This window comes from Malus sylvestris, chromosome 14 (assembly GCF_916048215.2).
Source record: "Malus sylvestris chromosome 14, drMalSylv7.2, whole genome shotgun sequence".
NCBI lineage: Eukaryota > Viridiplantae > Streptophyta > Magnoliopsida > Rosales > Rosaceae > Malus > Malus sylvestris.
Window position 1 is genome coordinate 18,861,860 of NC_062273.1, and position 70,848 is coordinate 18,932,707.

The following is a 70,848-nucleotide window of genomic DNA, read 5'->3' on the forward strand; positions in this document are numbered from 1 at the left end:
ATATTTTTTTTTATAGTTTTCCTATTGTTGTCGGTTATAACCGACAGCATTAAAGAAGGATTTTTTAATATTGTCGGTTATAACCGACTATAATAGGTATTCATAGGCAAATTTTTTTTATTTACTATTAGTGTCGGTTATAACCGACACTAATAGTTTGAAATTTATTTGAATATAACGGCTAACTGAGTCAGCTAGCCGTTGCAGCTAGCCGTTGAGTTTTTTTTTTTTTAATTTAAACATTTCTTTTCTTCTATAAATATGGTGAAGTTCTTTCAATTCTTCACTTCATTTGCAATATTTCATTCTTCAATATTTTTCAATATTTCCTTCTTCAATATTTTTCAATACTTCCTTCAATATATTTCTCAATATTTCCTTCAATATATTTTCCAATATTTCCTTCATCTATAATATTTGTTTCAATTTTTCAATAATTTCCTTCAATATTTTTTCAATAATTTCCTTTAATTTTCAATAATTTCGTTCATTTTTTTCCTATAACTTATATTTCACAAAAAAAATTTCATATTTTTTTTAAATTCCATTTTTTTCCTATAACTTCTATTTCACAAAATTTGTTTCATATTTTTTTTAAATTCCATTTTTTTCTATAACTTCTATTTCACAAAATTTGTTTCATATTTTTTTTAAATTCTATTTTTTTTTTCCTATAACTTCCTAAGCCATTATACAACATTAAATTAAATTAAGTAACATGAAACAACATTAAACAATATGAAACAACATTAAATAACATTAACCAACATAAAAATTATACAACATGAAACTTAAACAACATTTTTAAAAACATTCAAAAACATAAAACGTAAATGCCTACTCCATGCTTCTTTGGGCCCAAAGATGTGCAACAAGATCTTGTTGTAGGTACTTGTTTATGGCACGAGAACGTATCATTCTGTTGATGCACAAAATCAGCGAGGACTTTGGTACAACAAAAAATGTTAAGTTTGTGACCTTCGCTAGATTGCTCCGATCACTAGTGTGGATAAGTAAGTAAATGGATAGGGACAGGGAAGCAAACACAAGATATACGTGGTTCACCCAGATTGGCTACGTCCACAGAGTAGAGGAGTTCTCATTAATTGTGAAGGGTTTACACAAGTACATAGGTTCAAGTTCTCCTTTAGTGAGTACTAGTGAATGATTTAGTACAAATGACATTAGGAAATATTGTGAGAGAATGATCTCTATTTATAGAAGAGAGTTTCTTGTTTCATTCTGACATTGACACGTGTCGTGTTGTGATTGGCTTCTGATGTTGACATGTGTCGCGCTATGATTGGCTTCTGATGTCGACACGTGTCGCGCTATGATTGGCCTCCTGGTTGGAGGGAAACTCTTTTGGGTCCTTGACGGTATAACGTTGACCGATGCTCAGTAGTTTCAGGATTGGTCAAGTATGGTACAAATAGTGCTCTCCTAAGTTCTCGAGTGAGAGAAGCTCCTCGGTTAGGGACTTGCAAGATCCAAGCCATTGAGTAATCACGAAACTTCTAAGTACCGAAGTGTGGTATCATTTTCACTTACCTTATATGTCTCATACGTAGATGTGGCATCTTCTCTGGAAGTACTTTTCCTCCATCTAGGGGTGGTATCTTTAACCAATGAAGATGCACAAGGTAATGTATCAATTTCACTTGAAGCTTACTTGTAGTTTCGGGCTTGGTTAAGTGCGATACAAAACCCTATAGTATGAGTCCCCCAAGTCACCAAGCTAGGAGATTTGCCGAAAGAGGTAACAGACAAGGTAAGCAATCAGACTTCCAAGCAAGCAACCTGGATCGGAGGTTCGACTTCGGCTTTCAGTTGATTGTTCTCCTTCTCCTTGTGTCATAAATAGCAACAGGGATAAGGAGAAGCAAATGGAGAAGAGATGATATGAGATACTTTTGTTTTTGAATAAGTAACTTTCCACAGGCTTATTCTTGAACTAGGCTGGAGGGTTTTCTGGTTTCCTCCAGAGTATAAGGCCGACTCAAGAATTTGAGGGTCAAAACAAGTTCATCAAATCAAGAGTGCGTTCGACCTTGATGATATGGGATACTTTTGCTATTGACGAAGTAATAGATGAATAGGCATATGTTCTGTTGCGCTTGTCTCCACATGCTTCCTTGTATCCTTCTCACTTGCCCTATATGTTCCTCAGGCATATATGGTATCTTTTCTGGAAGCATAAGATGTTGAAGATGAGTACTCTAGAGCAATGCCAGGTAAGTAATCAGGCAAGGGGTTCCAGGCAGTCAGTTCCTGACTGGAAGCTTGATTCCAAGTGCTGACTGATTGTTCTCTTTCACATTGTCTTGCAGGTAAGAACAATGGCAAAGGAAAAGATAGGGAAAAAGCATGATATGGGATACTCTTACTTTTGACTCTGATGATATGAGATACTCTTGCTCTAGTGTGGTTGGTTTGCATAGGTATTATTGGGGGGAAAAAACTGAGTATTTCGAGAGGCTTCGTTGGGAGTGCCCTTTCAGATATGAGGAATGGTTGAGCATTTTTGCAGGTCTGCCTGTTCATGAAGGATGGAGGTCGACATATATAGGAGTCTCCTTAACAACAAGTAGTAATGTTATTCCTTTACCCTTCTTGGTCGTAGCAATGTAGTGGGAGCTGCAAGTTTCACGTGTTTTAACTTTGTCAGAGCACATTAAAAAAGTGGTATGTGGTATCTGGAAAACTGATGTTGCGTGTGAAGATTGCAGACAAACTTTATCTAAGGAAATCTGGCTCTCGAATTTTGGAGAGCGATGCCTCTTCGGTTTTCGAACAAGCAATCCTGTCGGGGATCTGGCTCTCGAGATTCGAAGAGTTGTGCCTCTTCGATTTTTGAGAAAGCAATCATGTTGGGAGTCTGGCTCTTGAGATTCAGAGAGCGGTGCCTCTTCGATTTTTGAGAAAGTAATCCTGTTGGGAGTCTGGCTCTTGAGATTCGGAGGTCGTTGCCTCTTCAATTTTTGAGCAAGTAATAATGTTATTCCTTTACCCTTCTTGGTCATAGCAATATAGTGGGAGCTGCAAGCTTCACATGTTTTAACTTTGTCAGAGCGCTTTGAAAAAATGGTATGTGGTATCTGGAAAGCTGATGTTGCGTATGAAGATTGCAGACAAGCTTTATCCAAGGAAATTTGGCTCTCGAAGTTCGGAGAGCGGTGCCTCTTCGATTTTCGAACAAGCAATCTTGTCGGGGATCTGGCTCTCGAGATTCAGATAACGGTGACTCTTCAATTTTTAAGAAAGCAATCATGTTGGGAGTCTGACTCTTGAGATTCGGATAGCAGTGTCTCTTCGATTTTTGAGAAAGTAATCCTGTTGGGAGTCTGGCTCTTGAGATTCGAAGAATGGTTCCTCTTTGATTTTTGAGCAAGCAATCTTGTTGGGAGTGTTTTCTAGAATGTGAGTAAAGATTGGGCATTTTTGTCAGTTTGCATTGCCACGGAGCACGGAGGTTAACACACATTGGGACTTTCTAGTTATCAAGTAGTGGTGTTGTTCCTTTACCCTTGTGGGTAATATTAGGGTAGCTGGACCTTCAAAATTTATGTGTCTAAACTTTGTCAGAGATCTTTGGCAAAGTTATTTGTGGTACCCGAGGAGCTGATGTTGCGTGTGGAAAGTGGTGCCTCTTCGAAATCCAGATAGTGGTGCCTCTTCGATTTTTGAACCAACGGCCATGTTGCCCTTTCTTTTATAAGGGCACCAATTGTGTGCAAGGAGTACATTTAGAGAGTTATTGCTTGTAGGAATTTTCCCCTTACTTCAGAGATTTATTGCACCTCATTTCTCCTTCATCATTTATGAGAATGTCTGGCCCATCTGATCGTCGTTTTGACTTGAACTTTGGTGAAGAGGCAGATATGCCTTCTCAAGACAACATATGGCGCCCATCCTTCTTATCCCCTACTAGTCATCTTACCGTTGGGTGAAGATGAAGAATGATATGACAACTGCGGTGGTGGCTAGGAACCTTCTCACTCCTAAAGATAACAGACTACTTTCCAAACGGTTTGATGAGTTGGCTGTTGAGGATTCTCTGTCTCTTAGTGTTCAGTGTGCAGGTTCTGTGTCTAATATGGCCCAACGCCTATTTGCTCGAACCCACCAAGTTGAATCATTGGCGGCTGAAGTGATAAGTCTCAAACAGGAGATCAGAGGGCTCAAGCATAAGAATAAACAGTTGCATAGGCTCGCATATGATTATGCTACAAACATGAAGAGGAAGCTTGACCAGTTGCAAGAATCTGATGGTCAGATTTTGCTTGATCATCAAAGGTTTGTGGGTTTGTTCCAAAGGCATTTATTGTCTTCATCTTCTGGGGTTATACCGCGTAATGAAGCTCCAAATGATCAACCTTCGGTGCCTCCTCCTTCTGGGGTTCTGCCCAGTACTGAGGCTCCGAATGATCACCCTCCGGTGCCTACTCTTTCTGGGGCTCTGCCGACTGCTGAGACTTCTCATAAGCAAACTTTGTGAAGGCTCCCTCTTGTTTGTTTATTTTGATTCATGTATATGTACATATTTGTAACTTATCGGAGATATCAATAAATAAGCTTTGCTTCATTACAACGTATTGTGTTAAATACACCAAGGCCTTCTTCACTAAGTTCTTTGAATTGTTTTCTTTTGTTAAAGCTTGTATGTTGAAGCTTTATGAGTGAAGCATGTAGGTTGAGGTAGTGCTCCCTTAATTTCCCGAGTGAGGAAAACTTCTCGTTTGGAGACTTGAAAAATCCAAGTCACTGAATGGTGGTGAAACTTCCGAGTATCAAGGTGTAGTAGCATATGGTAGGAGTCCCCCAAGTCTCCGGTCGATGGAGTTGACGAATGAGGCATTTCCTTTCTAAATGGTAGCCCAAAACTCCTTCTTCATATATATTTGTTATGAAAGTTGTTAGGCCCAAAGAAGATGAGGCCAAGGCAATTTTTTATTTTTTTTTCGATTTTTTTTTTTTTTGAATTTTCGAATTTTCGAAAAAAAAAACAAATTAAATATATATATATATATATATATATATATATATTTTTAAGCTTTGTAGGTGAAGCTTTGGTGTTGAAGTTTTGTAGGTGAAGCTTTGAGGTTGAAGCTTTGTTGGGCACCATGAATTGATTTTGCTTCACATTATCTTGATCAAGATAGTGTGAAGCTTTTGTAGGTGAAGCTTTTGTGTTGAAATTTTGCAGGTGAAGCTTTTGTGTTGAAGTTTTGCAGGTGAAGCTTTTGTGGGTCAAGCTTTTATAGGTAAAGCTTTTATGGGTCAAGCTTTGTTGGGCACCATGAATTGATTTTGCTTCACACTATCTTGATCAAGATAGTGTGAAGCTTTTGTGTTGAAGTTTTGTAGGTAAAGCTTTTGTGGGTGAAGTTTTGTTGGTCAAGCTTTTGCAGGTCAAGCTTTTGTGGGTCAAGCTTTTGGAGGTCAAGCTTTTGTGGGTCAAGCTTTTGTGGGTCAAGCTTTTGTAGGTGAAGCTTTTGTGGGTCAAGCTTTTGTGGGTCAAGCTTTTGTAGGTGAAGCTTTTGTGGGTCAAGCTTTTGTGGGTCAAGCTTTTGTAGGTGAAGCTTTTGTGGGTGAAGCTTTTGTGGGTGAAACTTTTGTAAGTCAAGCTTTTGTGGGTCAAGATTTTGTCGGTGAAGCTTTAGAGTTGAAGCTTTCGTTGGGTACCATGAATTGATTTTGCTTCACACTATCTTTATCAAGATAGTGTGAAGCTTTTGAGAATTTGTAGTTGTCCTCCATTGATGAAGCTTTTGTTGGTGAAGCTTTTGTGTTGAAGCTTTGTACGTAAAGCTTTGGAGTTGAAGCTTTTTTTGGGTACCATGAATTGATTTTGTTTCACACTATCTTGATCAAGATAGTGTGAAACTTTTGAGAATTTGTAGTTGTCCTCCGTTGATGAAGCTTTTGTTGGTGAAGCTTTTGTGTTGAAGCTTTGTAGGTGAAGCTTTGGAGTTGAAGCTTTTTTTGGGTACCATGAATTGATTTTGTTTCACACTATCTTGATCAAGATAATATGAAACTTTTGAGAATTTATAGTTGTCCTCTATTGATGAAGCTTTGTTGAATTTCCCTTTTTTTTTTTTTTTTGGGAAACTAGAAATTTGAAAATGTGAGAGAGACAACATATACAAATTTTGCTTCCACACTGTTTTGCAAGAGATTGTGATGCAAGCCACACCTTGTAGTAGTCGAAGGTTTGGATGAACCATATAAATTGGATTTGCTTCGAAGGTCTAAGAATTGTAGTTGCCCTCCATTGATGAAGCTTTTGTTGGCACCATAAATTGGTTTTGCTTCAAACTATCTTGATCAAGAGTGTGTGAAGCTTTTGAGAATTGTGGTTGCCCTCCATTGATGAAGCTCTTGTTGGCACCATAAATTGGTTTTGCTTCACACTGTCTTGATCAAAAGTGTGTGAAGCTTTTGAGAATTGTGGTTGCCCTCCATTGATGAAACTCTTGTTGGCACCATAAATTAGTTTTGCTTCACACTGTCTTGATCAAAAGTGTGTGAAGCTTTTGAGAATTGTGGTTGCCCTCTTATTGTTGTCGAACTGTCGCATGTTGTCAGTGACTATCGCATTTGGAATGCGAAATCTGCAAAGGATGTTCTTCCATACGAAGTCTTCTATTTTTGCCTCAGTAATGGTTGCCAAGGGTTCTACTTCTGCCCACTTTGTGAAATAGTCAACTGTAACGATTGCATAGTGAACCTTGCCCTTCCTTGCAGGTATTGGGCCGATCAAATCAAGTCACCATTGGGCGAAAGGCCAAGGGCTGATCATAGGAGTGAGCGGCTCGGGAGGGGGTGAGGAATAATTGCGTAGCGTTGACACTTATCACATGAGCGGGATATTCTGATGGCATCTTGGTGGAATGTTGGCCAGTAATATCCTTGGCGGAAAGTCTTGTGTGCTAGGGATCGAGATCCAGCATGATCTCCGCAGACTCATTCATGTATTTCCCGAATGACAGTTTCCACCTCTGCGGGCGTAAGGCATCTTAGGTATGGTAGGTTAAAACCCCGATTGTAGAGTTGGTCATTAATGATCAAGTAACAGGTAGCATTGTATCGAATCTGCTTAGCTTGGACTTTGTCATTTGGAAGGGTGCCATGAGAAAAGAATCTAAAAATCGGGGTAATCCAACTATCTCCTTGTTGTAAGTTACACACTTCCGCAGCCATAGTGCTTGGTGCTGCCAACAATTTGACCTGAATTTTTCTCCCAATCTTGTCTTCCACCGCTGTGGTGAGGCGAGCCAAAGCATCTGCATGACTGTTTGCCGCTAGACGAATTTGGGTGATCTGGTAGTGCAAATGCTTGAGCAACAATTGTGTTTGTGCCAGATATGCTGCCATGGAGCTATCATTAGTGTCAAAGTTGTTGGTGACCTGGTTAACCACCAATTGGGAGTCACTGAAGATATCAATTCATTTAACCCCAATGTGTTTGGCCAAACGTAAACCTGCTAGGATGGCTTCTTATTCGGCCTCATTGTTCGACGCCTTGAATTTGAAACGAAGAGCATACTCCATCGCCACTTTTTCAGGGGTCGTAAGGACTAGTCCTGCTCCACAACCCTGTTGGTTAGACGAGCCATCAACATATAGACTCCATGCTGGGGATGTTGGTTCTATTTTCTGAGCTTCCGAGGGTAATGAAACCACTTCTTTAGGCGTAGAAACAATGTCAACAAGATATATAAAGTCGACGATAAAGTCTGCCACTGCTTGGCCCTTCCCAGCTGGCTTTGATTGGTAGGAGATGTCAAACACACCCAATGCTATCACCCATTTGATCATTCGCCCGGAAGTGTCAGGACTTTAGAGTATTGGCCGAAGAGGATGATTGGTAAGCACGATGATGGAGTGTGCTTGGAAGTAAGAGCGAAGTTTTCGAGCAGACATGACCAATGTTAGAGCCAATTTTTTAATGTTGGAGTATCGTGTCTCCGCATCTTGTAAGGCCTTGCTAGCGTAGTAGACAAGTCGTTCGACATTACCATCCTTTCGAATGAGAACGGAACTTACTGCTGAAGTCGATACCGACAGATAGATAATGAGAGTGTCACCAACCTCAGGTTTGGAGAGCAAATTAGCTTTACTCATATAGTCTTTGAGGTTCTTGAAAGCCTCAGCACATTCATCAGTCCATGTAATGTACTTCTTACTTCCCTTAAGTGCTTTGAAGAAAGGAGCACATCTGTCTATGGCCTTAGAGATGAACCTAGTTAAGGCTGCCACCTTGCCAGTAAGGCTCTGGATGTCTTTTGAAGTTACCGGTTCCTTCATGTCGAGGATTGCTTTGATCTTCTCGGGATTAGCCTCAATGCCTCGTTGGTTTATCATAAAGCCTAAGAATTTGCCAGAGCCTATGCCGAAGGCACATTTGTTGAGGTTCAACTTCATTCGATACCTCTTCAGAATGGTGAAAGTTTCAGATAGGTTGGTGATGTGTTTGTCAGCATGTTTGCTCTTGACTAGCATATCATCAACGTAAACTTCCATGCTCTTCCCAATCTGTTCGGCGAACATTGAATTGACCAGTCTCTGATAAGTCGCTTCTGCATTCTTTAGGCCGAAGGGCATGACTTTATAGCAATATAGTCCCCTGTCAGTAGTGAAGGTTGTGTGTTCTTGGTCTGGAGGGTTCATGAGGATTTGGTTGTATCTTGAGTAAGCATCCATAAAGCTCAGGAGTTCACACCCTGCCGTAGAGTCTATAAGTCTGTCTATGAGAGGAAGAGGAAAGTTATCCTTCGGGCATCCTTTGTTTAGGTAGTTGTAATCGACACACATTCTCCACAAGACTTTTTGGAGCAGAAGACTTTTCTTGGTTGGATTTTTCTTAACAAGGACAACATTTGCTACCCACGTTGGATAATTTACTTCGCGAACGAAGCCTATGCCTTTGAGTTTTTCAATTTCTGCCTTCATTGCCTCGTACCGTTCAGCGTCATAAGATCTTCGCTTCTGTCTCACTGGCTTGGTCTTGGGGTCAATACTTAAGCGATGACAGATTAAATCGGGAGAGATGCCTGGCATGTCCTCGTATGACCAGGCGAAGACCTCAGTGTTCTCTTGCAAAAAAAAGATCAACGCCAACCGAATGGGTGGTAACAAGGTGGTACTAATCTTCACCATGCGATCCGGATAATCTTTTGAGATAGAGACCTTCTCCAACTCTTCAGCGGGTTGTGCTTGCTGGGTGAAAGAGTCATCTCGAGGATCGTCGGGTTGACTGTTTCCATCGTGAAGATATAAGTTGGCTTCGTCTGGGCTGGTCTTTATGACTTGGTCATGTATAGAAAGGGTTTCCTTGGGCACAGGCAGGTGTTGTTGCTTGACTGAAGTGTTGTAACATGATCGTGCACTAAGTTGATCTCCTCTGATGTAACCATTGCCATAGAGGGTTAGAAATTTCATCAACAACATATGTGTGGATATCATGGCCTTGAGATCATTGATGCCTGTGTGTCCGAAGATAACATTGTATGTCGTTGGGCAATCAACCACCAGGAAGTTAATGGTAATGGTAGCTGTGTAAGGGCCTGTACCAATAGTGAAAGGTAAGTGTATGCTCCCCAAAGGTTGCACGATATCACCGGAGAAGCTTATCAAAGGGGAAATCGAGCGATCGAGCAAGTGTTCAGCTACATTAAGTGCCCTGAAAGCTTCAGCAAACATGATATTGACCAAAGCCCCCGTGTCTACCAGGATTCGTCGTACTTCAAAGTTGGCTATGTGAGCTTCCACGATCAGTGGGTCGTTGTGAGGGTAGATGATACCTCTTTCTTCCTCCGGGTAGAAACATATTGGATCCCAGTTAGGCTTTTGATACTTACCTCCCCTGATGTCTTCCACATGAAATACTTGGTGGCCAGACCTTAAAGCTCGTTCACTATTTTTCATGGCCCTGTTGGAAGATTTAGTTATGGGTGTGCCACCACTTATGGAATATATCACATTTACCTGGCGTTGGTTACGGTTACCCCTTAGAGGGTGAAGGAGGAATTGATCAATTTTTCCTTCACGTGCCAAAGCTTCAATATGATCACGAAGGGTGATACACTTCTCGCCGTCATGGCTGTTATGCTCGTGGTAGCAGCAAAACGTGCCCGTGTTCTTCGTGCGCTTGTAATCTGGGTGTCTCGGCTTTGGCTTCAGTATCAAGTGTGCTATGCTGGGGTAAATGGCCACGCATGTGGCGTTTAAGGGTGTGTATGCCTCATACCTCGGGGTAGGGGCTGTCCTGACACGTGTTTGACCCACTGTGTTGACTGCCTGGGGTCGGGGATTATCATGGCATACCCTTGGTTATCGCGGTAGTGTCCCTTACTCCTTTTACTAAAATGAGACTGGTGATGATGGAAATCTTTTCTTTTGCCCTGAGATTGATATGTCTATTGACTTGGCAAAGTATTAAGTAAGGCAGGGAGATGCACCGTTGCCGTTTAGAAGGTCGAGGTCTTCTCATTTGGTTGGATCTGGCTTCCACTCCCTAGTTGCTGATAAGGGTTAGTTGTGGGGGGTTTCCCTTGATATGTCATTGCCTCGGCAGATGCATGGTTGTAAGCCTGTGCCATCACATCAGAGTAAGTCTTCCAAGTGTTGGCATTGATTATGTACTTGAAGAAACAATCACGTAGGCCTGTCGTGAAGGCCTTTAGGGCGGTCTTGTCATCTGCCTCAGCGCAGCGAGAATACTCATGGCTGAAACGACCAGCATACTCTTGTAGTGGCTCATCCGGCTTCTGGCGAATAGTGTACAAGTCATCTGCAGAATGTAAGCAATCAATCTGGAAGATGTGTTGAGAGATAAACAGTTTCCTCAGTTCCTCAAATGAGTCTACTGTCTCAGGCGGAATACGGCAATACCAGTTTAAAGCTCCGCCAGAGAGGGTGGAGGGGAAGAGAAGACATCGTTCTTTGTTGGTGTGCATCTGATATGCCATGGTGGACTCAAAGAGGTTAAGGTGTTCAATTGTGTCCTCCCTTCCAATATAGAGTTGTAAACCAAGCTTTTGTTTTGTCTTCGCTTGAATTGGGGTGTCAAGGATCCTCCTTGTGAGAGGGCCAGGCCTAGGTTGGTTCCAGTCAGGTATCTCGGCTTGACGTTCGGCCTTCAACTTGTTTACTTCCTCAAGGAGCTGTAGGACAAAGGGGTCTTGAGTGGAGTCATGTACCACTGGGATTTTCTTTCGTAAGTCTCCATTGCCTCTTGGAAGTAGGAAAGTTTGAGCAAGGGCGTGTGATTTTTCCTTGGACTCGCCGTACTGACTTCTAGGGCAAGTCTGTCGGAATACCTCAGAGTTCCCTGTACCTTCATGTTCCTATAGGACATGTCGTTCCTTCCCTAGATTGGCAGCTGGCCTGGGTCGTGGGAGAGGACCGAGTCTTTCAGAAACCCTTGGGTCATTGATCTTCGAGCACATGTGGAGGGGATTCTCTCGACGTTGCTTTAGGAAGTCTCGGCAGTCACGATAAACGGCTTTCGATCCTTCCAACCCTTCTGCAAGGAGGTGTCTTCCTCCACTTCTACTGCTTCGGGTCGAATCAACTAGGTTGAGAGAAGTCTCATGTTGATCAATGTTTTGATGATTAGCTCGCGCCTCATCAGGGATACCCATGTCGAAGGAAGGTGACCCTCCGTGTTGGGGGGCACCCAAATGATGGTTGATGTCCACAGGGGCAACAAGCTCGCATGTTTAAGTACACATAGTTTCGTGGAGCTTCTCATAATGCTCCTAGAAGACTTCATTCTTCATTGCTATCTTGTTGTTCTGAGCTTCTAACTCATCGACTTTAGCTTAAAGAGCAACCCTTTTTCTTTCCTTCTTTCGTTGCTTCGCACTAGGTGCAAGAGGGGTGTCATTCTGTGTGCTGTGGCTTCCTTCGTTCCCCATGTTGAAGAGGGATGCCTAGTCAAAAGAGAGTGTACGAATGGTGGAAACCAGCTTGACAAAGCTGAAGAGAATGGGAATAAGTGTGGTTTCCCACAGACGGCGCCAAATGTTGATGCACAAAATCAGCGAGGACTTTGGTACAACAGAAAGTGTTAAGTTTGTGACCTTCGCTAGATTGCTCCGGTCACTAGTGTGGATAAGTAAGTAAATGGATAGGGACAGGGAAGCAAACACAAGATGTACGTGGTTCACCCAGATTGGCTACGTCCACGGAGTAGAGGAGTTCTCATTAATTGTGAAAGGTTTACACAAGTACATAGGTTCAAGCTCTCCTTTAGTGAGTACTAGTGAATGATTTAGTACAAATGACATTAGGAAATATTGTGAGAGAATGATCTCTATTTATAGAAGAGAGTTTCTAGTTTCATTCTGACATTGACACGTGTCGTGTTGTGATTGGTTTCTGATGTCGACACGTGTCGTGCTGTGATTGGCCTCCTGGTTGGAGGGAAACACTTTTGGGTCCTTGACAGTATAACGTTAACCGGTGCTCAATAGTTTCGGGATTGGTCAAGTATGGTACAAACACATTCTATAGTGCCTCATGTACTCGTCTATAGAGATACTACCAGTTCTTGGATTGAAAGGCAAATTAGGCTCATCATATATTTTTGCACGAGCCCTTCTTGACCTATTTGGATCTTCTTGGTCGTCATCGGACTCTCCATCAATATACCCATCTCGCTCATCCTCCACTATCATATTGTGTAATATGATGCAAGACATCATGATGGAGTCCAAATTTTCTCAACTCCACCCTCTTACCGGTTCGCTGATGATTTTCCACCGTGCTTGTAGAATACCAAAAACTCTCTCAACATCTTTCCGATATGCCTCTTAATGTAAGATAAACAACTTTTCCGCGTCATTCCTAGGGTTTGGAATTGCTTGGACAAGTGTCACCCACTTTGGGTAGATGTCATCTGCTAAGTAATACCCCATATTGTATTGACGGCCATTGATGTAGTAGCCAAGTTGAGGTGTTTTACCTTCCGTCAAGTTATTGAAGAGGGGTGAACGCCCAAGAACTGTAATGTCATTTTGGGATCCAGGGACTCCAAAGAAAACATGCTAGATCCATGTGTCATATGAGGCAACCGCCTCTAACACAATAGTTGGCTTTCTCGACCTTCCGCTAAAGCCTCATTGCCATCCGATGGGACAGTTCTTCCAATCCCAATGCATGCAGTCTAATGACCCTATCATGCCCGGAAACCCACGGTCTTCAACTTTGCGAATGAACCGATTCAGATCTTCTTGATTTGGCTTGCGGAGGTACTCGTCTTTGTAAAGCTGAACAATTGTGTCACAAAATTCTTGAAGAGTATCAAGGTATGTAGACTTAAACATATCATGAGTTTCATCAATCGAATCAGCTGGAGAGCCATAAGCCATCATTCGGAGTGCAACAATAACCTTCTAATGAGGTGAGAAACTAGGGCGGCCTGCTCTGTCCCGCTTCTGTCGAAAGTACGGAATAACCTGCTGGACATCACAAAGTAAACGCTCGAAGACATGATGCCTCAACCGGAAGCGACGTCTGAAATCCTCTTTTGTGTACACCGAGTTGGGGTCGAAGTAGTTGTTCATCAGATTAGCATACGTCATCGCTCTATTTCGTGGTTTGTAAGAACGACCAGCAATAGAGCCACCCCATTGAGGTTGTTCCTCAATTGGCTGACACACCATGGCCGCAGCCATGGCTGCTGCTATGTTTTGTTTGTTGCGCCTTACTTGAACTTCTTCATCAAACTCCTCATCTTCTCGTCTCATTTGCGCCCATTTTGCTTCTCTTTTGGAATTGGATGAGGACCCCCAATTGGAATCTGAAGAGGATCCAAAGTTGGAATTCATTGCAAACTTGAATTGAAAGAGATTGAATTGAAAGAGATTGAATTTAAATAGATTGAATTCAAAGTTGTGTGAATTATATCCCAATATCCACTCTATTTATAGCAAAAAAAAATTCAAATCCAACGGGTAGCTGACGTCACTTAGTCGTTGGATTTGAATTTAAGTTGTAGTTTTTAAATAATAAATTATGTTTGGCCCTATGGCCTTTGGTCCTCGATTGAAGACGGTTTTTTGTGAAAGGGCTAAAACGAGCCTTCTGGCCCTCGATTAGAGATAGGGGCAAATATGGCCATGTACTGTTCATTAAAATATTAATATCTTGGAGAATTATGGAGGGCCAGAGAGCTAAAACGAGCCCCCTGGCCAGCTATCGGTTGGAGATGGCCTAATTGAAATAGTTGATGGTTTTACATCTCAAGCAGGAACATCAATTCCAAGTGCTTCACATGCATTGGTTGCTGCTACTTTAGTGATGTTGCATTATCAAAACAGCAAGTTATTTGTTTTAGGATTATAATAAGGGAATCTTATAATCAGAACCATCCTTTTGAATTTTTAGTTTTTTGTTTATACATTAGTTGCTACAATTGAATTTAGACAATTATATTAGTTAGACTTTGGAGTTTGTGAACTTATAACTATTTGGATTATGTTTGCTACCATTGTTGTTGGCTTATTAAGTTTTGATTTGATTTCCATTTTAATTTGTTAAGTTATGATTATGTTGGCTTATCATCAATTGAAAAATTGCAACAGCAACTTCTTTTTCTCTTTTCTAGTTTGTTGTTTACAGGTCTGTGTATGGTCTTGAGCTGTTGTTTTTGTAGCTTATTTGCAAACCATCGATTGTACCATTTACTAACCGAACCAGCCAATAATTTTGGTTGAACCAATTTTTGGCAACTGCAAGAAGATGGCTAGCTAGTGGTAACTGATTTTCTGTAATTATGTATATGTGGCTGGCAGGTGACATAAGGAATTTGGCATGGTTTGCCAACCAAACCCAGCCCTAGAGATGTCCATTAAAAAAATCAAGATTAGTTGTGAGGTTCAGACCACATCGAACTTCAACGATCCGAACCAGACTTACAAAATAAACAGCTTGAATCGTTGAAGTTCAATGTAGTTCGCACCCCACAACTAATTTCCATTTAGAAAAGATGAGATTCCATTCACTTAAAGGCCTCCTATTATGTATACACGAATAATATAATAGGGTAAATTACACAAAACTACCTCAACTATTGGTCTCACGACACTTTCATACCTCATCTTTTTAAAATGACAATGTCATACCTCATCTTATGAATTTGTGCCAATGTCATACCTCTGTCAGTTTTTCTATTAATTTCTCTGTTAAGTGCTGACGTGGCTACATGCGAGGCCCACTCACTAATCCAATTGGATTAAAAAATTATTAAATATATTTTTAATAATTAAAATTTAAAAAAAAATCTTTTTTTATATATTAAATCTCTCTCTTTCTCTCCCATCTCTCTCTTGCCTCTTTCTCTTCTCTGCATCCCCAAAACTCATTCCCACCCAACCCCCCCCCCGACCCTATTCGACCCGTCCCCTCCAACCTTCCTCCACCACCTTCCCTAAAAACCCAGATACCCGTGTCCCCCTCCCCAAAAACCCAGATCCCCTTCTCCAATTGACCTGTGTTCCCCCTCCCCAAAAACCCAGATCTCCTTCTCCCAACTGGAAACTCCCCCCCCACTCCTCTACCTTTCCTCCACCACGTCCCACCCAACCCTTTCTCCTCCGATCCTACACCCAAATCTTCAAGTCGGTCTGCACCCATGGATTTCTTCAAGTTAGTCTTCTCCGATGACCCCCTTCCCTCCGACGATCTGCACCCAGACGTCGAAAATGACGATGTTGACCTGAACCCGGGAGGTGGCTTCACGCACCTTCAAGGATCTTCCTAGTTCTCTTAAGGTCGGTGCGTCGGTGGATCAGGATAAGAGATTAACTAACAGTGGGGTGGTGAAGATGGAGGAAGAGAGGCGGCAGTGAGGTGGTGAAGGATGGTTTTTGTGTTAGGGGGGATAGGGGGAACACAGGTCGATAGGAGAAGAGGAGCTGGGTTTTGGGGGAGAGGGGACACGGGTATCTGGGTTTTTAGGAAGGGTGGTGGAGAAAGGTTGGGGGGACGGGTGGGAAAGGGGTCGGGGGGGGGGATAGGGTGGGAAGGGGTTTTAGGGATGTTGAGAATAGAGAAAGGCGAGATAAGGGGGATAGAGAGATGGGAGCGAGAGAGATTTAATATAAAAAGAAAATTTTTAATTTTTTTTAATTTTTAATTATTAAAAATATATTTAATAATTTTTTAATCCAGTTGGATTAGTGAGTGGGCCTCGCATGTAACCATAACAAAGAAATTAACAAAAAAATTGACAGATGTATGACATTGACACAAATTCGTAAGATGAGGTATGACATTGTCATTTTAAAAAAATGAGGTATGAAGGTGTTGTGAGACCAATAGTTGAGGTAGTTTTGTGTAATTTACCCAATATAATATTTTACATATTTTGGATGAATTTTCAAACTCACGTTGGTGGTTAATTATTACTAACTCATTGTGGGGCTTAACCTGCTCCTTCCTCTAGATAATTTTGTTGTTCAAAAAAACAAAAAACTAAAAAATTATTTTTTTAATTTTGAATTTTTTCAATTAAAACATATGTAAGATGTAAAAACAGAAATAAAATTTAATTTTTAAATTAAAATAAATGTCAACCGCTAGACACGTAGAGGAAGTTAGTTAACCTTGAACTCAATAAGTCCAATTAAATTTAATGAAATCTTTTTTACCTTAATCTCGCATCCTCTCCAAGATTCCAGTCTTTAATCCCAGATTTTAACCTAAAAAAAGCAGACACCGATCACCGCCCACCGCCGCCGCCGCCTCCTCCTGCTCCGTAATTTTACACCCAAGTCCTGTCTCCATCACTCCGCTGGTCGACATGTGAGTCTTCTTTTTTTTTTGGTACAGAGGATGGCAAAGCCAGACAAACAAACCAAAAACAAAAAAAAAACTAGGCAAGAACAGCCCTAGGAAGGGCCCTGCCAATAGAATCAGAAGCTAGAAAATTAGTAGCAGTGGTAGGAGGAGAATCAAAAACATGAAGGCCAAGGGATAACCCATGACCCAAGTCAGCCATGTGATCAGCTGAAGCATTCTTTTCTCTATAGATATGAGTGACTTCGCATCTCCAATTTCTTTCGATGGCTTCTTTGCAGTCAAGAATGAGATTGTAAAGCGGGTGCGAAACCAACATAGGTTTTTGGATTGAAATAACAGCATCCCAAGAATCGCATTCAAGTATCACATCCCTGCAACCCTCGTCCCAAGCTATAGTAAGGCCCATGAGAACACCCCAAAGCTCAGCTTCCATGATGGTTCCTCTGCCTAAATTAGCAGCAAATCCCTTAATCCAATCCCCTTCGGAATTGCGAATCAAACCTCCAGCACTTATGTGGCTAAATGGGTCTTTACAACTCCCATCTGTATTGATTTTATATCTACCAATTGGCGGACGGATCCAATGGATCGAGATGATTTGTCTAGGAGGCTTACTAGAAGAACACTTGTTGGCATCATACCAATCCCTTGCAAATTGAAAAATAACCTTAAGGGGCGAGACAGGCGGTTGTTGTTCATTATTGAAGACAAAGTTGTTCCTCCTTTTCCAGCAATACCACATAGTTGAAGCAAAGATGAGGTTCCACGGTAAACCATGAATGGTAGAACAGTGTGTCCTAAGATTTATGGCCATCCAACTCTGGAAATCAAGAGCAAAGGAATGGGCAACTTCAAGAGGGATTCCAACATTATTCCAAAAGGAAGGAGAGTGCCTACAATACCTGAAAATATGATCCATAGACTCCTCAACAGTAGGGCAGATTGGACAACACGGATCATTGGTAAAACCTCTTTTGGCTCTCTGCACATTGGTGAGCATTTTCCCATGACCAATAGTCCAGAGAAAAGTCACTAATTTGGGGGGGAACTTGAGTTTCCAAATGAAATTCCAATTCCAGTGAATGATATCATCATCGCTAAATAGAGAGAGATAGGCAGTTTTCATAGAGAAAGTTCCAGAATTGGTGAGGCTCCAAATTACCTTATCTTCCCTATGATTCGCAATTCCAACATGTAAACTGAAGATATGTTCCACAACATCAGGAGGAAGGCAGGAGTATAACAAATCTACATTCCAACCAGAATCAGTAAGGAAGTCTTCAACCGTCCAGTCAAGCATGTCATCTGAGAGAGAGATAGTAGCAAAATCTTTGAGCACACCACACTCAAGCCAGTTGTCTTTCCAAAAATGAATTTGGCTTCCAGATCCGACTCTCCATCTCATACCATTAGGAAGGATTTGGGCACCAAAGAGGATTCCACGCCAAGTATGAGAACAGTTAGTGTACTTAGCAGAGCAAGCACTCACCATGTCATAGTGTTTGAGGTACTTTCCCTTTAAAACTTGCGCCCAAAGGCCCGAATCTCTTTGCATAAGTTTCCAGCCAGTTTTAACAAGGAGGGCTTGGTTCATAACATGTGTATCTTTCAATCCTAAACCACCCATGAATTTAGGCGTGCATACTGTCTCCCACTTAACAAGGTGAACCTTGGAATTTTCCTCAGTGTGTCCCCATAAGAAATTCATGTTCAACTTATCAATTTTATCACATATGGAAATTGGGAGGCGAGTAGATTGCATTGAGTAGATTGGAATGGCAGAGGCGACTGATTGGAGGTAAACAAGCCTACCTGCCATAGAGAGGGTATTGCTCTTCCAAGCAGAGAGTCGCCGTTGAACTTTTTCCACAATGTTGCCATAAGTCTCTTTGTTGACTCTAGAATGCAGTAACGGCACACCCAAGTAGTGACCTAAATCAGAAGTGAGAGGAGAACCACAGATGTTGGCAATTTCAATAGCCTTACTTCGAGAGATATTAGGTGAGCAATAGATACATGATTTATCAAAATTCACCTGCTGACCGGACACATCACAAAAAATATCAAGACAATCCTTCAATATTCTGGCTTGAGTTGAAGAGGCTTCCGCAAACAAAATAAGATCATCCGCAAAAAAGAGATGAGAGACAGAAGGCCCATTTCTAGATATCTTAACTGGCTTCCATTTCTTAGTGGTGATGCATCCAGTAATGATATGAGAGAGTTTTTCCATGCAGAGCACAAATAAATAGGGAGAAAGGGGATCTCCTTGTCTGATTCCACAATGTGGGGAGAAAGAATCAGTGATCTCACCATTAACAATAGCTTGGTATTTGACTGTGGTAACGCATTGCATGATAAGTTCCAAGACTTTCCCTCTTAGCCCAATCTCCCATAGAACATCTCTAATAAAACTCCACTGAAGCCGATCATAAGCTTTGGAAAGGTCAATTTTCCAAGCAATGAACCCTTTTTTACCTTTGGTGTTTCTGTACTTATGGAGGATTTCTTGAGCAACAATGACATTATCAATAATTTGCCTACCTGGGACGAAGCTCACTTGAGTAGGGCTAACAAGTTTATGGAGAAGCGGTCGCAATTTACCCACCAAAATTTTAGAGATGACCTTGTAAAGAGTAGAACACAGACTAATAGGCCTCAACTGAGTCATGCTTGTAGGATTATCAACCTTAGGAATCAATGAGATGAAGGTATTATTGATATTGTCAGGGAGTTGGGTTGAATTGAAACAAACCTTAACCATATCGCTAATATCCTTGCCACAAAGATGCCAAAATTTTTGATAGAATCGAGCAGGGATACCATCAGGTCCAGGGGCCTTGAGACCACCAATAGCAAACATACAATCTTTAATCTCATCATCGGTGACTTCCCCATTCAGGATAGCTAAGTCTTCACCACTAAGACAAGGGAAAAGATGGGGCAAACTCTCCATATTTGTCGTCGTTATGCGAAAGGAAAAAAGATCTTTGAAGTAATTGACAACAATCGACTTTAAATTCTCTTTTTCATCTGTCCAAACTCCTTCAGAATTATTAAGGCCTTCAAGTTTATTTTTCCTTCTCCGCACCACCGCAGAGAGATGGAAAAACTTGGTATTTTTATCTCCTTCTCTAAGCCAAGTATTTCTTGATTTTTGAAGCCAAAAGAGTTCTTCTTGCTCAAGGATAGTATTATACTCATTGGTGAGCTGATTTTCTAAAGCAAACAAATACGGCACATGACGAACGCAGAGAGCCTTTTGAATTCCGCATATACGAGCTAGGAGCCTTCTTTTCTTTTGAAAAATACATCCAAATACATTGTGGTTCCAGCTTTGAAGAGCAGAAGAAAGAGTGATAGATTTGCAACTAGCATCACCTTGAGCACTATTCCAAGTATCATTAACAAAAGGTTCAAATTCCTGGTGAAGCATCCACATAGCTTGGAATCTGAAAGCTTTCAAATCAGGGTTAGGAATATGTTTAGAATGAAGGCCGATAAGCAAGGGGCAATGATCAGAATTCACTTTAGCAAGATGCCTAACATAAGCCTCAGAGTATAGGTGTCTCCAAGCTATATTACAAAGGCCTCTATCAAGTCTTTCCCAAACAATATCACCATACTCGTTTTTCTTGCTCCAAGTAAATTTAGCACCAATGAACCCAAGGTCTACCAAGCTATTCCTAGAGATCCAATTACCAAGACCACTATTTTTATTAACAGGCCTACCCCCCTTTTTCTCTGAGCTATGAATCAATTCATTGAAATCACCTGCAATAAGCCAAGGCATATTAGAGGCAGCAGAAACCCCATCCAGATAAGGCCATAAGTGGCTCCTCACTCGAGGGCAGGGAGAGGCATACACCACCGTTAACATCCACTGAGTCTGACCATCCAAAACAACAGCAGTGATTGTTTGGGAGGAGCAAGCCACAACTGTCAACTTCACAACCTCATTATTCCATAGAAGCCAAACACCACCAGAGAAACCATTGGCATCAACAACATAATAATTTGAAAAACCCAAACCTTTTATGACTTCAATTGCCCTCTCACCACTGATCCTGGGTTCTAAGATAGCAAAGATGTTCACTTTGTTCAATCTGACGAGATCTTTAGCAGTAACAGAGAAAGGTTTCCCTCCAGCACCTCTTACATTCCATACCATAATCATCATAAAATAAGTAAAGATGTAGGATACCTGGGGGATGGACCCAATCAAAATGGGGATATTGACTCCTCTACCAGAGGAGATGGGGCACCCACCAAACCAGTTTGAGCATCAATCATGGCTTCTTGAAGCCTATCTTTCTCCAAGGACACAAAACCATCATTAACGAGGCTTCCATTCTCCAGCGAATTCACAACTGACATATCCGTATCATTTTGATCAATATCTGGCGGTTCATGTCCATAAATTTGAATGCTTTTGTCTGCTGCATCATAGGCAGCTTGAGGATCAGCAACATTAAAGTTAAAGCTCCCCAACTCACTTTCTTGAAAGTCCATGCCATTAACTTGGACGCCGTTGGAAGAAGTTGTGGCAAGCCTAGACTTGGCATTGATTTTCCTCAGCGAGGATTTTGGTGACTGGGATGAGGTGTTTCCAAGCTTTAAATTGGCACTAGCCGCCCCCATACTAAAACCACTAGAGCCTTCCTTCTCCTTGTTAGAGATGTCCCCTAGAGCCTTCCTAGGTCTACCTCTTTTTTGTTTCTTCTTTTAAAGCCCCACAGTATTCTCCATTGTATGTTCCTTGCCATGTACAGACTTAGCTTTGTCAGTAGTATTCGGATCAACATCCTCCAGACCTAGCGAACAGAATCTAGAGCCAGAATTACTCAACTTCGTGGCATTTTGATCCAATTCAGATTTCTTGCTTGGCTTGGCTCGACGATTATATGTCACAATGCTCCAGGGCCCGATCAAGGGAGAATCATGAATCTTCATATCCTTCCCAACCTCAGTAGGGCAGCTCTTATCTGATTTACCAACATTTGAACTCATAACTTGGTCTTGGACTGAGACCTCATCCATAGGTTGGTTGGTCTCTATATCTGGATCCAGAGTTGTGGATTGTTTCCTGATCAGAGAGGGGCACTGTTCACGACGATGGCCATAGCAACCACAGTTGAAGCAAACAAGGTGTAACCCCTCATACTCCACAGCATACCAACAGTTCTCAACTTTGACATTAGCAATTAGGGGCTTTGTTAAGTCCAATTCAACACAAACTCTAGCATATTTGCCTCTAACTTGGGAGGCAGTGTGCGCATCAACCCGAAGAGTTGTGCCAATAAGATCCCCAATTCTTTTCATGGCTTCCGGATTGAACCACTCAATGTGTAGCCCAACAATTCTCACCCAAACAGCCATACGGTTGATCGACTCACTATGAGGGTCAAACCCAGCTCTCCATTTTTGCATAACCAAATATTGTCCTGCAATAATCCAAGGTCCTCCGCACAAAATATTTTTCATATCACTTTCTAGAGCAAATTTCACAATAAAGAAATTATTTTCCAAATCAATTAGAGAGAACCGCCCTTGGAGCATGCTCCACCGTTGTTGCAGACGACCAAGGACGAAATTGTGAGTGTGAGACTTACCCATGATCTTGATAATAATGGCATTTCTCCATGGACGAAGGAGTCGAGATTTGACTGGATCCGTGAACTTGATGCAAGGTCCACGTGGTTCCTCATAGATTTCAAAATCCCCATCACCAATTTTAAATTGGTCAGTCTCCTCACCTGGGATCCCTTCCATCTGTGGGTTAGCATCTACAAGACCCATCAATTTGGCCTTGAAGTCCATTTTTGGAAGTGGTTCCAAAGGATAGTTGATCTCAGGACCCATCGCGGACCCCTCTCTCTCAAGCTGGTTGTCGGTTCGAATTCGTTTCATACCAATCGAATCAGGTTTTTCTCTGCTACCCGGAAGACCCAGAGCAGAGAAAATAAAACTTGGGTCAAGATTCGCCACCGCAGAAGGCGGTAACGACGCACGGAGAAGAGAAGAGAGAGGGTCGGTAACGACGCACGGAGCTCTCACACTACGTTCTCTTTGTCAAATTAGAGGTTTCTCATGGTTACATGTGAGTCTTCGAACCTTCACAAATCACCACCCCACACGAGATCGCTCCACGTGTCAGATCTGGTCCACCCCAAAACTTTACGTTGTTTATTCAATTAATTATTCCAAAGTTTCAGTTACTTCCTCACTCGGGAGGAGAGAGAGAGAGAGACGTTAAACTGCTTTTGCTTCTTCTTCCTCCTTTTGGAAAATTAATTAACTAAATTAATTGGTTAATTAAAGTAACCGCTGGCGACTGGTACCATCAGCGGTTTCTATATATTGGCCTTCTTTCCATGCTTTTGCCGCGGCACCCAAAAATCTTCACACTTTCCAGGAATCCCACCACTACTTCTTATTCCTCGCCCTCCTCTGCCTCGTGTACTGCGCTGTCGTTTTGACAGCCGCATTTCGCTTGCTTCCATGGCCAAGAGCATACTAGTCACCGGCGGAGCCGGGTACGTCGGCAGCCACACCGTGCTTCAGCTTTTACTCGGCGGCTTCAAAACCGTTGTCGTTGACAATCTCGACAACTCATCTGAAGTCGCCATTAACCGTGTCAGGGAACTCGCTCGTGATTTTGGCAAAAACCTCTCCTTCCACAAGGTCTGGATTTTGGTTTTTGTGGTTAATTTTTTGTTTCATTTGCTAATTGGGTGATTATTTGTTAAATTTGATCAGTTGTAGTTTCTAATTTTTAGGAGCAGAAACCGACACTCTGGTTTTTGAACTGAATATTTATACCCAACTCTCAGAAATTGGTATTTTAATTAGTCCAAAACAACAAAAAATATATACAAATTGGGTTTTTTTTTTTTTTTTGGTGGCCGTTTTTGGAGAACTGTAATTCTGCTTTCTGGGTTCCCAAGTTTGTGTTTTTATATTTTAAAATTTGGGAAATTTATGCAATTTCTTGATTTTTGTGCCTTAATAGTCATATAACGGCTGAAAACAGTTATGCAGAATTGATGGCTGAAGTTTTGCACCCTTTTTTAGTGATGGCTGAAATTTGTTATGGGGTTGAGTTTTTCCAGTGTGTTCACTGTTTCATTGATTCATGGATGATCATGATTTCTCACAATTCTGTTTCCAATTCCACCTGCAGCAGGACCTCCGGGACAAAGCTGGACTCGATAATCTCTTTTCTTCAACACCGTAAGCATCTTCACTCGAAAAGCGCCCCCAATCATGACTTTGCCATCCAATGTATCATGTTCCAGATATAACATTTCTTGTTCATACCTCCAAATTGCAGATTTGATGCTGTCATACACTTTGGTGGACTCAAAGCGGTTGGTGAAAGTGTTCAGAAACCGTTGCTCTACTATAACAACAATATAATTGGGACAATTACTCTGTTGGAAGTCATGGCTGCCCATGGATGCAAAAAGGTTCTCTCTAATGTTCCTTCAACTTTGTTTGATATAATGTTGATTGCGCATCAGTGGTTTCTCATTTTCAAGTTCCCAAAATCTTATATGATAGTACTTCTTGGGAGAATTTTTTAAATTCAGATGTTGAATGTATCTGATCTTTCATTGACATGGGTTTCACATACTTTGAATACTTTCAGCTTGTGTTCTCATCGTCAGCAACTGTTTATGGTTGGCCGAAGGTGGTCCCATGTACAGAAGATTTCCCACTTGTTGCAGCCAATCCTTATGGACGAACTAAGGTAGAATATGGCCATAATTAGGTGTATCTAGTTCTAAATGTCTGGTTATCTTCTCAGTAAGGGTATCACTATGCATCTTCTTGGTTCAGATGATTTACCTTTTATTCATCTCCTTTATCTTCTTTTTCAGCTTTTCATTGAAGAAATTGTTCGTGATCTTTACCGCTCAGACTCTGACTGGAAAATCATATTGCTGAGATATTTTAATCCAGTTGGTGCACATCCTAGCGGCCTTATTGGTGAGGATCCTCGTGGGGTACCAAACAATCTCATGCCGTTTGTGCAGCAAGTTGCTGTAGGCAGGCGTCAAGCACTGACGGTGTTTGGAACTGACTATAATACCAAAGATGGTACTGGGGTATGTATTCATTGTAGCCTTTTTCTGTAAGCAAATTTTTTCATGTCCGCACTAACTTGTTTGGGCCCTATGCAAATTTATATAGATGCTCAGTTTACTTGATTACTTGAGATTTTCATTAATGTTTTGGTATCTGTGTTCATTAATATTTTACCTTTGTTATTGTATGGATTAATCACGAATTTTTGGGGATTTAGGTGACATCATTTGTTTTTCCTTTTCTCTTAAGCTTATAATATTGCTGGAGGATTAATTTTGATGCTGTTTATCCCATTTCAGGTACGTGATTATATTCATGTATGTGATTTAGCAGATGGGCACATCGCTGCATTGCACAAGCTAGACGAGGGTACCATAGGTAGGGGTCCTAATATCACCATTTTCTTTGTCTGTGATACTTGACCTGTTTCTGTTAGTTTGATACGGAGATTATTTTATGCCAGACCACACCCTCAAACTATCTAATACGTCTTGCCTCACATGTGATGCTTTGGTGTTTATATATTTCATGCTAATGTGGTTCAGACAAAGTTTAATCTAGAACTTTCCCATTTTATTTTGCCTTTGTTCCACAGAGATGTTGAATGTATTTACACTCTGTATTAATTGACAGGTTGCGAGGTGTACAATTTAGGAACAGGTAAAGGAACATCAGTCTTGGAGATGGTTGCAGCATTTGAAAATGCATCTGGAAAGGTTTGTTTTTGCAAATATTTCTATATTTTTAGTTGTTGTATTGGTTACCGGACCCTAATTCTCTGTTATGATACATCGTGCTACATGTAAAATTGGGGTCTCATTCTGCGAAATGTTGTCTGTACATCACTTTAATTTCAGTTGTTAGGATAGAGGTGACTCCTATTTGCATAGTCAAATATTTTATATCAAATTTGGACAGAAGTGTGGATAACGTTTCAGAATTTGGACATGGTTGGAACAAGATGTTTACCACAGTGGTTTTAGCTTGGCTCATCTGACAAGAACTTTTTCATTTTCCTTTATTAGAAAGGGTCAAACCTAAGACATACCAAGTCCACGCACTAGATCACTTAACCACCCCCAGCGGCTAAAGAATGACTATTCTAATTAAGCGAATACTAGGATTTCTGTAGTTGGAGAATATTGTGTTCAATTCTGTTGATTAACTCACTATTGGAAGAATCTTGGACCTTGTTCCACTTCCACAATATATGTTCTGTTCAACATTTGCCAGTCTTTCTCTTTGACAATTTGTTATTTTGGTTAAGCTTATTTGTTTACTTGTTACTATTTCAGAAAATTCCTCTTGTCACGTCTGGGAGGCGTCCTGGTGATGCTGAAGTCGTATACGCATCAACAGAAAAGGCAGAGAGGGAACTGAACTGGAAGTGAGTACTGAGTTTTTATGAAAAATTTATGCGGTCTGACATCAAGCCTTAAATCTTACATTTGTAATTTCCTTGCAGGACAAAATATTGCATTGATGACATGTGCCGGGATCAGTGGAACTGGGCTAGCAAAAATCCATATGGCTATGAAACTTCAGACTCTAGCAGCTGAGAGCTGATAGTTTCATATGCTTTATATGTTAGTTTAGCGTTTATTGACAGTGAAACTAGACTAGCCAAATCCGTATAGCTTTGGACGTGCAGACTAAGCAACTGTAAGGTGATAGTTTCATATGCTTTATATTTAGGTTTAGTGATCGTCACCTCTCACCCTCGATGTAAAGCTTTAGCGGCCTTGCAGAGATTAGGTTCGTTCTCATGAGCTTCGTTGGCAGATCCTTAACCAGTTAGTCACTGTGGTGTTAAGATTCTGGCCAATTAATGTTATGTTTTGGTTTTACAGTTTTACTCAATCATCACAGTTTTAGTAGTACAGTTCTAACCAATTGCTGTTACTTATGCCTCCTCCATGTATTTTGAGATCAGACCGCTTTAGACCATTATTTGCAATACAGGAATTCGGAATGTCCAGAAGAAACTTTGTTGTTGGAAACATATATGCTTTTGATTTGCAGTCTGCACTTTGTTGTGTAATGGATTCCATGGGAGAAATTCTTGGTTGCGGCCGAACGTGCAACGTCGTCAGTGCCCGAGAATCTATCATGGCGCCCAAGGCCCCAGGCAGTTTGGAGCCATTGCATGTTGCGAGGCCCGAAATAGTAACTCTTGGGCTGCGTTTCACTTATAGTCTCATTCAATGTCAATTTTTGTTGTTTAGAAATATTTTATTAGAAATTTAAACTACGAAAGATATTATATCTTCCAGATTTAGGAATATAAATTCGGATAATAAGCTAGACTTTATATTTTTAAAAGAATTGATTCGGAATGCAAGAAAAGAAACTACTTCATGGGGCAGAGTCTACTATTGTCCCTTCACTTAGGGCTGTGAATCAGGGCCATGCCAATTCAGTCGATCCGAAATGGATCGGTTCAACATTCTATTAGGGAGCCCGATCTTGACTCTTATGTGTAGTATTCATTCTCATTCGGCTCTTGGAATCACATCCAAATCAATATAGGGAGATTATTCTAGCATCGGACAACTCGCTTGAGTCCACCTTTCTTGGATGGAATCAGATACATATTCAAAATCAAATGGATCGGGCTTGAGTCCGATTAACAACGGCAGTGCATAAATTGGAAAAAGACTATTTTTGGTAGTACAATTCCAACCAACTGCTGTTACTGCCCATTCCTTCCAATGGGGATCGGCCTGTTTCATGATGGCACTCCCAGAGGCAACGAGACCGCAATTAACTGGCGTGTGTATTCATACACGTACTAATGGGTTGCATTCGTGGTACCCAAGTTTCTAAAAGATGTTAATCGCTAGTCGGCGGTGGGCTGAGGCTTTGCGCCTAGGCGACGGATATTATATATCATGTAAGTAAGTGAATAATTATATACATAGAAAATACATAATTGCAATGGTATACATAAATTACAAAATATAATGACATCTAGATTATCAAGTATTAGAACATAATGAAAAACATGGGAACAAATATAATGTGTGCTCATCCAAGTATTCAACAAGTCTCTTACAATTTATTGAAAAAATAAAATGCAAATGATTTTCTGTCTAAGTAAGAGTCGCAAATTAAGCAGATGCCTAGGCGGGTTTGGGCAGGTTAGGTGGCCGCCTTGATGGTCTAGGCGGAGATTTTTATAACAGTGGTGCTGCCTATGCATGTGGCATCATGAACTTGTGTATGCTACATCTAATATACTAAATTTGTATTATATTTGAGTGTACATATATATATATATATATATCAAATTAGGATTTAGAGTTTGAGATTAATTAAAGTAATATCGCTTGTACTTCAAAAGAAACAGAGAAGCATGAACGAAAAAAACTTGAAATTATTTTTGGATTTTGGTTTGTAACTTTGTTTTGTTATACCCATCTTTATAACTTTTTTAATACAATCATTTAGTCATCTATGAAATAAAAATGAATCAAATTAAAGGTCATTTAGTCACCTTGGCATACTTATATTGATTTATTTATTTATTTTATACATATAAAGGATTATACAGTCGTTAGTTTGATTTTTCTATAGGCACAGAGGATTAAGAAAATTACCAATTTTGATTACAATATTTACACGGTCAAAATATATAAATAATCAAAATTGTGTCGAGAAGGTGGACGCAGGTATTGTCCTTTACATTATTGCTAGGAAATATTAGAGACCTGTAAACCACGTCTAAATCATTTCTTTAATAAAAATCTAACTTGTCCAGTGTTGAGTCTTACATGGTTGTCATGCATACGATGATGATGATCCCAATGTTGCCAAGACAAAAACTGAAAGAGATGTATAATGTATTTGGCTGGTCATTACCCAAATATTAAAAATTAAACTTGATCATTACCTCCTTGTCTCCTTTTCTCCATGCTTCCTGGCATAACCCCAAAAAAATAGTGAACCTTCCTTCTTTGTTGAGTGAGGATTCTCGCTGGATCCTCAAATCACATTCGTTCATCGTATATTGTAAGGTCATAAATTATTGTAATTTTTTTATTTAAAATTGAATATAAATAGTATTTGACGAAAATTGATTGCACAGTGTACGATGAATATATGTGATTAGGATCATTTCTCTTCTTTGTTGTCCAATAAGTTAACAGCCGCACTGCATGAATTGGAAAGTCAAAAGCATTCTTTCAAATTTACTCTTCTTGTACTAAGATTTTTCGACCCGCTCTATAAGTTTGATTATTATATTATTAAACCCTTTATACAAAGAGATTCCTACTTTTAAAAAAAATAGGAATTAGTTGTAAGGCCGCTTTCATATCGAACTTCAATGATCTAAATCATCAATTTTATAAGTCTCGATTCATAGATCATCCTTTCAAAAATTCAATTCAATTTGAAACCATTTGTCTATTTAATTATCACGATGAAATTTCATTGTTTCTTATATAACAAAGTATTCGTTAATTTCTTTGAACTCAATTAGATGTTTTAAATATTTTCCAAATATTTTGCAAAGATGATCTATAAGGTGCAACTTGAAAAATAAATTTGATATGGTATGGGCCTCATTACTAATCTCCATTTAAAAAAGGGAACTTTAACGAAAAGCACCCGGTACTATTCACTTTAACGAAAAACCGTATTTTTACACTAAAAAGTCAATCATGTTACTATTCACTTTACCCTTTATTTTGTCATTATCATTAAAACTCAAAGTTTTCAAGCCATTTTCATTAGTTTTCCTTTTTAAAAAAAATAGAATTCCCTTCCCTTAAAGGCCTCCGTTATATTATTAGTATATTCAAACCCATTGTGTCAACATGACAACAGAATTTAAAAAACATATAAGTATTACAAGGCTTAATTGCAATGGTCCTTGACCTTTGTCCCTAGTTTAATTTTGTTCTTGATTTCTAATATTAGGTTCTTTAGTCCTCGAACTTAACAATATGTAGTATCATTAGTCCTTTTCACTAACACAGTCTATTTTTTCCTTAAATTTAAGGATATATTAGGAATTTGATGCCACATCACTAAAAATGAATTTGAAAATGAGAAATGAGAAAGGAATTTAAAAAAAAATATATCACAACAAAAAATTGTGTAAGAAAATTGAATACATCTGAATTCTTTTTTCGTAGCTCAATATATGAGTTGTTAGCTGTTTAAGTCCAACCACAGTTTGATCTCCTACCAACTTTGAAATCACATTGTCTATTTTAAAAGTTAAAGTCCAACCATTTTCATTTTGTATTTCTAATTCAAACTTCATTTTGTTTGAAGTTTGAACAATATTTGGCTACTCAAAGATGAGTAGTAACTCCTACTCAAAACTCTTAGTGTTTTAATCACAAAACTTTGTGCTTATGATTACAATTGTTCATATTATGAATTACACTGTAAAGATCATCTCTGCAAAAATAAATAAATAAAACTAAGGTTGTTTGGTCAATCTATTATAACGAATACATAAACAGTTCGTAATACTTTTACAAATACCGTTCATTTGTTTTAAACAGTTTGATGACTAAACGACATTAGTTTAATTGATTTTTTACAGAGGCGATCTTTATAGGGTGATTTATAATATGAATGGTTCTGATTATAAACACGAAATTCTATAAATTGACCACGAACAATTTTGAGAAATTTTGGGTAGAAGTTCCTACTCATCTTTGAGTAATCAAGTATTGTCCCTTAAGCTTTAGATACAATGGTTTTTAACTTTTTTCTATTATTTTTTTAAATTTTAAGTTGAAGTTCCTAATATAGCAACTAGATCTTATTTTTTCCAACATAAGCCACATCACTAAGAGTCAAAGAGTAAATGCCAAGTGCAAGATGCGCTCCAGCTACACTTAAAAAGTCGAAGAAATTAAACTCAACACTTTATTTTGTGACTTGCTTACTTTAACGTCAATGTTTAAGCAAGGAGAAATTCTTAAAAGCGGGGAGCCGTGCCATGCCACCAGTACCTGAGTATCATGGTCACCAGTGCATGAATCGGAGATTTCAAATTTACTTTTCAACTTATTGTGTTCCGAGTTTAAATTTTGCTCTCTTCTCTAGTGTAAATTAAAATAGTGATATCTCTTGTATTCAAGAAAACGAAAAAGAGACGAATGAACAAAAAAAACACTTGAAATAATTTTTTGTTTTTTATTTATAATTTTCTTTCCTTATACCCATCTTTATAAATTTTTAACACAATCATTTTAGCCATCTCATGAAAAAAAAATCAATCAAATTAGAGATGGTTTAACCATCTTGACATACTTATAACATTTAGTCATTCAATCATTTAATCATTTAATCATCTCATTAACTATCTATTTGTTTTATAATATAAACGATTATATCGTAGCTAGTTTGATTTTTCTTTTGTACGTTAGAGGATTAAGAAAATTACCAATTATGATCACAATATTTGCGTGGTCAAAACATATGTAATCAAAATTGTGTCAAGAAATTAAACTCGTGAGATGGACACATGAATTACGTTATTGCTAGAAAATATTAGGGACTTGTGTAAACCACATCTAAATCGCTTCTTTAATAAAAATGTAACTTGTCTAGAGCTGAGTCATATACAGTTGTCATGCGTACGATAATCACAAAGTTACCAAGACAAAGACTCGTAGAGATATATAATGTATTTTGGTTGGTCATTACCCAAATATTAAAAATTAATTTTGATCATTACCTCCTTGTCTCCTATTTTCCATCCTGGCATAACCCCCAAAAAAGCTGGACACCTATTCACATAGATAGAGGTGTTGTCAAATAAGTTAACGGCCGCACTGCAGAATTGGAAAGTTTTTATTTTTAAAACAAATAAGATTATTTATACTAACGAGATAGGAAAGTAAATTAAGCCTTACACTAGACTAGCCATAATAATGTAGTTCAAAATCGCCTTTGATGAGAATCGTATCTAGGTTCTCTCATTTACAAGTGAAGATAAATACTACTAGATCATAATATTAAGTGGTTGGATGAATTGGAAAGTTAAAAGTATTCTTTCAAATTTACCTTGCATTCAAATTTTTCGACCCGCTGCTAGAGTTTAAAATATTATTAGTTTAATTGTAGCAATGGTCATTGAATTTTATCCCTAGTTTAATTTTGTTCCTGAATTCTCATATTAGATTCTTTAGTCTTATAACTTAACAATGTGTTCTATCATTAGTCATTTTCACCAACACCGTCTATTTTTTTCGTAAAACTTGTGGGTATATTAGGAACTTAATCCCACATCACTAAAAATGATTTGAAAATGAGAAATGAGAAGGCAAAAAAAAAAACCTTCAAGGAAATTAACTATTGAATATTTGAGGAAAGACACAACTATTCTGAAAAGTCACTTATACATATATACAAGGGCCTCATCATGTTGAGTCATACATGTTCATGTGAGTCATATCATATCCTTGTCTCCGCCGTTATTTTTAAGTTTTTCTAATTCATTATGTCATATTCATTTACCATTGGTTGATCATTTGCACACATTACATTTGGTATTTACGTGCATGATAAATTTTGAACTTTTTTATGTAAATAATATAGCAACTAGACCCTTTTTTTTTTTTTTTTTTTCCAACATAAGCCACATCACAAAGAGTCCAAGAGCTAAATGCCAAGTGCACAATGTGCTGTGCTACAGCTACACTTAAAAAAGTCAAAGAAATTAAACTCAACGCCTGATAGGAGCATATTTATGCGCCTTAGTTAGCTAGTTCTTATGCATTTTCTTTATGTTTTCTAAGTTAAAATAGACTTTTAAGTTACTTTCATGTGTTTTCAAGTTTTAAGGGCATATTACATGAAAAGATGCAATTTGGAGCCTTTTGGAGCAAAATGGAACTTGGAATGGATGTCACATATTTGGAGCCAAGGGTTTGGACGAAAATGAAGATTTGAAGATGATGATTCCTACTTGAGCAAGGATTCCTAGTTGAAGTAGGAAAGAGCCAAATTGAAGATGAAATCTTAGTCCAAGAAGGAGTCCTAATCAATCAAGGATTCCTAATTGAAGATGGATTCCTAGACGAATGAAGTTTCCTACTCAAACAAGGTTTCCTACTTGCAGTAGGAAAGTTAAATCCAAATGGCATCAAGTTTCAGCAACAAAGAAGTTTTCCAAGTCCAAGAAGGAAAAGGAATCCAAGATGATGAAGGATTGACAAAGACAAACTTTCCTAATCCTAATGTACAAAGATTTCAGCTCCAAAGAGGAGTCCTAAACACTTTAGGACACCTTATCCCTTCACAATCAACCTTATCCCTTAGTGCCGCACCTATTCCCTTCTAGAAATCTGATTTCCTTGCCTTGCAAGGCTTTTTAGAAGCCTTATCCACCTTATCCCTTACCTGCCGCACCTAGGAGGCCTTTTCCCATTAAAAATCTGATTGTTTTAAGCCTTTTCCTGATGGGTTTTAATTATACAAGTCCATATCTGATTCCCCTAGGGTTTTAAGTGCCTATATATACTCATATTAACCCTTTGGCTGAATTCACCACCTCCCATATACATCATTCACGCCAGAAATCTGTCCCACATCTCTGCCTCAGCTTCCCACCACCATTCACCATAATTCCTACCTAAAAACAACCCTAGCCGCACCACCCATCAACCCTAAACCCTTCCATACCATTCCCCATCCATTCTACACCATAAATCCACCCAAAAACCTGTCCACAAGCTTCATGCCGTAGCAAGGAGGAAGGGAGATCCATTGATGCACCTGCTGTCCAAGTTGGAGCATTTTAGGTGTTTTCTTTCCTTTGATTTTAATGTCTAATTTTATGTATCTTTGCTTTGCAAGTATGAGGAACTAAACCCCCCTTGGCTAGGGGGGGGATTCAAAACCATGTTTATGCTTGCTATATGATTTGATTACTTCTAATTGCGTTTCATAAGTTGTGAATTCAATTTGCTTATCTATGTGAATTAAAACTGATTTGTGTATGTTGGTTAAGAGGGCCCGCTTAGTTTGCATGCATGAATTTGATGCTAGGATATAAGGGAATTTCAATTAATTGTTATGAACTTATATTCACAAGTAGTAAAGGTTGTTGATCACAATCGCGTTAAGTAAATTCTTGGCATAAGTATCATGCGCTTTCATAGTTACGAGTGCCTCGTCAATGCTTATGATTTTCATAGAACTTAATGATCATTGCTTGAATCTCTATTATGCGCTTTCATGTAGGGAACTTGTGGGGAATGCTTTGGGTTGTCGTATGCAATTCATCCAATTCAATAACTTAAGGAAAATCTAAGGGTTAATTTAAGCGGACCTAATTAACTTGGGGCGTTGAGAATTCATGGTTTATTGAGAAGCAATTGGAAATCGTTTTGTATGCAAGTGTGACATGTGTGGAGAAGAGAAGAACCCCTTAGCTAGCCTTCCATCCATTCACTTTAACCAAATTCGTTTTAGAATCTGTTCAATTTACAAAGTTTTGTTTTGTTTTCAATTTTCGTCAAAACCAAATCCCCCTTTACTTTGTTAAGTCATATTAGTTAGAAATCAATTTAGTTTGTGTTTTTAAGTGTCTTGAGTCAAGTTAAAACCAATTTTCGCCCATATTCTTCCTTAGTGTTCAAAACTGCCCAGAAAGTGTTTTTAAGGTAGTTTTGAGTGTTTGTTTGCTGTTTTGAGTCTTTTGGTTTATTTTGATGTTTTATAGTTTAGTTTTGCATTCTTTGAGTCTAGTTTAGTATTTTAAACTTGTTTTTACGTATTTGAGTCAGTTTTCAAGTGATTTAGCAATCCCTCCTAATCCCCGGCCTAGAACGATCCCTACTTACATACTTTGCTACAATTGATAAAAAGAGGTTTAATTTGTGTGTCAACTTAATTTTCACATCAACGCCTTGTTTTGTCACTTGCTTACATTAACGCCAATGTTTAAACGAGAAGAAATTCTTATGAGCGGGCAGTAGGGGTGGGTTCAAAAAACCGAAAACCGAAAAAAACCGAAAACCAAACCGAACCGAAACCGAAAAAACCGAACCGAACGAAAAAACCGAACCGAATTGAAAAAACCGAACCGAACGGAATTCTTTTGGTTCGGTTCGGTTTTAGTGATCTAGAAACCGAACCAAACCGAACCAAACCGAATTAATTAAATTAGTTTTTTTATTTAATTATTTGTTTTGGGTATTATTTTCTAAACCCAATTTGTAAGTTAAAATGTGCTAACCCAATGTGTTGCCAAACTTTAAGCTCAAAATATTAAAAAAAAGCCTATAAAAACTCTAAACCCTAACCTATTATTTCTCCCCCATATAAGGTTCCGGAACCAAACCTCTTCCCGAAGTACCTACATCCATCTCCATAGCACTGTCTACTTCTGCGCCAGCTTTCTTTTCCAAATCTACTCTCATATAACATGTAACATAATCCATAAACATTTATTTCGGGTAGATTACTTGGGTAATTTGTGATGGAAAAGAATCCAACACACACTAAATAAATCCACCCACGCATTACCTTTACTAATCAAGTTGTCAACATGCAGTTACAAGCAAACAACACTGATCTTTGAACAACATCATACAAGTTAAATTTTCTAAGTCATTTGTACGATTTTTGTGTGATTTTTGTGTTGTGAGGTTGTTAGTTTGGACTTTGAAAGACTTGATTGATGATTTTAGTTCAACTTTAAATGTTTATTTTCATTATCTTTGATTCTAGTTAGAATGTTTATGTTATGATTGTGTTGGATATGTTAAAATTTAAAATTTCAATGTTTTTCATTTTTTGAAAAAAAATAAAAACAAAAAACCGAAACTGAACCGGAAAAAACCGAACCGAAAAAAACCGAAAAAAAATTGAACCAAACCGAACCGAACCGAAATTTCGGTTTGGTTTCGGTTTTGGCAAAAAACCGAACCGATTTAAACCGAACCCACCCCTAGCGGGCAGTCGTCCCATGTCACCAGAATCCGAGAATCTCCCACGTCATGGTCACCAGTGCATGAATAGAAGATTTCAAACTTAGAAAGAATCATCATTTTAAATAAACAAATTAAATTAGAGAAAGCAAATGATTGTCCGTACAAAAGTTATCCCCAACGGTTCAACGATAATATGATTAGGATACGATTCAAACTTCAAAAATGGTTTTAGCGCACTTCAATTGAAATCCTTCTTTCTTTCTTTTTTAGTGTTTGATAACCTTATAAACCTAGTAGGGATTTTGGTAGGGCAACTAAATTTCAATGTTCTTCTTCGTTATCAGTTTAAGACCTCAAGATTGTTCCGATAAAAACGACTTAAGTCCACACACATTGTTGGAAAAAAAATATGTTTAACAAAATATGAATCGAATTTAAGATCTCTCATTTCAAGTTGAATATTAAGATCCAAAAACATTTTTGGTAGGCAATAATAGTTGTTTTCAAACTTTAATATTTAAAAGGGAAAGAAGAAGACCAATCGAAGTTGACGGACAAGATGCCAAGGATGAGGCTACAAGACACCCTTCCCCCTTCTATTGAGTACCATTTTCCTCTTTTCATGACCTCCATTTGCATAAAAAAGAATGAGAGAGAGAGAGAGAAGAGAGGAGAGGATCGATTCCGATAGGTAGGAGGTGGGATAGTTCTTAGGTTTGAATATTGTGGATGTCGAGTTCGATACGAATTTATTTCAATCACCTTCATATCGTTGTATAAAAGATTATATGTAGACCGGCCTTTATTGTCCTTAGGCCTTCCAACGTCATTTAGGTAAGTTTGATTCTTATATATATAAACACTTTGAGTTTGATTCCTATAATACTATTGCTATAATGGTGTGAATTTGATAGAGTTGAGTTCTATCCATTAATTGTGCGGCTGATCTATTTATTCTTTTTACTTAATATTTTTTATTGGTTTATTCACTCTTATTTCTCTCTAATAGTTAGTCATTTGTGGTATAAGAATCAAACTCATATATTTAATATATTGAGGTATTTATCAACATCCCTCGAACCTGTAAGGAGCTACTAATTTTCTTTCTGAACTTTAATTTTAGCTGATTACCCCTTGAACTTTTATTCCCCCTGAATTTTAATTTTAGGCGATTATCCCTTTGAACTTTTATAATTAGCCAATTTCCCTCTAAACTCTAAACTCTAAAATTCAAACACAAAGTGTACGGAATGAATTAGTGGAAGATAAGAAGAAGGAAAAAAAAAACTATATGTTGTCCACATTACGGATAAAATTACCTTTTGTAATTATAAAATTAAAGTTCAGGGGGGAAATTGGCAAATTATAAATATTCAAGGGGTTATCGACTAAACTTAAAGTTCAGAGGGGCAACTGGGGGAGGGGGGGGAATTGGTCAATTATAAACGTTTAGGGAGTAATTGGCAAAAATTAAAGTTTATGAAAAAATTGACAGCTCCTTATAAGTTCGGAAAGAAAATCCACAAATACTTCTAATATATTAAACTCAAGAATTGAAATTGCTATTGTAAAACTCAATATTTTCAACTCACCTTACAATTTCTATAAAATTAGAATCACAATCACTTTTCAAACCTTATAAAAAGAGAGTTTTAACGTAACACTCTTGATATTATTCACTTTTAACGAAAAACCACATTTTTACCTTTCTCTGGTACTATTCACTATACATTTATTCATCATTTTTCATGAAAACTAAAGTTTTTTTTGGACTTTTCGTTAGTTTTCCTTATAAAAAAAAACATGAATTCCAGAAAATAAATAAAAACAAGAAGACTTTTTAGCCAAAAAGGTTTTCTGTGATTGACATAGTTCTTCATTTTGGTTCATGCCAATTAAAATCGATAGAAGTGATCCCTGAGTTTGTTCATCTTAAAATATTTTGATCATTTCGTTAAAAATCGGTCAGTATCCTCATGAAATTGTCATGTGGATGACCACATGTCCACCTTTTTCAGAGTATTTTTATCAAACTAACCCTTGACTTAAGGAGAATAATAACAAATTTTGACTGAATGACTAACATGATTTGCAGTGGACAAACTAGAATAAAATGTCCCCGGGCACAGCAGCACGCAAGTATTGGAGAGTGACACGGAAACGCAAATCTAGCGAGTCGAGTCGAGTCGAGTCGAGTCGATTCGCATCGCGTCGCGTCGAGTTCAGGTTCAATTTAAGTTTCAACGCAAGTCGTTTTGTTTCCACTCTCAAACTGCTCTTTCACCGCGTCGCACTAGCAAACATTTAACGCTCCCTTCAAAACGCAAACGCATTTCGAAATTTCAAAGCAGCTCTCCTCTCTCTCTCTCTCTCTCTCTCCTCTTCTCTCTGGCCGGCCCGTCGTCATCGTCTCTACGCTTCGAGGCTCGCCTCATATCCTGGCGACCTGAGTCCGAAGCCGTAGTCGCCGCCGCCACCGATAGCCGAAGCCAAGAATGGAGAACCTGATATCATTGGTGAACAAAATCCAGAGAGCTTGCACTGCTCTAGGTGACCACGGCGAAGATAGCGCATTACCGACTCTTTGGGACTCTCTTCCCGCCATCGCCGTTGTCGGTGGCCAGGTCCGCTCCCGGTCCCTCACCTTCCATCTTATCTCTACGATTGATTCATGCATATGAGTTTTGCTTGCGTTCATCGTTGTGTAGCTTAGTTATTGATTATGTACTTTCCAGTGTTAGTTATGGCGGTTCGGTTTAATTACTTTAACTCTGTTGCACAAATTGGTGCCAAATTGTAAATTCGTTTGATTTTCCACAGTTCACAAAAATTTGGATTCAAAGTTTGAAACTTTAAAGTAGCTCAATTTGGAAGGAGCCAAAATGAAAAACAAGAAAATATGACATGTCGAATACAAAAGTAAATTCGAGAAGAAAAAGTAGAGGGAATGGATATATTTTCATGTGATGGTGTTATATAATGTATGCTTATGATTTTGTTCTGTCCTTCAGAGTTCTGGCAAGTCTTCGGTTTTGGAGAGCATTGTTGGGAAGGATTTCTTACCACGCGGTTCTGGTATGTTTATTGAATCCTGGGCAATCTTAGTTGTTTGTGTGGTTTAGTTTTTCAGTATAGTGACTTCAGTTTCATAGCTATTTGTGCGGTATTTTTTTCGTGTATGTACTTGTTAATATTGATTCTTGTTCTTAGATGTTTGGGAAATAATACATGGGGAAATATTTGTAGGAATTGTTACTAGGCGTCCTCTTGTCTTGCAACTTATTAAGATTGACGAAGGAAGCAGAGAATATGCGGAGTTTCTCCACCTTCCAAGGAAGAGGTTCACTGATTTTGGTAGGTTTCTTTCTCTTCATTCTATCTTGTTTGCATTTTTGTGCAATGTTACAGTGCCACTAAATTTTATTGATATCCAGATTTTGCATTTTTGTGCAATGTTACAATGCCACTAAATTTACACACAGAACTATCTGTATTTTTATTTCATTTTAAATGTTTGTCAACTGTGCAGCTGCTGTGAGAAAGGAGATTGCAGACGAGACAGATCGAGAAACCGGCCTCAGCAAACAAATCTCTAGCGTTCCAATTCATCTTAGCATATATTCTCCTAATGGTAAGATGAGCAATCTTTGACTTGTATGCTTCTATTTATTCAAATTGGCGGTTCATAGTAACTAAAACTTGGAGCATCATGATTTTGGGAATGGGAATGAGAATGTGGTACTGCCATGTATCTTGGAACATGGACCAGTTGGGGTAGACTCAAATGAAGTTTCATAGACTGTTTGATTACTAGTTTTAATGTGATAAGACAAATCTTGGGTCAAATGTCTTTTTATGAGCCTTTCTCCCCACTAAATATAAACATCAGTCTGCTAAAGTCTTGTACATAATAGTTTCACGTTTCTTTTCAAAACGATAGACAACAGATAAAGTGGAAAGATGTTTTTACTTGGACTGCGTTTAAAATATAAAGGCCTTTGGCCTCAGCTAATAAAATTTGAATATCTATGACTAGGGTCCAGAATTTTCCCTTCTTTAATATGTCCGCACTATAACATTTTCATGTAATGTAGTTGTCTGTATGCATATTTTGATCTTCTCTTTCACTGATGTACCAAACTTATATTGTTAATTCTTGGCAGTTGTTAACTTGACACTTGTTGACCTTCCCGGGCTTACAAAAGTGGCTGTTGGTAAGTGTCATGGATCTCATAGATTTGGCAACCATTATGCAGGCACTTGATATGCAGTTTCTAACAAGCTTTCTTGGGAATGTAGAGGGTCAGTCGGATAATATTGTGCAAGACATTGAAAATATGGTTCGCTCCTTCATTGAGAAGGTAATATCCACTGGAATCTTGTTTTCCTTCTCATTTTTCTTTTACTATTCTGAACCATATTGTCTGATCAACATTTGATGCAGCCCAACTGTATTATTCTAGCTATTTCACCTGCCAATCAAGATCTTGCCACATCTGATGCAATTAGGATCTCTCGCGAAGTGGATCCAACAGGTGAACGTAATACTGTTTTCTACACATTGGAAATATTCTCTTGCCATTTTTAAGTCAAGGAATCATTATATCGATATACTGAAATGTGATATCTTGTAGTCCTGGCCACAATTGGCTACTTTATCTTGAAAAAGCACATCGGAAAACTGTAGATGTTGATGGATTCAGTATATTCCCAATTTTTTTTTGCAGGGGACAGGACACTTGGAGTTTTGACAAAGATTGATCTAATGGACAAGGGTACGGATGCAGTTGAAGTAAGTTGGCCTAGCATCTTCTTGTTTTGAGTGTTTGGGCCTGGATGATTTGGTAATCAACCATTAAGCTAGAAAGTATAAAGTAGTATTCTTGGTTGAGCACCCAAAACATCTTTCTTTGACCTTTTTTATGGTTAAGAAAAGGCGGAAGAAGGTTTAGAAAGACATTTACGTACATTGTATCATCTGATGTTATTTAAACCTACATATTTCAAGAATTGCTTATAGGATATAAGTATCTAGGCTGATTCATATCCATTGATATGAAAAGTTTTATTTAGTCATACATTTTTTTGGTTTGGTTATGAGTATTTAAATATACCATAAGTCTTTAAACTCTACCTCTCCAATTAGTCACCCTTGTTTTGGGATATTCTTTAAATGTTTTTATGGAGTAGATACTAAATTATGACATACATTCAGTAGTGTTCACTCCAGATCAGGCATGTATGTTCACATACACATGTAATCTCTTTTCAAGTCACAATGAGTAGCAAATCTTATATTTTAGTGGTCGCTTGGCAATACATACATTTTGGATACCCTTATTTTATAGATTGAAGTTGCATAAAGTTTGCATTTTTTTTATCCTGATTTTCTTCTCCTATTTTGGGTTACTTAGATATTGGCAGGAAAGTCATACCGGCTTAAGTTTCCTTGGGTTGGGGTCGTGAATCGCTCACAAGCCGATATTAACAAGAATGTTGATATGATTGCTGCCAGGCTTAGAGAACGTGAGTATTTTTCTACCACCCCAGAATACAAGCACCTTGCTCCCAGAATGGGTTCTGAACATCTAGCTCGAATGCTTTCTAAGGTAGGCAACTGATACCCTACTTCAATCTGATTTCAGTATATTATAACAAGAAATCAAGTTAGTAACTCTTTTGTATTTACCATTGGGTTAATCTTGGTCGCTTTCACCAAATTCTTGTGATGGTTACTGTCTCAGCATTTGGAAACTGTAATTAAGTCAAAAATTCCGGGCATCCAGTCCCTAATTAGCAAGACTGTTGCTGAACTTGAAACTGAACTGAGTCTTCTTGGAAAGCCTATTTCTGCAGATGCTGGAGTAAGTTTGCTTTGTTTTTCATTGTATCCTTTTGAAATGTCTTGCTTTTTTAAAATCAAAGTGATAATGAAGATTGACCACTATTTTTAACCTTTACAAGAGTTGCTACTGATTGATTGATCTGGACTTGCAGGGTAAACTGTATACAGTCATGGAGATTTGTCGTCTTTTTGATGGGATATATAAAGAACATCTTGATGGCTTGTATGTATCAACCACAATCATCTTTTACAATATTGAACAGTGCCTCTGAGGTGCTTGGCTTTTGTCCGTTACTCTATTGATTTAGTAGTTTTAAACTATGTTCTTCGCTGTCCACAGGCGTTCAGGTGGTGATAAGATTTACAATATTTTTGATAATCAGCTTCCTGCTGCTCTGAAAAGATTGCAATTTGACAAGCAACTTTCAATGGAAAATATACGAAAGCTCATTACTGAAGCTGATGGATATCAACCTCATCTTATAGCTCCCGAACAAGGGTACCGTCGGCTCATCGAATCCTCTATAGTTAGTATGAGAGGTCCGGCTGAGGCAGCTGTTGATGCGGTATTATTATAGCTTACCTTTCCTTCTGTGCAAAATTTAGGTAATTATTTTGTCATGCTGCTTGTACTAGATGAGTTATTTTGAATTTTCCGTAATTCCAGGTTCATATCATTTTGAAGGATCTGGTTCGCAAGGCTATCAGTGAGACTCCAGTATGTTCACAACCATGTTTGATTAGTTGCTTCCCTTGATTTTTCTGTCCTTTTGTTATCTTTTGGTGTTATTCTTGTTTCACCGTCCATTTCCTCGTTTTTGTCATCTTTTTCGTCTTGGATAAACACTGCCCTTGTCGTCTCGCAGGAGCTAAAGCAGTATCCTGCTCTCAGAGTAGAGGTGACAAATGCAGCTACTGAGTCACTCGAGAGAATGAGAGAACAGAGCAAGAAGGCAACACTACAGCTAGTTGATATGGAATGTAGTTACCTGACGGCTGATTTCTTCCGTAATCTTCCCCAAGATGTTGAGAAGGGTGGAAACCCATCACATTCAATTTTTGACAGATACAACGATTCATACCTCAGGCGGATTGGTGAGTCTCGTGAATGAAAAATTAGCCTTGCATGTATTCTATGTAGGTTAAACTTTGCTTTCTCTTCTGTTGAACCAATATCTAGACACCTTATTCTCTTGGTACATTCTTTTCTCTTAATAAAACAGGGACCACGGTTTTGGCTTATGTCAATATGGTATGTGTAAGTTTGCGTAACTCAATTCCTAAGTCTGTGGTCTATTGTCAAGTCCGAGAGGCAAAACGAGTCTTACTTGACCAATTCTTCATCGAATTGGGAAAACTGGAGGTAAGTACAACTTCTCCAACCCATCATTTCTTATTGTGTGGTGAAAATTGATCATTCTCGTAGAGAGCAACTGTTAGACTGTAGATTGACTCTGAATTTTTCTGCACAGACAAAGCAGTTGTCGTCATTACTGAATGAGGACCCTGCAGTAATGGAGAGGCGTGCTGCCCTCGCAAGGAGGCTGGAGCTATACAGGAGTGCGCAAGCAGAAATTGATTCAGTTGCTTGGGCGAAGTAGATGTGCAGCACATCAGTAATTTACGATTCAGTTGTAATGGCGGGAAGGAGTTTCCTGTTTATTTTTGTTCATGTAGTAACGAATTGGCGAGAGGTGATGCAATCTTTCACCTGATGTCGCTCTACTTGTTTTTGAACTGCAACATTTCTATAGTAATATATGATCTGCTTCTGATGTGCCATTTTTTTCAACTTGTTTCCGCTTGGAGCATGCTTGTGAGTTACAAATTAATCCATGCTTTTAGGTGCCAAAAAGCATAAGATTGCATGTTGGGCTTTTTAGGGGATATTCATCGACAAAATGCTTTCACAAGCAAGCTAAGTTATAAGGCAGAGTTGGGCCATAAGCAGGGCCTAGAGACTAGGCGGTTTTTTTTTTTTTTTTAAATTTTTTTTTATAATTAATTTAGTATATAACATATAAATAAATGTTCAACTATATTTAAAAAAATACATAATTATACATACATTGCAAAATTAATTTGGTTGAAGAACTTCCGATACCGAAGTTAGAATTTAGAGAGAAAAGTATTTAGAAAATTTTTGGAGTTTTGCAAGAGTGTGGACCTAGGTTTTTAGAGAAAATGAAGTTCAATATATAGAGCATGGCCGGCCCTCTTGGGAGAGAGAGTGGCTGGCCTTTTGGGTAATTTTTGAGTGTAATGGGTGATTTATTTGGCAATTAATGGATTAATTAGGTAATTAATCCATTAATTGGCCAATTAACTCAATTTATATGGAATGTTTTGAAGGTTATGGAATAATTACCTTGTAGGGAATATAAGATGAGGATGAATGAAATAATTTTGAATTTGTTACCTTTTTTGGGTACTTTTAACTTGATTAAGGGATGATTGTACACTGCTCGCGCGTAAGAAATCTGATGTGTCTCAAGGGTAATTTTGTCATTTTTACCCAAAAATCCACATGTCGCCTTGTGATTATTTTTTGCTCCACAATTTCTAACCACACTATATATAATAAACGGATGTGATTTGAGGATATTCGAAATTGTCACAAAGAGGATCGGAGAGGATTCTCATTCCATGAAAAATGCGAAAAGTCTTCGTTGGCCGTTGGGTGAGGGGGAGCGAACGACACACCGTTGAGAACATAACGGGCAGGCCCAATAGCCTAGAATCCCATAAAACATGGTTAGAAGGTAGAAAGTAGAGAGGGGATCAAGACTTCCAAAGCGGGTCGTTTTTAACAGTTTGAGGATCCAAAACCGACCCAAAGTAGTTGGGATCTCAAATTCCGATAAGCAAGAGACGCAGACGCTTTAACGTTCGAATTCACCGACCCCTCACCCTATTTAGCAACACAGGTCACCTGGTCGGATCAGCCTCTCTCATTTCTTCAACCTACTTTTTTTTCTTTTTTTCTTTTTTTAATTTCTCATTTTCCAATTATTTATCTGCCCATTTGAGTTTTAGCACATTTTGATTGAACGTAAGTTTACCTCTCTGCTTTTTTTTTCAGTCTTGCATTTTCTGGGTTTCTTTGAGAAATTGCGACAGATTTTTGTGTATATATCTTTTGAGTTTATGGCTTAGTTGATGGTTTTCATTGTCCCTAATCAGTATTAATCTCGAAATTATGAAGGTTAATGGATTGTGGTCAGATCTCAAAATTATGGGTTCATACTGTTTTTGCATCTCAATTTCTTTGGCTGACTTCCTTGTGGAATTGCGGAATGCAGAAGTGCTTTGGAGGATTATCGGGGAGAGTAGCGTATGGTGTAAATGGCGTCGGGGAGGGAAAGTTTCGACCTTTCAGGACCATTGCTCCTAACGTCCATTGACTGGTGAGACCTTAAACCCCCTCCCCCCCAACAAACACACACGCAATTTCTTTCGATAGATGAAGGTTTTTTTTTTTTTTTTACCAAAATGTTATGGAGGAAGTTAAACTAAGAAAAAAGGCGTATGAGGAATGGGTGGTGTGGAGCTGTTTCCTTGTTATGTGGCGTTATATGCTTGTTACATTATGCAGTCATCGATTCAAGGGTTTTGTATTCCTTGTAATTTGACACAAGGTTTTTATTGGCCAAATTCGAGGGAACTTGTTTAGAAAAACACTTCCAGCATGAATCGATTGCGTCGTTATATGAATTGTGTCCCTTGCGTTATGTCTTTTCTAATTTGAATAATTGACTATGCAGTTCATATGCAGACTTGTGCAAACCAGGTTGAGACTTATCTGTTGTTCTTTTATATTCCGTTAAGTATATCTTTACGAGCTCTGCAACTAGACTCTTAGATGCACTAGTGTCAAATCTAGCAGTTATTCACATTTCCATGTGGTACGTAATATCTCGAAGTTTCTTTCTAACTTGCACGATAAACGTTACTTGTACAAAGTTCATTCACGAAATTTAAGTTGATTGTGTACTAGTCTATCCATTGTCAATGTTGGTCAAGTTGGGAATTGTTTCTATCTGGAATTCCACTGCTTCCACTACTGTCTCTCAGCGGCTACCTTTTCCTTCTTTTTGAACTTGAAAGATGATATGGGATTTAAACTGTGTGCCATCCTATGCAGGCAGAATACTCAGCATCAAAGATCTGTTGCTGCCTGTTTGGTTCAGGGTGTCTACGTTCTTGAACGGGACCGCCAAGAGGAACGAGAAGGGCCCCAGGCCCTTGCTCCTCCTTGGTGGGAGTTCTTCCATTTTAAGCTGCTCCGTAAGCTTGTGGATGATGTTGGTTTCTCCATCTTTGGTGCCGTATATGAGTTTAAACCTCCACCCTCTCTTTGTAACCATCCATCGGAAGGAAGCCCTTGTTATGTAATTGCTTTCCGAGGCACCATAACGAAGTATGACTCAGTCTCACGAGATCTTGAGCTGGATGTTGAGGTGATCCGAAATGGACTGCACAGGACATCTCGCTTCGAGATTGCTATGCAAGCTGTCCGAAATATGGTTGCTGCATCAGGTCCTTCAAATGTTTGGTTAGCTGGCCACTCCTTGGGGTCAGCCATGGCAATGCTTGCTGGAAAAACTATGGCTAGCTCTGGCAATTATCTCAAATCTTTTCTCTTCAATCCGCCATTTGTGTCGGCCCCAATAGAGAGGATTAAGGATAAGAGAGTGAAGCATGGGCTTCGGATTGCAGGCAGTGTGATTACTGCAGGACTCACTCTTGCTATGAAGGCTAAACAACAACAACATCATCAACACAGAAGTCGACCAGAAAATGAACCATTCACTGCTCTAGCTGCATGGTTCCCTGGTCTATTTGTCAATCCATCTGATGACATCTGCTCTGAATATATCGGGTATTTCGAACACAGGAAGAAGATGGAGGACATTGGAGCAGGGGCCATTGAGAGGTTAGCAACTCAGAATTCTCTAGGGGGTCTACTGATGCATGTGATGGGAAAGAAAGCAGCGCCCGAGCCCCCATTGCACCTCATTCCTTCGGCGAACCTGACAGTTAATTTAACCCCTTCAAGGGATCTGAAAGAAGCCCATGGAATTCATCAATGGTGGAGAGACGACCTGCAATTGCTTTCCGAGGTCCACAAATACAAATAGTTTTCGGTGTTATTATTTTGCCGTGTACCAGTATCTTTGTGTGAGTAGTAAAGCAGCCTCCAAGCTTGTTTACATCAGCCATCATTTTGGAAAGAAAAAAGCAAAGAAATGAGGAAGAAGGGCAATTGGGAGGCTGTTTGGTTCTGATAGTGTGAAGCTGTTTACTAAAGTTTTCGTTGATCGGAGTATGAATGATATTGATTCGATATAAGTTGTTTATTCATTTATTTGATCAGAATGTAAATCAGGATGATTACAACCTAGTACATTATTTTGTATGCTAGTTTATCTTAAACTTTGAAAGTTTGCACTCTCGAAAAGATCCAATTCCTCCAAAATGAAGAGTTGAATTCTTTTTAAGGAAAAGAAAAGAACTTGAAAACTTTGAGTTTTAACGATAAGGATAAAATAAATGGTAAAGTAAATAGTATTATGATTGACCTTTTAATGTAAAAGTGTGATTTTTCGTTAAAGTGAACAATACCGAGAGTTTTTCGTTAAAGTTTCATTCTTTTTATCATATATGACATCAGTTGCTGTTTTGATTCCTCCGTAATTGGTAAACACAAAAATACTCTGTAAAAATGTAACTCCTAATTTTTTTTTCAACTACGAATTATTAAATTATGTCAAAACAGAATTGTTGCTATTGATTGAAGCGATATTAATAAAAACACTTTATAGAGGAACATTTTCAAACTAACCTTGAAATTGTAGAAGCGAGCTTTTAATTTTCTTGGACCACGTATGAATTCGTTACTCGATTGAACCTTCTTGTTCCTAGATGATGCTCCATAGAAATCCATGGCTACTCCCTTCATGGACCGATTGATGCCTTCCGGCGTGCTGATGGCTTCTCTGTTTTTTCCGGACACAGGTGAAATGTGAGTGACAAGGCAAATAATTTAAAGGAAAACTAATGAAAATGACTTGAAAACTTTGAGTTTTAATGATAAGGATAAAATAAAGGGTAAAGTGAATAGTACCAGGATTGACTTTTTAGTATAAAAATGTGATTTTTCGTTAAAGTAAACAGTACCGATGCTTTTCGTTAAAGTTCCTATAATTTAATTGTTGCCTTTCTTTCTTTTTACCCTTCGTAACCGGGACAGTGTGTGAACAGATGTAGAAATAGTCAAAAAGCAGTATCGAATCCCAATGGCATGACCATGGCTGGAGTCCTGTCCACTGTTTGGGTCTCCACTCAGCCACTGCCATTTTTCTGTTTGTTTTTCTCTTTGTAACCGCCGCGAATCCCGATCCTTTTGAAAGTATTTCGAAATTCTGTAAATCGTGTTTATTTATTGTATATTGTACGAATATAAATTATTATTATTTTTATTTAAAATTAAATACAAATAGTACATACAACATGTACAATGCACAAACACAATTCACTGATTTTCGAAATTCTCACAAAAAGAATCCAGAAAAAATCTTGTTGGAACCGCCGCAACTCCCAATTTAGTTGTTTTCTGTATTGGTAATAAATCAATCATGAATTGTTACTTGCTAAAGCATTTTCCATTCTCTCACACTAGCTATGGTTCACACTTATAAGGACTTTCGTGTCCTGCAAGAAGACGTTAACATAACAGTATATCAAATTAATCACACACTTTGTTCTAAAATTAAAAAAAAAGAAAAAGAAAAAGTAAACTAATCACACACTTTTCTATGTGCAGAAATTAAAATGTATGATTAGCTTTGAGCATCACGCATTTTCATCTCGTTGTAAGTTTGTTTCGACAGTCACATACAGTTTTATTATAATAGCTTTTTAACCTAATTATATACTGTATTTTGAAAGATTGAAACGCATATTGATATAATTTGAGAGCATTTTTACTCATCACTATAACTATATTGTATGCTTATCAAATATTTAATCATCTGCTATGTGTCATTTTACTTACCTTTAATTAACTTTCATATTAAATGTTTAAATGTATAATGAACATAGGGGGTATGCTATCATCGCACCCCTATCTACTTCCTACACACCTCTCTATTTTGGACCGTCGAATCGAATGAATTTAAAAAAAATCAAAAAATAAAAATTAACAAAAGGTGTGAAAAGTAAAAAAAAAAATATGTGAATAGAACAGCCATGAACATACCTATAATTTATAGTGGTAAGCTAAATACTCTCATATAACCCGTTCCAAGTAAGTTTTTCTCAGTAAACTCATGCACTTTTCACTTATCCCTATGATTTTATTAACTCAAAGGATCCGCATTTTACGCTTCTGTACATAATTTACTGACATGAGCAGGCTCCAGTCCACAGGCACAGATAGGATCCTAAACTTGATGATTGGAACCTTGGAGTTGGGACCCATTACCTTAAATCACACCTTTAATAAATCCCTCAAGTAATTGGCCAATTATTTTTCTACTTAACCAACTGCAGCACCATAAAATTGGGATTATAGTAATATCTATCAACCTTTACTTAAACACTAATTAATCTCTAAGCCTCAGCATTCATCAAACTCCAGAAAACAAAAGGCGAAAAGCAAAAAACCACCTCTTCAACTGTTCCCACCTTCCCTCTTTTGAAGGCTCACTGCCAACAAGACTTCTAGCTAAAGGCTTCAACTTTATGAATTACAATCACCTAACACGAAAAAAAACTGCTTAGTACTACGGTCACTTGTAAATAATAGATTTTAAATTCGATTCTCGCCGATTAATTATTATTTTTAGTAAATTATGATGCTTAATCTGCCCCCCAACCGTCAGCGTAAATGATTTCATTTGTTAAAAAACACAAAAAGAGAACCACCCAAATTCCCCCACTAAAACAAAAAACTTGATGCACAACCACATAGCTCCAGCGAACTTAATTGTCAAAAAATTACTACTTTTTTTACACTTCCATTGGTGGATTGGGGTTAACAAATTGGACACCCCAGTTACCAATTTTGGCAAAATCTACAGAAAAAAAACTACTCTTTCCAATTTCACTCACCAAGTAAATAAAAGAAAATCAACAGCTAACAGTGAAAAGCCAACACAGATCCATCACTCACAGCAATGTACACTTCACACGTAGATTTTGCCTCCACATGGTGGGTAAGAAAGTGCATGACCCGAATCCGACCCCCCATCTCCAACCGCGACTCAATCTGCATCGTGGAACCGACGGGTCCGGCGCCGGTGCCGCTCAACCCGCTCAACCCATCTCCGAAAGTGGGGCCCAGTGGGTTCTGGACCATCCCGGAAGCCCGATTGGGATCGGAGACCGGGAACGACTGGGCGGCGAAGGTGGCGGCCATGAACTGGGTCTGACCCGCTTCGATCTTGCCGGCAGGTATGAACATGAACCCGACTTGGCTGCCGGAGTAGATAAGCTGGAGAGTGCTGTCATAGTGGCTGAAGGCGGCGCGGTTGGGGTTGTGGACGGAGACGTATTGGGAGAAGGTGAAGTTGACGGTGGAGTTTTGGATGGAGAAGGAAGGGAGCTGGACGGCGGAGACAGAGATTTTGGGGTCTTTGGGCTTGAAGACGGTGAAGTAGACGATGAGGATGACGATGACGACGAAAATTAGGAAGATGGTGGCGACGATGCAGGAGGCGAGGTTCGTACGGCCGGACGGCGGCGGTTTGGGCCGCTGTGGCCGCTGAGGCTTGCTCATGGATGATTAAATGAGCTTAATTGAGGAATTAAGAGAAGCAGTGGGATCAGAGAGAGAGAGAGAGAGAGAGAGAGAGAGGGAGAATTTAGGGGAGTGTTTGGATGTGGGTTTGTATTATTGTACTGGTAAGAAAGAGTGAGGGGGTGAGGAAAAATGTGGGAAAGATGAAAGTGATGGGAACATGTCTTTGTGTTGAGAGTTGGGACAAAAGTCTGAAATTGTGAAAGAAAGAGAGGGAGAGAGACTTTGTCTTTTTCTTTTATGTTTTATAAATTTTGGAGGGTAATTTTTTTTTTTTTAAATTTACTTCTTCAAATCAAACCTGATCGATAATTTTAAATTCATAATTTTGTCGTAAAAACATTTTAGGTTGTTAAATTGTTGGATTGGAGAAACATTTATGTGAGAATAGCGCTATTCATACACTCATTTTTATTTCTTATATATTTTTTTTTAAATTTTTGGTCGTCAGATCCAATGAATTAAAGAAAATCAATGATCAAAAATAAAATAATATGTGAGAAGTAAAAATGAATGTCTTAATAGCACTATCCTTCTTTGAACTTGGACTCTCTATGAGCTCATTTGAATGTGTTTTTAAAATGACTGATAGCACTTTTAAAGAAAATGTTTTTTAGTTTCAAAAGCACTTGAAAGCACTTTAAGTGCTTTTTCTATAATTTACTTGCATTTTTACTAAGGATTGGTTCCAAAAACATTTTGACCAAGAGTACTTTCAATCATTTTAAAAGCACATCCAAATAAGCATTATATTGTTTGGTGCAGTGTTGGTTTTACAAATTTAATATGAATAGAGATTGTAACTCCACGCATTTTAAGAAAATGTTAGAAATCTCTTTTTTGTTTCCCCAGCTCACGCCTCCAATAATTTTTAGCTAAAAGAGAATCTTCGGTAAGAGTGTCACACTATCAGATATGTAAGGTAAGTTAGTAAGACGTTGTCAAGTTGACACAAACAAAATTAACCAAAAAGCCAGACATACTTGAGCAACAACCAATTTTGAGTTATATTCATGTTAAATTAGCCAAAGTATCAAAGTGAAGTAAAAACAAATAGGGACAAATCAAGATGGAGACTTTTTAGCCCATCTCCAACCGATCCGGCCATAGGATTATAGGGCTAAAAATAGCCCGAAATAACACGAAAATTGTCTCCAACCGAGGGCTAGGCCAAATGGCTCATGGGTCCCACCGGACCAAAATTTTGCAATCAGGCCAATCGGCTGCCTCGAACTAGCCAGCCTCGGACCCGCCCAATGGTTCAAATCCATCGGCTACTTGGCGTCTGACGCCAGACATCAACATGACGCCAGGCGTCAACATGACGCTAGCTAGCAACGGCTAGCTGACGCTAGGTTACCGTTGGATTTGAATTTTTTTATTATTTGGACAAGATTTAAAAAATAAAAAATAAAAAATTCTAATTTTTTTTCCTATAACTACATAAGCCATTAAACAATATTAAACAACATTAAACAATATTAAACAATATTAAACAACATTAAATAACATTAAACTTAAACAACATTAAAGAACACAATCTCCACCCTTGTACTACTTGGGGAGATTATTCAAACTTAACCAACATGAAACTTAAACGCATATTCCATGCTTCTTTTGGCCCAAATATGTGCAACAAGATCCTGTTGTAAGTACTTGTTTGTGGCACACGAACGTATCATCCTATGGCGTCTCATGTACTCATTTAACTCTGGAGAGTTACTCACATATCAACACGTGACACTCGAAATCCTATCTGAAAAATTATTGAGATTACATATCGACAAGAAATCTGGAGAGTTACTTACTTTAGCGACACGTGTCACTCGAAATTTTATTCGAAAAATTATTGAGATTACATCTCAAAAAATTATTGAGATAGTTTAATTTAAGTAATCATATTAATTCAATTAAAATAATAAATTATGTTTGGCCTATAACTTTTTGGCCCTCTCGGTTGGAGATGGTTTTTTGTCACAAGGCTATGTTTGGCATATGACCATTTGGCCCTCTTATAATTTGGGTTGTTTTAAGAGAGTTTTAACGAAATATTCTTGATACTGTTTACTTTTAACAAAAATGACATTTTTACTCTAAAAGTCACTCTTAATACTATTCACTTACAACACTTTTTTGTCATTTTGATTAAACCTCAAAGTTTTCAAGTCCTTTTAATTAATTTTCCTTTGTTTTAATCCATGTAGTTCAAACTTAAATAACTATATCTTATAGCTTGTAGCGCAAGGGCTAACTAGTGTTTATTCCTATATCTGAAGTCTTGTGTTTTGCCAAGTGGTTAAGAGCGTTTTTTTTTGCCACTTAGTATTGCAGTCTACTGCTATTTCTCTTTACTTGTAAGTGAGAGAACTTATATTCAATTCTCGCCAAAGACGAATATGAACCACATTATTGCAAGTTCATTGTGATGTTTAGCTCAATCCCCTCACACCCCTTAGTGTAGATAATATCGTTTGTTAAAAAAAAAAAAGTGTTTATCCTCATATCAACGGTGTTGATTTTTACTTCAGTCAAATATGTCCGTATTGAGAATAAATTGAGTGGGAACCACAAACTTACGTGGTTTTTTATTTAAAAATTTTGGATAAAATTCGGTGGACGGGTGATTATTTATTAGGATCTTAGTTTTGATAAGGTCATAATTTCTGGCAATGGGGTCCACCTAAGCACCATATTAGGAGATCATGTTCCCTTTAAGTTGATATGCTAATCTCGGTAATTAAATTTAAAAGATTGAAAATGCTTAGGAATTGAGTTCATAGCAATCATGATATGCAAGTTGAAGTCAAATCAAATTCGATGCTGCAGCTCCTGTTTCAACATAATATTCTTGATTTTATTAGAATTATTTGTAGCTCTGTAGAAAATTTTTGTTGTAATTTACTTCTGGGTAAAAAAAGTACGTGAAACAATTCAAAATCACTTTATTCAAAAGCACTTTTCCCTGGCGTTGTACTGGGGCTCGTACAGGGCCAAAGAGTTGGTTTCAATTATCAAACTGACGAAAAACTCACATGGGTTTTGGCATCATTGAAGGTTAGCATTGCAGCAATGTTGAGTTTAGAGTATGGAGAAAAACTTGCGCGGTGGAAACCGGACCACGTGTATTGCCTGACTGCTTAGAAACCACTTGTATTTTAGGGGTTTAGCTTGAATCCTTTAACCCCACCAGGAATTGGGCAACCCTACCGAAATTTCTCTGGTTAGTTTGAGCATGTAGAGATGGTAATCATAGGCGAGAAGATGCCATGTCTTCTGGCCTCCCTTCTTTAGAGGAACAATGCCAGTATAGAAAATAATGGAAATTAGAAGAGAAGTTCCAATCTTCAAATCCTTAAGCTACATATGAATGTGAACAGCTAGACCCTAAACTATTTTCGTAAAGTAGTATCAAGCCAGGAAATAAATTCAATGCAGGAATTCTTGAGCTCCCTACTTGCGAAACGCTTCCTGTAAACCATAAATAGGAAATGATCTTATTCATGACCATCTTAAAAAACAGTTGACAGAAGTCTTTGTATTATCTCCATCAGTTGACAGAAATGAAAGCGAAAGTTTCAGGCTTATTGTATGAAACTACATAAGCCATCAACACTTCATACAAGCTTGCAGTCCATCCGAAAATGGACTGGTCATTCATTCAATACATACATATATGTACCTATCATATAGGAATTTACTTTGTAAGCTTGTCGAGCTGGGAATCCATGACCTCGGAGACGGCTTCAAGAAATGCAGCTTCACTCATGCCCGGGAGCAAGGAATCCTGAGCTTCACGCACTATCTCCTCAATCACTGACTCCTTGTTTATATTTTCTCTGCACATGAGGCTCCCAATGGCAAAAGGGGTGAGACCTCTCTGTACCCCTTTCTTCAGAAGCATGGTGGAGATACGGAGCGTGCGGGCACACTCAACTGGAATGTCCCACCCGTAAAATTTCAAAAGTGCAATATCTTGTTCAGCATCCATAGAATTTATGTACTCAATGGTGTCAGGAGAATAAGCCTGGCGAGCTTGTGGCCAATAAAGCCAATCGAAAGTGCAATCTTCAAACTGCAGAGACAGCGAACTGAGCTTATGAGTTAAAGAATATAACCAATCATATATACTAGAAATCTTGTTGAAAAAAACGTGTATGGAAATCATTCTGGCAGGTAAAGAAAAAACACCAAATAACGACAACGTTCACATGACCATTACTACAACTATTTAGATATGAGACTGCGGAAAACAAATAAAAAACATCTTAAGTTGAAAAACTCATTTATGCATTAGACAATCTTTCCCAACCTAAACATTAGCTATTGTTGTAGTCGAATTTTCAACCTGTTTGTCCAACATGAACCCTACTTTTGGCACACCTAAATTACATTGCATCCACACATGGAGATTGAGTGAAACTATATGTCGTATTGAAAATTCTACTGTTAGAGTTTCATGATTTGCACAAAATTATGGAAGGAAAGAGAAGGCAAAACAATGATGCGAACATTTAAAAATATCACTAAGATAGGAACGAAAGAACACGCACTTACATTCTCTGGAAGGCAGTACCCATGGTCAATAGGAATGAGCTTTATCTTACCATCTTCCCCTTTTCTAAACAAAATATTCCCAGCATGCCTGTCTGCATTTGCCATTCTTATATCAAAAACGCTAATCTTGTGCACCTCCTCTGCCGGGAAACGACTAGGACCCATGTCCTCACAACTTCCATCATTCTTCATGAAAACTTGCAATGACCCCATCTTAACATTCTTTGATGAGCAATCATACCCTTGCGGATGATTAAATGCTTTATGCAAGCACCTAACCAAAATGGTCGGAGGCACCCCAGCAAAGCCAATAGTCTCGTTTGATAAATTGCGAGGCCCGCTCTTGGGATGATCCAACAAGTATGCTGCCACTTCCCTCACGGATCCTTCTCCTACCCTTGTTCCCCTTTTCAAACCCTCACCATCCGGGGATGCGGGCAAGCCATGGGGATTGTTCACTGCATTAGGCTCCTCATCCACGGGCTTGAAAACAGAAACAAACTCCTGGAAGGAATCTTGCATGAAATAAGTTCCTCCAGTGCCTTCAGATGACCTAATAGGTTGGTTGCCCTTCCTCAAACCATTAAATGTGGAATTCAGCATGTCCCAGGCATAAGAGGGAAGCTTAACCTTGGGATTCACAACAATTGGTTCCAACAAGAAATCCGGATTGCGATAAGGTAACTGCCATGTTACAACTGGAACCCTCTCGGATCGGTGGTTGACCACTCCATTGACCTCTTCTCTGCATTCATCAGAAAGCGGTGCCACAACTGAAAGCTCCAAATCTTTATCATAATGCTTAGCCCTAACCTTGGCAGATTTCTGAACCACCAAGTGAATGACATCATCATTGTTCTTACAAATATCATCAATGAGCCTCTGGTCATCAAGCTTTTCACCATTGCAGAAAAGTTCCTGATCCTCGGGATCATAAGCCTTCCCCTTCTTTAAAACCCGTTGCTTGAGGTACCCGACATTTCGATGTCTATCAACATGGAAATCAAATTCCTTCCCACCAATGGTGCTAACAGTGATATGCAAAAGATCAGAAAGCCTAAGAACCAAATGCAACACATTCTCACCAGTGATGCCATAGTTCTTAATGAGAGAATCGTTCCGGGCCAATTCCCTGCCTTCGAAAACAAGCTTCTGCTTCTTCACCACGAAACCTTTGCACGTTTGGATCCTTAGCTTCACCGAAGCAATGGAATCGGACTCCAAAACGCGCATAGGGATCACGGAGCCAGCAACCCTGAGATACAACATGATTGATTCACTAGAGCAATGCCCCAGCTGGCTTTCGAAAAACCCAGCAGCAGCAGAATGTCCCGGGCTCAGGGCAACATCAGCAAGAGACATTTTTCAAAGATTCAAACTTTTTTGTTCTTCCTTCAAATTCAAACCCCCCCAAATCGAAAATAAAAAACCAGGACCCTCCTTTCTTTTTATTTTTATATTTGCCTACCGATATTCAAATTCAAGGCGCTTCAAACCCAAAGCCCTTTGATCACATTGATCAAAAACCCAAATGCTAAATTAATTCGAAAACAAGACCCAAAAAACCAAATTCTGTACAAACAGAACCAAACCAAACCAAAAGGGAAAAAAATCCAAAATCCCCAGAAAGAATTGAACTTTGCAAATCCAAAATTCAAAAGCCCCGGGATTCAAGAGAAACCCTCTGATTAATCAAACCCAGATCGCTAAATCAAATTAAAAATTAACAAAAAATGTAAAACTCCAACTTGTTCTTGAAAGCTCCCACAGATATTCAGTCGATTCAAAATCCAATCACGATGTGAAAGTTGGGCTCTTCAGAAATTAGGACACACAATTGGGAATTCTTCTCTCCAAATCGAAAAGTTAATCAGATGATCAATGCGCGGATAATCGAATAAACTCTCACAAAAAAGAATGGGGGCAAAGAATCGCAATTTGAGGAGAGAGTGGATTCTTACCTTAAGGGAAAGAATCAAATGAAATGGGCAAAGGATGAGAGCTTAAATTGCATGACCATTTCAGGGGTGGCGATTAATTGCCGAGTAATTCAGCCGATATTTTGCATTTTCCCAGAATGAGTCTAAGCTCCCGCGATCTTCTCTCCCGAATTTTTCTGGGTCCGATTATTTTGTCGTCGATAAGAGAGAGAGAGAGTGAAAGACTGAAGAACGAGGAGAGAGAGAGAGGGGACGAAATTATAACCGTTGGCTTTTTATAAAAGTTTGACCAGAACGACTATAACGGGAGAAGTGCTTGCCGGTTTTTAGTGTTTTGAAAAAATCCGAGATACCGACGACCGGTAACTGTTTTTTGTAACGGCCGTTTGTTTGTTTGTCTTGTGGGTCGGGGAGCACATTTAGGTGGTAAATAGTAACTTCCCGGGAAAATGAAAAGAGGGAAAGGAAAAAAACAAAAAAAATGTTATTCTTACCCTAATATCTTATGTTCCTACCCATCTTGTTACGAATTTTTAAATTACAAATTTGTCCATATTGCAGCGACGACCGCAATTCGTCTCTCTGTTGCTACTATTCCTTTTTGCTGACAGTTCGTCGTTTCTCGGCGGGGTGGTTCTGCTGCTGCTGTATTTGATCAGCGACATGTAGGTTAGCAGGCTTCAATGCAGCTGTTCTTTCATTGACAACATCCATGTCAAAATCTATTAGAAACATACAACATCCACATGGTTAAAGTTGAAAATAGCAGACAGATAAATTAATTGATGTTGAGTAGCTAGACAATACTATACGTCAATGACAATGCGAATTGCTATGCATCTCAAAAAGGACACTCAAATTGGAATTTGGAAAGGAAACATGGTTTTTTTTCTTTTTTTTTTTCCGGTTTTTTGAAGGTTTGGTCATATTCTTTTTTTAAGAGAAATTTATCTCTAATTATATATAGGGTTATTTTAGGAATAATAGTGGGTGGAAAAATAACATTTTATTTTTTTAACTTTTTATAATGGGTGTAAATATAACGTGGGTGGGGAAATAAGACAATAGGGTGGGTTTAGCAACTCTAAAAAATCAGATTATTATTATGACAAATAATAATGGGTAAATTATACAAAACTACCTCAACTATTGGGTCAATCATAGTTTCATACCCCATATTTAAAACATTTCAATGTCATACGCTATCTTCGAATTTGTTGCAATGTCATATATTCCGTCAGTTTGTCTGTCAAACTTTCTGTTAAGTGCTGACGTGGCTTGAGGCGGGACCCACTCCCTATTAAAAATTAATTAAATATTGAAAAATAATTTTTTTATTGTAAATTACACAAAACCACCTCAACTATTGGGCCAGTCACAGTTTCATACCCCATCTTTAAAAAATTTCAATGTCATACCTCATCTACGAATTTGTTACAATTTCATACTTTTCGTCAGTTTGCCTGTCAATTCGTTCGTTAAATAGTGATGTGGCTTGAGACGGGGCCTACTCTATATTAAAAAATAAAAAAAAATCATTTAATTTTTTTTTGCATGGGGAACCCACCCCTTATCCCCCTCACCCTTCTTCCTCGCTCCCGTTTTCCCCCAACCCAAAGCCAGAAACACCCCAAACCCAGATCCCACCCACCCTTTCTTCCTTGTTGCCATTCTTCGCCACATCAGCAATCCCATCCACCACTCCCATCCCTTCATTCCTCACCTCCCTCAATGCCCTCTCTCCACCGTACTTGGACAAATCAAGCAGTGCACCTACCGAATTCTCCTTGCTCATCAAGCTCGACTCGGTCGAGAGATCTAGCAAATCTGCCAAAACCTTGGCCCCAGAAACCCTCTGAAATGCTTCCTCGTTTTCCTCGCACCCGGTCACCTACACGATCACCGTCATGGCGTCTTCCGCTCTCCCTTCCTTTTCTCCCTCTCCAATCTCGCCGTGCTAGACCCCTCATCCAACCGACTATGCGGCAAAATTCCACCTTAAATTCTTAACCTCAAACAACTAAACCACCTATGTCTCACAGATAACCAGCTCTCCTATCACATCCCGACCCGGGGCGGATCACTTCCCAAGTCCGGTCCACCACCGTAGCATGATATTGTCTGCTTTAGGCTTACCATTCCCTTATGGTTTTGTTTTTTGGAAACTCATAAGCAACTTCTTAGTGGGTCACCTATCCTGAGAGTGCTCTAGCTTCTTTCTCGCTTAACTTCGGAGTTCCTACGGAACTTGAAACCAGTGAGCTCCCAAAAGGCCTCGTGCTAGGTAGGGATGAGAATATACATATAAGGCTTACATGATCCACTCACTTGGGCAATGTGAGATGTAACAATCCATCCCCCTTAGGGGCCCGACGTCCTCGTCGACACACTTTCGGCCAAGGATTGGCTCTGAGACCATATTTGTCACATCCCCGCCCAGGACGGATCACTTCCTGAGCCCGCTCCACCACCGTAGCACGGTATTGTCCGCTTTAGGCCCTGACCATGCCATCATGGTTTTGTTTCTAGGAACTCACGAGCAACTTCCTAGTGGGTCACCCATCCTAGAAGTGTTGTGGCCTCCTTCTCGCTTAACTTCGGAGTTCTTACGGAACCCGAAACCAGTGAGCTCCCAAAAGGCCTCATGTTAAGTAGGGATGAGAATATACATATAAGGCTTACAAGATCCACTCCCCTGGGCGATGTGGGATGTAACAATCCACCCCCTTAGGGGCCCGACGTCCTCGTCGGCACACTTCCGGCTAGGGATTGGCTTTGATACTAATTTGTCACATTCCGACCCGGGACATATCACTTCCGGAGCCCGCTCCACCACCGTAGCACGATATTGTTCGCTTTGGGCCCTGACCATGCCAATACATCCCACATTGCCCAGGGGAGTGGATCTTGTAAACCTTATATGTGTATTCCCATCCCTACCTGGCACAAGGCCTTTTGGGAGCTCACTGGCTTCGGGGTTTGTAGGAACTTCGAAGTTAAGCGAGAAGGAGGCCAAAACACTCTCAGGAGTTGCTTGTGAGTTCTTAAAAATAAAACCGTGAGGGAATGGTAAGCCTAAAGCAGACAATATCGTGCTACGGTGGTGGAACGGGCCCGGGATGTGGTGGACCCAGGCAGGGATGTGACAAATGGTATCAGAGCCAATCCATGGCCGAAAGTGTGCCGACGAGGACGTCGAGCCCCTAGGGGGGATGGATTGTTACATCCCACATCGCCCAGGGGAGTGGATCCTGTAAGCCTTATATGTATATTCCCATCCTTACCTAGCATAAGGCTTTTTGGGAGCTCACTGGCTTCAGGTTCCGTAGGAACTCCGAAATTAAGCGAGAATGAGGCCAGAGCACTCTCAGGATAGGAGACCCACTTCGAAATTGCTCGTGAGTTCCCAAAAACAAAACCGTGAAGGAATGGTAAGCTCAAAGTGGACAATATCGTGCTACGGTGGTGTAACGAGCCCGCGATGTGGTGGACTCGGGCCGAGATGTGACAAATGGTATTAGAGCCAATCCTTGGCCGGAAGTGTGCCGACGAGGACATCGGGCCCTTAAGGGGGGTGGATTGTAAGATCCCACATCGCCCAGGGAAGTGATCCTTATATGTATATTCTCATCCCTACCTAGGACGAGGCCTTTTGGGAACTCACTGGCTTCGGGTTCCGTTAGAACTCCAAAGTTAAACAAGTTTGCGCGAGAGTAATCTCAAGATGGGTGACCCACTGGGAAGTTCTCGTGTGAGTTCCCAGAAACAAAACCATGAGGGAATGGTAAGCCTAAAGCGGACAATATCGTGCTACGGTGGTGGAATGGGCCTGGGATGTGGTGGACCCAGGGTCAGGATGTGAAAAATTGCTATTAGAGCCAATCCTTGGTCGGAAATGTACCGATGAGGACGTCAGGCCCCCAAGGGGGGTGGATTGTTACATCCCACATCGCCAAGGGGAGTGGATCATGTAAGCCTTATATGTATATTCCCATCCCTACTTAGCACAAGGCCTTTTGGGAGCTCACTGGCTTCGAGTTCCGTAGGAACTCTAAAGTTAAGCGAGAAGGAGGCCAGAACACTCTCAAGATGGGTGACCCACTGGGAAGTTGCTCGTGAGTTCCCAAAAACAAAACCATTGAGGGAATGGTAAGCCCAAAGTGGACAATATCGTGCTACGGTGGTGGAACGGGCCCGGGATGTAGTGGACCCAGGCCGGGATGTGACATTCTGGTAACCCATCTCATCGCTCTATTCCCACTCCAAGGGTTCGTTTTGCAGAGCATACATAAATCTCGTCCTCTACCGCAACGACTTTTCTTATAACCTCAAATCTCTCCCTCGCTCGAACCCGACCAGATCCGCCCCGTCTTCCCCAATTTCCGTCTCGAGATCCAAACGGACCCAAAATGTAGGGCTTTTAGGTGGGTTGAGAGCTTTTTGGGTCAGATCTCCGTTGAAGAACAACTTGGCGGCACTAAGTCGCGATGATTTTGAAGTTCTGAATGTATTGGGCAAGTTGGAAAATGGTTTTGGTTGTTGATCTGGGATTCGGCGGTGAGGAATGTCGGTGATGAAGATGAAGTTCTACATTGTTTATTTTAGTTTTAAAATAAAATATTAATTTTTAATATTTTACTAATTTTTTAATAGATAGTGGGCCCTGTCTCAAGCCATGTCATTATTTAATGGAAGAATCGACAGACAAATTGACAAAATGTATGAAATTGTAACAAATTCATAGATGAGGTATGACATTGAATTTTTTTTAGATGAGGTATAAACTGTGACTGACCCAATAGTTGAGGTAGCTTTATGTAATTTACCCTTTTTTTTTAAATGGGTGACCTACCCATTCTTCCCCATCCACCCCTTTTCTCCATTCTCTTATCTGCAACCCCACCCACCATTCTCTCCTCTGCAACTCGTACCCACCCTCCATTCTTTCATCTTCATCGTTGACTCCATCCACCAACGACCATCCTCTATGGCTTTGTGCCTCCTTCTATGGCAAAGTCTAGCAAACCCTAAACTCTAATTGTCTAACCTTCAAATCAAACGATATAAAAGACTCGGCAGCGGTGGTGGGCGCGGGATTGATGCTACGTTTTGCTGGGCTTGAAGATGGTGCTAGGCTGTAGGAGCAGAGGCGGTTTGGACTTCGATTATTCGTCTTCGGCTCGATTTCAGCGGACATGGTTGCTGGTTAAGAATGGGAAAATGAGAAATTTCTCTTTTGTCGTTACCAGTGTTGCTTGGTTACCATGGTTGGATTGCTGTGGGTTGCAGAGGAGAGAATGAAGGGTGCATGTTTCAAAAGTTTGGGGTCTTCGGCGAGCTTGAAGTCGAGATCAAAGCCGAGAGAGATGTGGGAGTGGAAGAAGATGAAGTGAGAGGACTGGAGATAGTGGTCGTCAATGAGCACCATGAGCGGTGGTGGGTTGAGGACTCCAGAGAATGAGAGGCAGATGAAAGGGAGGAGTGTGAAGACACCCACTTGCTACAATGTGCCTCGACACCTTGCCCTTATTTTTACCAACCAGGTGGTGAAATGTAAAGAAGGAACTCATCTTCATGCCACCAACCAGATGATGAAATGTACAATCTGTACTCTCCTTCATGCCACAAACCAGGTGATGAAATGTACAACCCGTACTCTAATATCATTTGGCAACTTGCCACTTATGCCATCAACCAGGTGAAGAAGGAACTCATCTTCATGCCACCAACCAGGTGATGAAATGTACAACCCGTACTCTCCTTCATGCCACCAACCAGGTGATGAAATGTATAACCCGTACTCTAGTATCATTTGGCAACTTGCCATTCATGCCACCAACCAGGTAATGAAATGTACAACCCGTACTCTCCTTCGTGCTACCAACCAGGTGATGAAATGTACAACCCGTACTCTAATATCATTTGGCAACTTACCACTCATGCCCTCAACCAGGTGAAAAATGAACTCATCTTCATGCCACCAACCAAGTGATGAAATGTACAACCCGTACTCTAATATCATTTGGCAACTTGCCACTCATGCCACCAACCAGGTGAAGAAGGAACTCATCTTCATACCACCAACTAGGTGATGAAATGTACAACCCGTACTCTCCTTCATGCCACAAACCAGATGATGAAATGTATAACCCGTACTCTAATATCATTTGGCAACTTGATATTCATGCCACCAACCAGGTGATGAAATGTGATGAAGGAACTCACCTTCGTACCACCAACCAAGTGATGAAAGCAACTCACCATTCATTCCACCTACTAGAAGACGAGTGGTACAACTTGTACATGTGAACTCCTAGCATTCACAAATAATAAAAAACCCTCAAGCTTAACAACTCAACTAGGGGAACACTTATGCCCAACAAGAGTTATAGTCACCAAGAGGGTTGATACCGTCGAGACGAAGCTGATCACCGCTAACGTTGATGCCCCTCAGCTTTTCCTGGAGCTTCTTCCCAACTGGAACGGTCAGGATTTCCGAGAACGGTCAGGAATTCCAGGAGCTTCGATGCCGACTGGCGGTGGAGGAATCGACGGAAAAATCCTTTCCGGGAGGTGTCTGTCAAGGTCAGATATTCCCTGTGGAATTCACCTGGGTTTGTTGGTGTTCTTCAACAAAGACGTCTCCAGAAGAGCAATAGAAGCAAACCCAGAATGCGGCTCGTGCCAGAGAGGGATGTGAGTGGAGTATATGAGGATGAGGGATTTTCTTGTTGTTTCAGCTGCAAAGAGATGCAATCAGAGATTCCATGGCTTCCTTTACTACAACCTCTCCACCCACTACTTCTCTCTTTCCAGGAAGCATATAATGCGATGAACAAGACGAACTATGGCGAAGCTGTTTTTCTTGTTTTTTTGTGTGATTGAAATATACAAAGTAGATTACCCCCAAAATAAAAGAACGCAGACACATAGTAGGTTTTTTTTTTTTTTTTTTTTCTGGGTTTTCAAGACGAACTATGGCGAAGCTGTTTTTCTGGGTTTTTGTGATTTTGCAGATTCACAGTGGAGGTGAAAAATTAAGAGAGAACCGACATAGCTTTTCGTGTCGTTTCCCACAGACGACGCCAAATGTTGATGCACAAAACCGGAAGTCTTGGAACAATGTAAATCCGACCGTGAATCTACAAGTAATGTAAATAGCACAAGATGTATCGTGGTTCACCCCAAGGTTTGGGCTACGTCCACACTGAATATGTATTTATCTGAGTGAGAGAGAGGATGAGCTCTGTAATGTGAGAGCTTTGAGAGGGGGTGAGAGGCCTAGGAATTAGCCTCTGAGGGTGAGAATGAGCCTCTCCCAATTGTGAGGGTGAGGGGTCCTTTTATAGAATAAGGACTCCTCACTTATTACATATTCACCCCTTCCTTTATTACATAATTACATTTAAGTCTCCCGAGTATTTATACGAGGTCTAAATACGATGCCCTAAATATGGTATAAACAGTTAGGGTTTAGGGTTTAGGACAACTAAATAATTACATAATTACATTTAAGTCCCCCGAGTATTTATACGAGGTCTAAATATGAGGCCCTAAATACGAGGTCCAAAGCTTCACCAACAAAAGCTTCATCAATGGAGGACAACTATAAATTCTCAAAAGCTTCACATTATCTTGATCAAGATAGTGTGAAGCAAAATCAATTCATGGTACCCAACAAAAGCTTCAACTCCAAAGCTTGACCCACACAAGCTTCACCCACAAAAGCTTCACCTACAAAGCTTTAACACAAAAGCTTCACCTACCAAAGCTTCACACTATCTTGCTCAAGATAGTGTGAAGCAAAATCAATTCATGATGCCCAACAAAACTTCAACATCAAAGCTTCACCTACAAAGCTTCAACTCCAAAGCTTCACCTACAAAGCTTCAACTCCAAAGCTTCACCTACAAAAGCTTCAACACAAAAGCTTCACCCACAAAGCTTCAACACAAAAACTTCACCCACAAAAGCTTCAACACAAAAGCTTCACCCACAAAAACTTGACCCATAAAAGCTTGACCCACAAAAGCTTCACCTACAAAAGCTTCACCCACAAAAGCTTCACCTACAAAAGCTTCACTCTCAAAAGCTTCACCCACAAAAGCTTGACCCACAAAAGCTTGACCCATAAAAACTTGACCCACAAAAGCTTGACCCACAAAAGCTTCACCCACAAAAGCTTCACCCACAAAGCTTCAACACAAAAGCTTCACCTACAAAAGCTTCACACTATCTTGATCAAGATAGTGTGAAGCAAAATCAATTCATGGTGCCCAACAAAGCTTCAACCTCAAAGCTTCACCTACAAAGCTTTAAAAAATATATATATATATATATATATATATTTTTTTTTTTCGGAAATTCGAAAATTCAAAAATTCGAAAATGAAAAAATGAAAAAAAAAAATCGAAATTTTTTTTTTTGAAAAAAATAAAAAAATTGCCTAGGCCTCATATTCTTTAGGCCTAACAACTTTCATAACAAATATATATGAAGAAGGAGTTTTGGGCTATCACTTAGAAAGGAAGTGCCTTATTCGTCAACTCCCTCGATCGGAGACTTGGGGGGACTCCTACCATATGCTACTGCACTTTGATACTCGGAAGTCTCACGACCACTCAGTGACTTGGATTTTTCAAGTTTCCAAACGAGAAGTTTTCCTCACTCGGGAAATTAAGGGAGCACTACCTCAACCTATATGCTTCACTCACAAAACCTCAACATACATGCTTCACTCTCAAAGCTTCAACATACAAGCTTCAACAAAAGAAAAAATTCAAAGAACTTAGTGAAGAAGGCCTTGGTGTATTTAACACAATACGTTGAAATGAAGCAAAGCTTGTTTATTGATATCTCTGATAAGTTACAAATATGTACATATACATGAATCAAAATAAACAAACAAGAGGGAGCCTTCACAAAGGTTGCTCATGAGAAGTCTCAGCAGTCGGCAGAGCCCCATAAAGAGTAGGCACCGAAGGGTGATCATTCGGAGCCTCAGTACTGGGCAGAACCCCAGAAGGAGGAGGCACCGAAGGTTGATCATTTGGAGCTTCCCTACGCGGTACAGCCCTAGAAGACGAAGGCAATAAATGCCTTTGGAACAAACCCACAAACCTCTAATGATCAAGCAAAATCTGACCATCAGATTCCTGCAGCTGGTCAAGCTTCCTCTTCATGTTTGTAGCATAGTCATGTGCAAGCCTGTGCAACTGTTTATTCTCATGTTTGAGCCATCTGATATCCTGTTTGAGACTTATCACTTCAGCCGCCAATGATTCAACTTGGCGGGTTCGAGCAAATAGACGTTGGGCCATATTAGACACAGAACCTGCACACTGAACACCGAGAGCCGGAGAATCCTTAACAGCCAACTCATTAGACCGTTTGGAAAGTAGTTTGTTATCTTTGGGAGTGAGAAGGTTCCTGGCTACCACCACAGCGGTCATATTATTCTTCATCACAGAGTCCACAACGGTAAGAGAACCAGTAGGGGATAAGAATGATGGGCGTCATATGTTGTCTTGAGAAGGCATGGTTGCCTCTTCACCAAAGTTCAAGTCAAAACGACGGTCGGATGGGCCAAACATTCTCAGAAATGATGAAGGAGAAATGAGGTGCAATAAATCTCTGAAGTAAAGGAAAATTCCTACAAGCAATAACTCTCTGAATGTACTCCTTGCACACAATTGGTGCCCTTATAAAAGAAAGGGCAATAGGGCCGTTGGTTAAAAAATCGAAGAGGTGCCAATCTCCGGATTCCGAAGAAGCACCACTTTCCGGATTTCGAAGAGGCACCAGTTTCCATACGCAACATCAGCTTCTCGGGTACCACAAATAACTTTGCCAAAGATCTCTGACAAAGTTTAGACACATAAATTTTGAAGGTCCAGCTACCCTACTATTACTTACAAGGGTAAAGGAACAGCACCACTGCTTGATAACTAGAAAGTCCCAATGTGTGTCAACCTCTGTGCTCCGTGGCAAGGCAAACTGGCAAAAATGCCCAACCTTTACTCACATTCGAGAAAACACTCTCAACAAGATTGCTTGCTTAAAAATCGAAGAGGAACCACTCTCTGAATCTCGAGAGCCAGACTCCCAACATGATTACTTTCTAAAAAATCAAAGGGACACGGCTTTCCGAATCTCAAGAGTCAGACTCCCAACAGGATTGCTTTCTCAAAAATCGAAGAGGCACCGTTCTTTAAATCTCAAGAGTCAGATCCCTGACAGGATTGCTTGTTCAAAAACTGAAGAAGCACCGCTCTCTGAACTTCAAGAGCCAGATTTCCTTGGATAAAGCTTGTCTGCAATCTTCACACGCACCATCAGCTTTCCAGATGCCACATACCATTTTTTCAAAGCACTCTGACAAAGTTAAAACATGTGAAACTTGCAGCTCCCACTACATTGCTATGACCAATAAGGGTAAAGGAATATCATTATTACTTGCTCAAAAATCGAAGAGGCACCGCCCTCCGAATCTCGAGAGCCATACTCCCAACAGGATTACTTTCTCAAAAATCGAAGAGGCACCGCTCTCCGAATCTTAAGAGCCAGACTCTCAATAGGATTGCTTTCTCAAAAATTGAAGATGCACCGCTCTCCGAATCTCGAGAGCCAGATCCCCAACAGGATTGCTTGTTTGAAAACCGAAGAGGCATCGTTATTTGAACTTTGATAGCCAGATTTCCTTGGATAAAGCTTGTCTGCAATCTTCACACGCAACATCAGTTTTCCAGATACCACATACCACTTTTTCAAAGTGTTCTGACAAAGTTAAAACACGTGAAGCTTGCAGCTCCAACTACATTGCTACGACCAAGAAGGGTAAAGGAATATCACTACTACTTGTTGTTAGGAATACTCCTATATATGTCGACATCTATCCTCCACAGCCAGGCAAACCTGCAAATAAAAAAAATGCTCAACTTTTCTTCACATCCGAGAGGGCACTTTCAGCAGAGTCTCTCGAAATACTCAGCTTCTTTTTCTCCCGATAATACCTCTGCAAACAAGCCACACCAGAGCAAGAGTATCTCATATCATCAGGGTTAAAAGCAAGAGTATCTCATATCATGCTTTTTCCTTATCTTTTCCTTTGGCCTTGTTCTTACTTGCAAGACAAGGAGAAAGGGAGCAGTCAGTCAGCACTTGGAATCAAGCTTCTAGTCAGGAACTGACTGCTTGGAACCCCTTGCCTGATTACTTACCTGACATTGCTCTCGAGTACTCATCTTCAACATCTTATGCTTTCAGAGAAGATACCACATCTGCCTGAGGAACAGATAGAGCAAGTGAGAAGGATACAAGGAAGCATGTGGAGATAAGCATAACAGAACACGTGCTGATACATCCACTACTTTGTCAACATCAAAAGTATCCCATATCATCAGGGTCGAATGTACTCTAGATTTGATGGACTTGTTTTGACCCTCAAATTCTTAAGTCGGCCTTATACTCTGGAGGGAACCAGAAAACCCTCCAGCCCAGTTCAAGAATAAGCCTGTGGAAAGTTACTTCTTCAAAAGCAAAAGTATCTCATATCATCTCTTCTCCATTTGCTTCTCCTTATCCTTGGTGCTATTTACGACACAAGGAGAAAGAGAACAATCAACCGGAAGCCGAAGTCGAACCTCCGATCCAGGTTGCTTGCTTGGAAGTCTGATTGCTTACCTTGTCTGTTACCTCATTCGACAAATCTCCTAACTCGGTGACTTGGGGGACTCCTACTATAGGGTTTGTATTGCACTTGACCAAGCCCGAAACTACAAGTAAGCTTCAAGTGAAATTGATACATTACCTTGTGCATCTTCATCGGTTAAAGATACCACCCCTAGATGGAGGAAAAATACTTCCAGAGAAGATGCCACATCTACATATGAAACAGATAAGGCAAGTGAAAATGATACCATACTTCGGTACTTAGAAGTTTCGTGATTACTCAATGGCTTTGATCTTGCAAGTCCCCAACCGAGGAGCTTCCCTCACTCGGGAACTTAGGGGAGCACTGTTTGTACCATACTTAACCAATCCCGAAACTACTGAGCACCGGTCAACGTTATACCATCGAGGACCTAGAAGAGTTTCCCTCTAACCAGGAGGCCAATCATAGCACAACACATGTCGACATCAGAAGCCAATCATAGCGCGACACGTGTCAACATCAGAAGCTAATCACAACACGACACGTGTTAATGTCAGAATGAAACTAAAAACTCTCTTCTATAAATAGAAATCATTCTCTCACAATATTTCCTAATGTCATTTGTACTAAATCATTCACTTGTACTCACTAAATGAGAGCTTGAACCTATGTACTTGTGTAAACCCTTCACAATTAATGAGAACTCCTCTACTCCGTGGACGTAGCCAATCTGGGTGAACCACGTACATCTTGTGTTTGCTTCCCTGTCTCTATCCATTTACATACTTATCCACACTAGTGACCGGAGCAATCTAGCAAAGGTTACAAACTTAATATTTTCTGTTGTACCAAAGTCCTCGCTGATTTTGTGCATCAACATAAGGTATTTGGACCTATCATTCCTACACTACCACGCGTGAAGCCCTTTGGCTACAAGTGGGTTTTCGTGAGGAAGCGTAATGAGAATAATGAAATAGTGCGATACAAAGCACACCTCGTAGCGCAAGGCTTCTCTTAGCACCCAGAGATTGCTTACGAGGAGACGTATTCCCCCGTAATGGACGTTATAACGTTTCGCTACCTAATCAGTTTGGTAGTTTCCAAAAAACTGAATATGCAGCTTATGAACGTGTTAATCGTGTATCTCTATAGGGATCTAGATACGAAAATTTATATGAAAGTTCCAGAAAGACTTCTATTGACTGGCTTAAATAGTTCTAGACCACGGAACACTCTTTCAATTAGGTTGAGGAGGTCACTCTACAGATTAAAACAATCCGGGGGGATGTGGTATAACCGTATGAGTGAATATTTGACAAGTCAGGATTATGTGAACAACGAACTATGCCTATGCGTGTTCATAAAGAAGTCACATTCTAGATTTGCAATCGTTGCAGTTTATGTCGATGACATGAACCTCATTGGGACTCCCGCAAAGCTTGAGGAAATTGCTACACACTTGAAATCGAAATTTGAGATGAAGGATCTTGGGAAAACTCGATACTGTATCGGCCTCGAAATCGAGCATTGTTCAGATGGAATCTTAGCACATCAATCAAACTACACCCAAAAGGTGTTACGACGTTTTAATAAGGATAAAACGAAGCCTTCGAGTACACCCATGGTCGTTCGGACTCTAGATGCTAAACGAGATCCCTTCCGTCCAAAGGAGGATGAGGAAGAGATTTTGGAACCCGAAGTTCCTTACCTAAGTGCAATTGGGGCTTTATTGTACTTAGCTCAGTGCACTAGACTTGACATTTCATTCGCTGTGAATCTATTGGCTAGATACAGCAATGCGCCCACACGCAGGCACTGGAATGGTGTTAAAGACATTTTCCGCTACCTCAAAGGTACTACGAATTTGGGCTTGTTCTATACCCGTGAATCTCCAAGTGTTGCCGCCCCCTATGACCCTCTGATTGATTCTCGCCTTGTTGGTTATGCAGATGCTGGATATCTGTCTGACCCACATAGAGCACGTTCTTAAACGGGTTATGTCTTTACCGTTGAAGACACCGCTATATCTTGGAGGTCTACCAAGCAAACGCTAGTTGCGACTTCGTCTAACTATGCTGAGATTATCGCCCTATATGAAGCATCACGTGAGTGCTTTTGGTTGAGAGAAGTTATGGAACATATTCGAAGCACTAGTGGTCTTACATTAGTCGTTGACCTTCCTACGACGATCTTTGAAGACAATGCAGCATGTATCGAGCAGCTGAAGAAGGGATACATCA

General features: G+C 39.6%; 5 protein-coding genes across 9 annotated transcripts; 3 read left to right on the forward strand and 2 right to left on the reverse strand.

The window, feature by feature from the left end:
• The first annotated feature begins 23,038 nt into the window (after positions 1-23,038).
• On the forward strand, positions 23,039-26,891 carry LOC126600766 (UDP-glucose 4-epimerase GEPI48-like). Of its 2 annotated transcripts, none has more exons than XM_050267412.1 (9): positions 23,039-23,499; positions 23,999-24,048; positions 24,149-24,284; positions 24,467-24,568; positions 24,699-24,926; positions 25,206-25,284; positions 25,540-25,622; positions 26,202-26,293; positions 26,372-26,891. In XM_050267412.1, exons 1-9 carry the CDS (start codon positions 23,317-23,319, stop codon positions 26,463-26,465), a joined length of 1,047 nt encoding a protein of 348 aa, XP_050123369.1. In that variant the 5' UTR covers positions 23,039-23,316; the 3' UTR covers positions 26,466-26,891. The 2 variants fall into 2 exon arrangements, with proteins under 2 accessions (XP_050123369.1, XP_050123370.1); XM_050267413.1 differs by having other exon boundaries at positions 23,049-23,499; positions 24,002-24,048.
• An 11,087-nt stretch (positions 26,892-37,978) lies between these two features.
• Positions 37,979-43,450, forward strand: LOC126600597 (dynamin-related protein 5A-like). Its single transcript, XM_050267182.1, has 16 exons — positions 37,979-38,437; positions 38,825-38,888; positions 39,060-39,167; positions 39,343-39,444; positions 39,977-40,027; positions 40,113-40,174; positions 40,258-40,348; positions 40,541-40,605; positions 41,228-41,422; positions 41,558-41,677; positions 41,811-41,881; positions 41,999-42,224; positions 42,326-42,376; positions 42,525-42,753; positions 42,882-43,021; positions 43,131-43,450. Exons 1-16 carry the CDS (start codon positions 38,309-38,311, stop codon positions 43,257-43,259), a joined length of 1,833 nt encoding a protein of 610 aa, XP_050123139.1. The 5' UTR covers positions 37,979-38,308; the 3' UTR covers positions 43,260-43,450.
• A 925-nt stretch (positions 43,451-44,375) lies between these two features.
• LOC126598455 (GDSL esterase/lipase At4g10955-like) lies at positions 44,376-47,102 on the forward strand. 3 transcript variants are annotated; one of them, XM_050264821.1, is made up of 3 exons: positions 44,376-44,585; positions 44,961-45,065; positions 45,803-47,102. In XM_050264821.1, exons 2-3 carry the CDS (start codon positions 45,004-45,006, stop codon positions 46,797-46,799), a joined length of 1,059 nt encoding a protein of 352 aa, XP_050120778.1. In that variant the 5' UTR covers positions 44,376-44,585; positions 44,961-45,003; the 3' UTR covers positions 46,800-47,102. The 3 variants fall into 3 exon arrangements, with proteins under 3 accessions (XP_050120778.1, XP_050120777.1, XP_050120776.1); XM_050264820.1 differs by having other exon boundaries at positions 44,377-44,593; XM_050264819.1 differs by having other exon boundaries at positions 44,380-44,710.
• Positions 47,103-48,881: 1,779 nt separating this feature from the next.
• LOC126598457 (uncharacterized) lies at positions 48,882-50,598 on the reverse strand. 2 transcript variants are annotated; one of them, XM_050264824.1, is made up of 2 exons: positions 49,835-50,598; positions 48,882-49,419 (listed from the first exon to the last, which is right to left on the reverse strand). In XM_050264824.1, exons 1-2 carry the CDS (start codon positions 50,438-50,440, stop codon positions 49,384-49,386), a joined length of 642 nt encoding a protein of 213 aa, XP_050120781.1. In that variant the 5' UTR covers positions 50,441-50,598; the 3' UTR covers positions 48,882-49,383. The 2 variants fall into 2 exon arrangements, with proteins under 2 accessions (XP_050120781.1, XP_050120780.1); XM_050264823.1 differs by having other exon boundaries at positions 49,774-50,596.
• Positions 50,599-53,932: 3,334 nt separating this feature from the next.
• On the reverse strand, positions 53,933-57,220 carry LOC126598454 (phosphatidylinositol 4-kinase gamma 2-like). The gene is made up of 2 exons (XM_050264817.1): positions 55,016-57,220; positions 53,933-54,533 (listed from the first exon to the last, which is right to left on the reverse strand). The coding sequence occupies exons 1-2, from the start codon at positions 56,375-56,377 to the stop codon at positions 54,156-54,158; spliced, it is 1,740 nt and encodes a 579-aa protein (XP_050120774.1). The 5' UTR covers positions 56,378-57,220; the 3' UTR covers positions 53,933-54,155.
• Positions 57,221-70,848: the final 13,628 nt, after the last annotated feature.

What these genes read in the sequence shown, in the direction of transcription:
- LOC126600766 (XM_050267412.1), top strand. Translation starts at nt 23,317, where the DNA reads ATGGCCAAGAGCATACTAGTCACCGGCGGAGCCGGGTACGTCGGCAGC. An exon ending in ATACCAAAGATGGTACTGGG is followed by an intron (nt 24,927 to 25,205) that starts GTATGTATTCAT and finishes ATCCCATTTCAG; the next exon opens with GTACGTGATTATATTCATGT. An exon ending in GAGAGGGAACTGAACTGGAA is followed by an intron (nt 26,294 to 26,371) that starts GTGAGTACTGAG and finishes ATTTCCTTGCAG; the next exon opens with GACAAAATATTGCATTGATG.
- LOC126600597 (XM_050267182.1), top strand. Translation starts at nt 38,309, where the DNA reads ATGGAGAACCTGATATCATTGGTGAACAAAATCCAGAGAGCTTGCACT. An exon ending in TTCGCTCCTTCATTGAGAAG is followed by an intron (nt 40,175 to 40,257) that starts GTAATATCCACT and finishes CATTTGATGCAG; the next exon opens with CCCAACTGTATTATTCTAGC. An exon ending in TAGCTCGAATGCTTTCTAAG is followed by an intron (nt 41,423 to 41,557) that starts GTAGGCAACTGA and finishes TTACTGTCTCAG; the next exon opens with CATTTGGAAACTGTAATTAA.
- LOC126598455 (XM_050264821.1), top strand. Translation starts at nt 45,004, where the DNA reads ATGGCGTCGGGGAGGGAAAGTTTCGACCTTTCAGGACCATTGCTCCTA. An exon ending in CTCCTAACGTCCATTGACTG is followed by an intron (nt 45,066 to 45,802) that starts GTGAGACCTTAA and finishes CATCCTATGCAG; the next exon opens with GCAGAATACTCAGCATCAAA.
- LOC126598457 (XM_050264824.1), bottom strand. Translation starts at nt 50,440, where the DNA reads ATGAGCAAGCCTCAGCGGCCACAGCGGCCCAAACCGCCGCCGTCCGGC. An exon ending in CGTGTGAAGTGTACATTGCT is followed by an intron (nt 49,420 to 49,834) that starts GTGAGTGATGGA and finishes TTTTCGTGTTAG; the next exon opens with GTGATTGTAATTCATAAAGT.
- LOC126598454 (XM_050264817.1), bottom strand. Translation starts at nt 56,377, where the DNA reads ATGTCTCTTGCTGATGTTGCCCTGAGCCCGGGACATTCTGCTGCTGCT. An exon ending in GGTACTGCCTTCCAGAGAAT is followed by an intron (nt 54,534 to 55,015) that starts GTAAGTGCGTGT and finishes CTGTCTCTGCAG; the next exon opens with TTTGAAGATTGCACTTTCGA.